At 39.3% G+C, this 60,948-nt stretch overlaps 3 protein-coding genes across 3 annotated transcripts; 2 read left to right on the top strand and 1 right to left on the bottom strand.

The window, feature by feature from the left end:
* The first annotated feature begins 5,812 nt into the window (after window positions 1-5,812).
* LOC128736435 (hexamerin-1.1-like) lies at window positions 5,813-15,531 on the top strand. Its single transcript, XM_053830918.1, has 4 exons — window positions 5,813-5,906; window positions 5,967-6,094; window positions 6,156-7,987; window positions 15,474-15,531. Exons 1-4 carry the CDS (start codon window positions 5,813-5,815, stop codon window positions 15,529-15,531), a joined length of 2,112 nt encoding a protein of 703 aa, XP_053686893.1.
* Window positions 13,950-14,951, bottom strand: LOC128734388 (STING ER exit protein). Its single transcript, XM_053828561.1, has 2 exons — window positions 14,766-14,951; window positions 13,950-14,551 (listed from the first exon to the last, which is right to left on the bottom strand). The coding sequence occupies exons 1-2, from the start codon at window positions 14,884-14,886 to the stop codon at window positions 14,004-14,006; spliced, it is 669 nt and encodes a 222-aa protein (XP_053684536.1). The 5' UTR covers window positions 14,887-14,951; the 3' UTR covers window positions 13,950-14,003.
* Window positions 15,532-43,572: 28,041 nt separating the features above from the next.
* LOC128737409 (protein SCAI) lies at window positions 43,573-53,970 on the top strand. The gene is made up of 10 exons (XM_053832038.1): window positions 43,573-43,853; window positions 43,919-44,149; window positions 44,217-44,339; window positions 52,413-52,541; window positions 52,605-52,744; window positions 52,807-52,995; window positions 53,058-53,256; window positions 53,326-53,387; window positions 53,465-53,665; window positions 53,726-53,970. The coding sequence occupies exons 1-10, from the start codon at window positions 43,573-43,575 to the stop codon at window positions 53,968-53,970; spliced, it is 1,800 nt and encodes a 599-aa protein (XP_053688013.1).
* Window positions 53,971-60,948: the final 6,978 nt, after the last annotated feature.

Here is a 60,948-nt window from a genome sequence, read left to right as displayed (position 1 = left end):
AATTGCGGTCGAGCAGACTAAGTCCCCGTACGAAGTGCACCCTGTACAAGACGTTTATTCGACCGGTTGTTCTCCACGGGCATGAAACATGGACAATGCTCGAGGAGGACCTACGAGTGATCGGAGTTTTCGAACGACGAGTGCTAAGAACGATCTTCGTGAACGTACAGGAGAGCGGAGTATGGAGGCGGAGGATGAATCATGAATTCGCACAGCTCTATGGCGAACCCAGTATTCAGAAGGTGGCTAAAGCTGAACGGATACGATGGGCAGGGAATGTTGCAAGAATGCCGGATAACTACCCAGCAAAGATGGTGTTCGCCTCAAATCCGGTAGGAACAAGACGACCAGGAGCGCAGCGAGCAAGATGATGGCGAAGAGTACTCGGTGTCCGAGGAATTGGAGAGCGGTAGCCCTCAATCGAGTTACATGAAGAAACTTTGTTCAACAGGCTTTGTTTTCGGACGGCAAGCCACCTAATTATTATTAATTAATTATATCGCAACCCTCGCCGCGTCTCGAAGGGACTCGAGACAGTCCCAGAGATGCGTACGAAACACATCACTCCCACTCGATCCAATGTAGCTCTGATTAGTCGCGTCAGTTTGTCCGGTTCCGAAACCGTGTTCGTGCATTATCTGCCATAGCTTGTCTCGATCGACTGTATCGTATGCTGCTTTGAAATTAAGCCAAGTAACACACTTGGTTTTAAATAAGAATTGGCAACGGATTTAAAACAAATCGAATTGCTAACCTTTCGTTTCCACATACTTAATTACGACCGGATTAACACTGAAACAGCGCAAGAAACGAGCTAAAATATAACATATTTGTGAAATATTTCAAAGTGACGCCTATGCGTTGCATGGTGTTTGTACTACCAACTGAAAAGCTTAATCGCGCTGTTGACAGGATTTTTTTTCTGATATTTATTTCCCTGAAGTTATATTTACATTTACAAGCAAACAATGACAGACATTTTTCGCAAGATAAAATGGCTAAAGTTATATTTCGGTAATTCATCAATCACTCAAAGCAACATTGTAGCCTTCAAATAACCCAAACTAAAGTGCAATTTTAAATTTATCGTGAACTTTGCCATGCTACTTCCGAAAAATTGATGCGCTCAAGATTTACTTTTATAAGCAAAAGTTGAGTGGAATCGAAATAAATATCATTTTTTGACAATCTCACAAAACATGCTAATCTCTTTGAAAACCGGTGGGATATTTTATATTAATTATGTTATATGTCCCTTGTATATATAAAAGCATTCTACGACACAAAAATAATGATCTATTAAATACATTATATTTTGGCGCAGTCATCGGCCATGTTTATACAAGATTGCGTTCAAATGAGCACACCGATAACCGAAAAATTCGAAACCAATAAAAAACTTTACTGTATGCATTTTGTTTCGCGTTAACTTACAACTGATTCACAGTTAATTTTTATTTGTGAAAGAACTTAAATTGCGCTCAAAAAATACCCAGAATACTCATAAATTGGAGCAGTTAAGCTCAATAAAATATTGCAATGTTGCGAAAATGTGTCAAAATTATGGATCTGTGCTGTACTCATTGTCATCGCTTCGCCGCTGTTCAATGCTGGCAATTCGCCACTACGAAGTTGCTGATATTGGTTTGATTTTTGTGTGAGAAAAAAAGAGAAGGAAGTATTTTTGCTATTGTTTTCACGTAAGTTTTGACAATTCGGCATGGAGTTTCGTGTGAGTGCGAACAGGCTTTGAAATCTCTTTTACTTTCGTAGTCGCGAATACTCAGTTGTAAATGTTCAATAAAAACTTAGGTTTACAACCGAAATGCAACTTTAACCTGTCATTCTGGCTGAAAACATCGGCGTTTGAAATAAAACATTTTTATAACATCTTGTTTTCCATGAAACTTATTTATAATTTAAATGCAACTGTTTTCTGAATATTTTTCTAAAAAACATGTTGCAAGTGTTACTTGGGAATAAAGATGTGATGCGTGGGCATGTTGTACTCCCGACTTTTCTGCAAGATCTGTCGGATAGTAAAAATTTGGTGCGTAGTTGCGCGAGCCCCCATGAAACCCGCCTGATAATTCCCTACGAAACCTTGTGCTATCGGTGACAACCGGCGTAACAGGATCTGGGAGAGTACCTTGTAGGCGGCGTTTACCAGCGTAATACCGTGATAGTTGCAGCAGTCTAGCCGATCACTCTTTTTGTAGATGGGACAAACCACTCCTTCCATCTATTCCTCCGGTAGCTTTTCCCTCTCCTAAATCCTCGAAATAACCCAGTGTAGAGCCTTTGCTAGCGTTTCTCCGTCATGTTTATAAAGCTCTGCGGGTAAGCGGTCCTTCCCAGCGGTTTTATTGGTCTTCAGCATCCCGATTTCTCGGACTTCTTGGAGATCAGGTGCTAGGACATTACTCCTAGGATAATTTCCGCAGTGGCGACTCGTCCGCATGTTCAACCTGTTCATAGGACAGGCAAACAAAATTCAGCCCGACCAAATTTCGTTTGCACCGACGCATATACAATGCAATACGAATTTAGTTTAGTTACGAAGCTGATGAGCAAACCGTTCAACACGACATTTGAACGTTTCTGTCGAGATCTCAAAGCACAAGCATACCAACGCATTATTCCTGGTATTGATTCTTGATACTGAATTAGTACCAGGAACAATGTGTTGGTACGAAGGAGATAAAAAGAGAATGCGACACAGCTTTTACTCGAAAGCGCGGGCGCTTTATTGTCTCGTTCATCTTCAGCATTGAACAACTTACTACCACATATCCTCATGCCACGCGCTTTGATTCCATATGTTATTTAGTTAGGAAGCTAATGAACCAAACCTTCAACACGACGTTTGAACGTTGCTTTAGAGATTAGCACCAGGAATAATGTGTTGGTACGAAGGGGATTTGAAAATAGAGCGCGGTTGGCGATTTGGCATGCATTATTCGCAAAATTTTCTCATTAACTCGTTCATTTTTAGCATTGAACAACTTACGCATATTGCTTGTGGTGCGTGTGATGTGCGCGCATCGCAGTAAGGTGGTAATTCTTGAATTTGGTTCAATAGGTAAATTGAACGAAAAGTTTTCGGTTCGTCATTAAAATTCAGAGACGAGTTTGCTGGTAAAGTAAACCGTCGTATTCCGTTGCTATTTAAATAAATAGGGATATTCACGTAGCGCTTGCTATGTTGCGAATACGGAGTATTGCATACTAATACTGCCACTACTCGCATAACAGTTCTATCTCCATAGAAACTGGAACTGCAATGCGAATTGCGGGAGTATATACACGAAATACACCGTTTACGAAACATGGCAAGCGCGACGGTGAAAACCCGTAATGTTTGTTTTATGATTAAAATATAGAAATGCGATAATAAAAAAGCTGCGTATTAATTTGTATTTTTCACTGGTTGAACAGGTAAGCTAAACCCCCACGAGTCGCCACTGAATTTCCGTTCCGTTCCTTCTGCGACTTCGCCATTGAGGTGTTCATCGAAGAACTGGTTCCATCTGTCGACCACCTCGCGCTTGTTTGTGATTAGATTCCCTCCCTCGTCCCTACACATGTCAGGTTTCGGTGTGTAGCCCTTCCCTTGGTTCACCTTCTTCATACACCTTCTACATACAACTCCGAATTCGAATGCCCGTGCTTTGGCACAACCTCAAAATTGACATGTTTTGCATATTTACCCGTACTTTTTTCATTTCTTCGACTGTTTTAACTACTTTAGGATGTTTCAGAAGATTTTGCTTCATAATGGCCCAGTATTTCTCGATTGGCCGCAGCACCGGTGTATTTGAGAGGTTATGATCTTTCGGCATCTTTATGCCACTTCAGCACGGCCTTTGCGCAATGGCATGAGGCCGAATCCTACCAAAAGATCGTAGGACAGTAGTGAGACTTCAAACGAGGCAGAAGTCGCTTTTGTTAGAAATACACCGGTTCATTCATGGTATCTGTGGTCACAAAAGGCGCATTCCGCTGTCCACATGAACAAACTACTTGCCAAATCAAGAGTTTCTTGCCAAACTTCGACATCTTTAATTTTCGGAGGTTCTCTGGAACATCAAACTTATCCTTTGCAGTGAAATACTGGTTCCCCGGAGTTTGGTTGTAGTCCGCTTTCACGTAGGTCTCGTCCTCTATAACCAATTTTCGATGCATTTGTGCAAAACTTTTTCGCGAACAAGCTGTTCTTTCGACACTATTTCCCTGATCTTTGTACACCTGATGAAAAGACTCACACAGTGTAAACAAGGTACTTTGAACTTTCTCTATGCAAAATTCGATTAATTTAGCCCACAACGGTTCAAAAGTTATAGCTAATTTACCGTTGACATTGACACCCTTTATAGGGGTCCGTGCTGCGAGGCATCAAACTATTACTACAACAAATGCTTCAGAAAATTCGAAAATATAACGTGCCCACAAACCATATTTTTGGGGTCGATTTCATGGCAGTATGCGATACAGTCGAACGGTAAACGGGAACGGGTACTTCTCTAAAGACTTGAGGGTGTAACCGTGTTTGCTTCCTCTTACCTTAGAACCATCTGACACTTGGAGAACAACTTCCAGCACAGTAGTGCACTTCATCTGAAGTGCATTACCGAGCTGGACCAACGCTATTAGTTAAACAATGACGATCGCTTCTGATAGTGATGCGTCATCTTGACAAAATAGATATGGGCATATTCGAACGAAAGACGTTGGGGACATTTTTTTTTGTACTCAGCCAAACGGGAAGCGAAGAGTGACGTAGGTGCAAGAACCTGGAGGTGCTGGCACTACTTGGAGAGATTCTTATGATACACCTGACGGAAGTCGGTAGGTTACTGTGGCCCGACCACATCGCGAAAATGCCGGACGATAGTGCGACGAAATCTATTATCTTCATGGAACCCACCTGCATGCTCCAGGAATAGAGGAACCAAAGTGCTAGTGCTCCTTCTGCCAGATCGAAGCGGCAGGTACGACTATGAACCTGGTCTAAAGCCAGCTAGCACCAAATCGTCGATGAACGTACGAAAATTATCGTAAGTACGCTTGCATTATATCGCAAAAGTCGTGAAAACTATTTGGAAACGCTCAAGTGGATATTTTAGCGCACCCTTCGTATTCTCCAGACATTACTCCTTTAAATTTGTTGTTCCGGAAATTGCAGCATGACTTAATATCTTATCGGTTCGCTTGATGAAACATTTTTTCTAGACAAAAGTCGAAAATTGCCTAAGCAGTGGCAAAAAGCAGTAACCAGCGATGGACAATGTGTTATTTGATCAGTGGACTCATTTTGATCCTGAAATCAGTGAATTTTTGACCGGATAAGATAAAAGTCATATCTTTGTGCTAGATAAAATAATATTTTAAAAACCAAATTAAAACATCGATTAAAAATTCGGCAACATATAAGTTTTGTTTGTGCATTGCAGATAAATATGTTCTATTTCCGGCCACTCGGTTGGAACGATTCAACGATGATAACAACCGTCGAGGGTCGTAAGCTTGGTAACTTACTGCACTTTACTAGCGCATACGAACCATCCTAATAATGCAACTTCGAAATCTTGGCTATGCATGTTCGGGCACAAAAAGGTTATCGTGCAAATTAATATTAGCTGCAAACATAACTGCTATCAAAATATGGCACGCGTTACCGGCCGGCCGGCGGTACCGTTGCTTGATAGGCAGAGGGCGGATGCAATTTGCCCGCATATAAAAGGTGAAGCTGGCATCTGGTCTTCAGACATTCCCCAGTTTGTCTTCTGGCAGGATAATAACCGTAAGCGAGATGCGGTGGATCGTAGCTGCGTTTGTGGTGACGTTGGCCGCTGTGGTCAGTGGTTCGTATAGTCCTTACAAAGTGAAAAATGAGGTCGTTTATGGTGAGTTTTTTTACCCGTTTACCTGTTGGAAATGCATAGTAAATGGCATTCTACTTTCAGCGGATAAGGACTTTCTGATGAAGGAGAAGTTTTTCTTCGAAATCTTCAGAAACATTCAACTGCCCGTCCAGTTCGAGGAGTATCTGCCCTTCACTAAAGCATGGGTTGAAGATAAATCAAAGTACCTGGTAGGAACCAGACTCGCAATATTTTGCTTACAAATAGTAATTAATTTTCTATCCCTCATAGAACTACGAGCAAGTAGTGGAGTTCTTCAATTTCTACAAGCTCGGTTATCTGGAAAAAGGCGAAATCTTTACCATCTACAACAAGTACTATCTGAAGCAGACCTATCTGCTGTTCACCTTCCTGTACAACTCTGTGGATTGGGACACCTACTACAAGAACGTAATCTGGGCCCGAGAAAACATCAACGAGGGTATGTTTATCTACGCCGTCACGTTGACAGTGCTTCACCGTCCGGAACTTAAGGGAATCATTCTGCCGGCCATCTACGAAATCTACCCGTACTACTTCTTCAACACCGATGTGATCCGATCGGCGACGTTCCGCAAGATGTACGATGCCAAATTCGGATTTTATGGCAGCGGCAAGTACAACGTGGTTTACTCGAACTACACACTGACCTATCCGTATGAGGGAAAATACTACGATGAGTACTACAGCATGAGCTATTACTATGACGATGTCGGTCTGAACTCGTACTACTACTACTTCATGATGGATTATCCATTCTTCATGAGCGAGGACAAATTCGGACTGTTCAAGGATCGCTGGGGAGAAATGTACTTCTACATGCACCAACAGCTGCTGGCCCGTTACAATCTGGAACGGTACTCGAACTACTTGTACCCGGTCAAGGGTCTCACTTGGAAGTTCCCTCTCAAGACTGGATACTTCTCGCTGTTGAGCTATTGGAACGGTGTACCCTTCAAGAGCCGAGATTACAATTACATGATCAAGGACAGCGATTACTACAAGTTGGACATGATCAAGGACTGGGAATCGCGTATTCGCAAGGTCATTGATACCGGCTACTTTATGCTGGAGGACGGAACGAAGATCGACCTACGCAAATGGCAGAATGTTGGCTATCTTGGACATATTTTCGCTGGTGATGTGTATAGTATGAAGTACGGATTCTCTGGATTCTTGGAGGCCTTCTCGCGGTTCGTGCTATCTGGTGTTGATTTCATGTCATACAAACCGTGGCCATCGGCGCTGATGCACTATGAAACATCACTGCGTGATCCGATTTTCTACTCCATGTGGACTCGGCTGCTGGACTTCTACTATCTGTTCAAGAGTTATCTGCCTTATTACACGTTCGAGGAGCTTAACTTCAAGGGCGTTGTCATTAAGGATGCAGTGGTAGACAAGCTGATGACCTATTTCGATTACTACGATGCCGACATTTCCAACGTGATCCCAATGACCAACGTAGCTAAGTACTGGGACTTTAGCGTTTTTGGCCGTACCAAGCGACTAAATCACAAGCCGTTCTCTTACACTCTGGATGTCGCATCCGAGTACGCTGGCAAGGGTATGATCCGCGTATTTTTGGGACCGAAGTTTGACAGCTTTATGGAGTTGGACTACTACAAGGACTTCTTCGTTGAAATTGACCAGTACTATGTTGATATTGTCGTAGGCAAGAATACCTTCACTCGAATGTCCAAGGACTTCTTCTGGAGCATCAAGGACCGCACCACGTACACCGAACTGTACAAGAAAATTATGACGTCGTTCACCGGAAGCGAAAAGTTCATACTGGATATGTCCGAGGCTCACTGTGGATTCCCAGATCGTCTGGTGTTGCCGAAGGGTTGGCCAAGTGGCTTTAAGATGCAGTTCTACTTCATCATTACTCCCTACTATAGCAGCGAAGTGGTGAAAGACGTCTCGTACTTCGACAAATCGTACTTCTGCGGTCAGGGATCGTATTACTCGGATAAGTTCCCGATGGGATTCCCCTTCGATCGCCAGATCGACTTCACCTACTGGTACACGAAGAATATGTTCTTCAAGGATGTGTTCATCTACCACACCGACGACATGAAGTTTAACTAATCATAACAGGATTCAATCAAGCAACAAGTTGTTTCTATAGAAATCGTTTCTTTTGTAAGACTTCTATGTTGTGTATTTTGTTTTGTTTCAATAAATGTAAGAGCAGAGCATATTAAAATGCTACAAAGATAAATCGTATTTAAATTCAAACTTCCGTGGTAATCTCTCTTTTGGTCTGGTCGATTAAAACAATAAACAATTTCTGATCGTTCTCCCTAGTTCAAATAAGTCATTTCGGAAAGTTTCCACGATGATCACATGTTCTATTAATATTCCATGATTTTCAAAAGAAATGGTGCCAGATGCTCTAGCTTTTCATGCGGAGGTTTGCAGGCTCTCAAGATAGACCATACCGAAAAGTCCATCGGATTCAAGCCCTGTGAGTTGGAAGGCCAAAAAGCTCGAAAAAAGGCAGCCAAAGAGACTAATAGCGTAATATCAAAATTTAGTAATCGTAGGATAACTTATATATTCCTATTACCAGACTTCACTTCGGATTTTTTCGAAGACTCCAGAACTCAAGACTGGGCATAGTAGGAGGTTCGCGTATGTACAGCAAATGATGATACTACTAACGCCACCTCTTATCCCTACTACTGCTTATAAGTGTTAGTAATCGCAACCATCTGAAGAATATATGCGTGTGATGTTGATGTACGATGTCATACAATGATGTCAGTGTTGTGATGGTACATATGCAACCTAAAAGTTACCACCGTCATCTTTAGAGGGCGTACTGTCCCTGGCCGTCGAGGTTTGACAGAGTGTCAGAGGGGTGGTTTTTTGCACAGTAGAATTTAAAGTGGATGGTACTAGAAATTGGACTTGAAATCAGAATTTAAATTTAACTTAAAATGGGAATTAAATTAGACCTGTAATTGGACATAGACACGAAAATAAAAACCAAGTTTTACTTGATATTAGGATTGACATGTTTAGTCTTACTCTCTCGCACGCTTTCTATTTTGTTTTTTCTCCTTTTCCGTCGTTTTTCTCTGTTCTGCTCCGTGTTTCCTGCTTCATTCCATTCGCATTTTTTCTAATTTTCAATTCTGCTTCTGTTCTTGGTTTTAAGCCGTTTTTTGTTATTTTCTTTCCCGTTTTCGTCTTTTCTCTTTTAATTTTCCGTTTCCTTATCTCCTTCTTGCTTTCCGTCTTCTTTTGTTCCGTTTTACCTTTGTTATACTATAACAAAGGTTTAGGAATTGGTCGAAAAACACGAAATTGATCCGAGGCCCGGAGGGCCGAGCCACATATACCAATCGACAGGGTTCGACGAACTGAGCAATGTCTGTGTGTGTGTGTGTGTGTGTATGTGTGTATGTATGTGCGGAGCGCAACTTTTCTATCGCCTGTTTCTCGGAGATGGCTGAACCGATTTGTTCGCTATTACTTTTGTTTGAAAGGTATTATTGCCTAGTATATCACTATTGAATTGTTTCGAGGTCCGACATTTCGTTTAAAAGTTATAAGTAAAAAAGTAAAAATTACGTGACACGATTTTCTCCGTACCCAAATGACCGATTTCAACGATCTTGGTATCGAATGAAAGCTCTTGTTAACACTAAATTTTTCGGATAAATTTTATTGAAAACAAACAATTAGTTTAAAAGTTATGCTTAAAAAACCTGTTTTGACAAGGTAATAATTATCGCCTGTTTCTTAGAAATGACTAAAGCGATTTAGACGCTATTAGTCTCATTTGACAGGTAACATAACCTAATAGATCACTATTGATTTGTTTTTTGATTGGACGTTTAATTTGAGAGTTATGATCAATTGAATACAACACATTAAAATTTACAATAATTTATAACGATTTCATCTAAGATGATTTATCTAGTTTGAATTATTTTGGCATCAAATTAGAGATTTTAATGCTACAAATATATCTGCAAAATTTCAGAAGAATCGGTTTTGCCGATCAAAAGATATTAACCCTCCAACACTCGCGCCGACTTTTGTAATTCGGTTACTCGTGCGCACAATGGTCCAAAGCCAAAAAGACACGCGCATTAGAATTTTGACTGGGAAAACTTGGTTTTAGGTTCATGGAACCTTCGGAAGAATTTCTTGAAATTGAAATTCTATCGTCTGGTGCAATTTAAATTTTGATTAATCCCCCTATAAGTGAAATAAAAAAAATATTTTTCTTCAGTTTCAATATAACACATTGATGTGTTCTGCAAAGTTTTAGAGCATATTATTACAAGAAATTTTGTTGAATACAGTAACCTTCTATCTATTAAGCGAAGAGAGAAAAATCTTATTCATTGTATATGAATTTGTAAGATCAGTTTTTTCTATTTAGCTCTTTTTGTAATTGTTGCATTCCTTTTTCATGTATTACAAAATTGTATAAATAGTAAAAATACACGACTTTGATTAATATAGTATACCTCCATGTTTGTTTGTTTAGGTACTGTAGAACTTTGATTAAAAAAAGCCTTAATTTTGACCCCGAATGACTCGACTACCAACAGATACATTTTAAACATTTTATATTTGCTAATTATGTTGCTGCATACAGACACCATTTTTACATATGAAGAAACGAGAGAAACTTCCAGGGCCAATCGCGGTACAACTCACATGCTGATTGCTTCGTTTCTGTGATGTCAGTTTATGCTGAACTATTTGCCCAACAATTTAAAGTATTAATGCATAATTATGACATTTTGCTCATAACAAGGTAATTGAAGAACATACGTTAGTTAAGCAGAGATTTGTAACTTTATAACAATATGGCATTCAAAAACCTACACGTGTTGTACAAAATGCAACAGCGTGAGTAATCGAAGGTTAATAGAAATTGATGAAATTTATTCAAGAAAACTTTATTGATATCAATCAAAAATAATGGCGTTACAGAAATTTATGCGTAGTTCAAAAACCTATGAACTAGACTTTTACTACGCAATGTATATGTTAAAGAATAATATTTCCTCTTATAACTTGCTTTTACTTGCACTTACTCAAATTAGAAACAACCAGCTTACCCTTACTCAGTAATTTCATGAAACAAGGATCTATCAAAATTTATAGGTGCTGCTATTTTGTTCAAATTTTGTAAACTTATTAAATTTCCAAAAATTTAATGAAAACCAACGCACCACGCAACGTTAACCAATAGATGAATTATGTTTCGAAGACGTGTCGATTTCTATCTCAAATAGCAAGTAAGACCGTATAACAAAGGTTCCTTTCACCACTAGGTGGATTAAATCGGGTTTTTTCTCAAGTTTTAGCCCAGTTTATTCTGTTTCTGGTACTCTTTTTTCTTTTCTCTCTTGTTTCACCTTTTTCATTGGTCCGTTTTTTTCTTCTTCTGTCCTCTTTCCCGTTTTCTATCTTTCTCCTTTTATATCCTGTTTTGTTATTTTTCCAAGTTTTTCTCGTTTGTTTCTTTTCTCTCTCACACTATTTTGCTTTTCTCTTTTGATTTAATCTATTTCTTGTTCCGTTTTTCCTTTCTTGTGTCATTTTCTTTCTTTTTCTCTCGTTTTTCCGCCTTTTTATCATGTTTTTCATCCTTTTTCTATCCCGTATTCCCTCCATTTGTCTCTTTTTCGCTCCCTTTTTCCTTTTTTCTGCTGGTTGCTTCCTGTCTGTTTCATCTTTCTTCGTTTCCACGTTATTTTCTCTTTTTATTTTATGTATGTCAGTTTTTCTTTTTCTCTTATGTTTTTCCTATTTTCCTACCTCGTCTGTCTAGTTATGTTAAGTTTTTCCTCGTACTCTTTTCGGTTTTTTCTTCTTCTGTCTCATTTTTCCCTTTTTTGCTTCTCTTTTTGGAGACCAGGAGGAAACGGACTACCTCTAGATCTATCGGTGAATATGCCAAGAAAAATTGAGCCTAAAGTAGGAATTGAAATTTGATTGAAACTGATTTGACTCAAACATACTTACTACCTTCCGTTCCGTGCAATTAGAATTCACTAAAAAGCGATTGTTAAAACATTTTATTCAAATTTAAATAGATCTCAGTTCACTTTGATTGATCACGTATGATCATCAACAAACTAAAATATTTAGGGTAGCACGGGGCAAGATGCCCAGCTTAAGCTCACTATCAATATATCCGAAGAAATCTACAGCAAATGGCTCAAAACCCTCGCTACGTTATCTTTTACAGTCTTTTCTATACCCTGTATGCATATTGGGTGCTAAAAGTTATAACGCAAATCAAATATTCACGAGCAAAAATTCATCGATTTTTGGGAATTTTTCCAACCTGCGGGGCAAGATAACCACCCTTGCGGGGCAAGATGACCATCCTTTCTAAAAGCTATAAAACCTTCATTGTATTTCACGTATAATCTAAATAATAAATATTATGGATTCAAGCTGGTCATAAACTATTTTAAACATTATTTGAATAATTTGGAGTGTTTAGTTAACCATAAAAAAGTTATTCATTGAATGTACGTATTCCTCTGTGGTCATTATTGGACAGAAATATATTAAACAATGTATTTTTATCGAAAACAAATAAATATGCATGTTTATTCCGTTACAAATATTTTATGCAGCGATTGTTGCTGATTTAAGGTTATGGTTATGCAATTCAAGGTAGCAATCTTGGTCTATAAAGCGGTGCGCATTTTGCCCCGCAAGTAGATATATTTTTTAAAAGCAATTTGTGGTAAATACATTATCTGCATAATTGCGGCAATATCAACATCTGATTCATTACCAAAATCAATGCCACGATAACTCTTTCGTTAGATGATAATTTTTTTAAATCATGATTAAAACCTTATTTTATACCTGCGCAATCTTATAAAAAATGCAGTATTTTTAATCATCGATCTATTTTTTGTGTTATCGAAGAGTTCAATGATTTTATTTCTGTAATTGTTTGAATCATTGTTAGATGTAGTGTTTATTTACGCGTACGGTTACTTATTATGTACCTTTATAGCGTATATAACGATTTTTGGAAGGGTGGTCATCTTGCCCCTTCCTACCCTATTAGGAAATAACTAGTGTTGTATGGTGTGTCATAAAAACCATATTTTTAATAATTTGTGTTGTATAGGACGAGAAAAGGCAATTACGACGAAGCAACAACATACCCTACTTATGATCAATTTTTATCAATCGAAATACGATCGCTTTCTATTTGACTCGATTCGTAGAATTTATAGGCGGAATAGCAGTGGGATTTGTCGCAGGAACTAAATAAAACCGACGAAAGATACAAGAACTTCGATATTTATTTGTGACCACATGTATTCGCAAAGGGTATATAAAAAAAGGAATGAAGAATGCTACAACAGTGTTACCAGTTTAGATTGCAATACGTTGTACAACACAAAATAAAGGTATCGTCAACAGAATTTCAGGTCGATTGACGCTAAAATCATTAATATTTTTTGAAACGATGGTTCTACAATTGATGAAGGGACGGTAAGGGAAAGTAATGAAGAAGGATTTTTTTGGGAATGGAGTGGAAAGAGTAGAAAGGAAGGGGGAGGGGGGGGGGGGGTAATAGGTAGCTGCGCTTAACAAGTCGTCTTTGTGACTCCTACCTTTTGTCCAATGCTGGAAGGTGCATTGGTCGAACCAAGCATTGGACAAAAGGTAGGAGTCACAAAGACAACTTGTTAAGCGTAGCTACCTATTACCCCCCCCCCCCCTTCCTTTCTACTCTTTCCCAAAAAATCCTTCTTCATTACTTTCCCTTCAATTGTAGAACCATCGTTTCAAAAAATATTAATATATGCCTGACCGCATTTCAAGGTCAAAAGACTAACAAACACGAGTTTGGTCAAGCATAAATCATTGTTAATGCGTTGAGAAAGAAGAATTATAGGCGTTCAAAACCTATCTTTCATTTTTTGAATTTGCATGCTTACCTTCAACCTTCAAGTAAGATGACTTGGTCTACGTTAGAATCTATATTCCTTTTATGAATCGATATAAATTTTTAGTCATTTTTAACATTTTCAATTTATTTGTATATGTTCTCGTAAAAATATTTTATATGTTACACCATTTACATCAACCATCCAGCAACGTTCCTCGATTTTTCTTCGGCGGTGGTGCTTCACACTTCTCCTTGATAGCGGTTTCGTTCGATTTTCCCCCTTTCCGTTCGAGCTGTTTCTCAATAATTCGCGCATTGTTAGCATAACTGTCGGCCACCTCACGTGCTTCAATCTCGTCCTCCTCTTCGTCGATAGTCGACACGGTGACCGAACTGAACTTACCCATGTTCTTGGTATGCTTCGTAACCATGACCTTTTTCGGTTCAAGGGCCGACGAAGAAAGGGCAGCCGGTTTGAAGATTTCCGTGATTCTGGTGTCGCTTTTTGATTTGACCAATGCACGGCGGATGATGAACGTTACCTGTGTGTCATTGTTGTGTCGATAATAGAGCGGCAGGGAACATTTTTTGCACTTGAATCGGTGCTGCTTTTCGATGCCGGCCTCTCGACGAATGAATACTGTCTCACCGGGTTCGGCAGTGATTTTATTCGCATGTTTCGCTGAATCAATAACCCGAGCTCCGTCCAGCTGTCGTAGCGGCAGTTTTTCAACGATGCAATCTGATGAGAAAGTAATTTTTTAGTAAATATACTGCTAACACAAGCACCCTCATTCTGAATACAGGCGGATCTCTATAGCGTTCTACTTTTTTCGAACGAGTTGTTTAGCTCATTTGATTTCCCGGAATGGATAATACCTACCATCCACTTTTGCTCGACAAAACCGATCAGCCGGAATACAGAATAAGGTTGAAAATAACAAGCAAAAACTTACCAAGAATGAGACTCATTTGTCCACACAAGCAGTAATATATGTTAAGCGGTCCGGTATCGGTGTATTCCTCTTGATCTTTAGAATCTGAGCAGACAATGCTACGTGATACCACTTTTGGCATTTTGTTATTATTTGTTTAATACACGTAGCTCAATCAATATTATAAAATTAAACGTTTATTTTTATGTTCCAGCGCACAGAAGGAATGTATAACGTAAACAAGTTTTGTTTTTGTAGTCTTTGACATCAGTGATGCCAAAAGTATCGATTCCATAGCTTTTTGAGAGCACTGCACTCTTAAATATTTTTACACAAATATCGGTTACATTAGCCTGAACAAGAACATTACAAATTCAATTTCGAACAGAAAATTTTACAAAAAATGTTTTGAAGAAAAAGAAATTTCCGAAGAGACGATAAAAATATTTTAATATTTACTTTGGAATACCGATGAAATTTCGTAAGAGAATCTTTGACCGTTAATACAGAAATAGAGATTTCTAATCTCTAATCTCTATTTTTTAGAGAAAATTCGAAGTAAAATTTTTATTTGCAGTTGATAATATCTCAGTATCTCACTAGTAGCTAAGTGAACGTTCACTTGATTGATACCCAAACCAGAGGGCTTGAACCTGACTTATACCGTTTTTGTTTATAACCCTGGGTTAGTTCCAACTGGACCACTGAATAAACAAACATTTTCGGGAGAATAAACAAACGTTTTCGGGCTGTCGCCGTATTGCTTGTAGCGGGGTTGAAACTGTGAAAATACCCAGAGCGAACCCGTCATCTAAAAAGTGCAACCCAGAGCGAAACTAGATTCAGTATGAGTAAAAAAACAAACGTCTTGACATTCAACTCTTGACCGTTCGATTGGAACTAGAGCGAATCTAGGTTGGACCTAAGCAAAAACAAAAACGATATTATAGAAATAGCTCTCTCAGTAATGACAATGTACAGCATCACTTTCTGTTCAAAGTTACATTTACACTTGTATTTTATGTTCGGAGATTCAGTAGAACAATCCATGGAATAGAATCGATCATTTCCAGGAATGTGCGTCTTCGAAAGAGGGAAGAAACTTTTGTCGTCCAAAACAAAGTATTTTCAGGAATAGACCGGAGACCGCAAACCCGACTCTTCAAGCACAGACTAACAGACGTAACACTGAAGCCTCATTCCATCGCCAATAAAAACGATCATTTCAAATGTTCACTTAAGTCAAGACTCAAACAACAGTCGCTGCGCGAGAACGTCGCTCGCTTGCACTGGCGCTGTTGTCAGGTAATATACAAGTAAATTTATAGCATTGCTAAATTTATAGCAAGCTGCTTTGCGTAGCGCAAAGACTGCACTAGGTGATGCTAGTGTTTTTTCCAATTTTTAGGGGTGTCATTGAAACGATGTTTGGTTAGAAAATTTGTTCGAAGTGTTACGTCTGTTAGTCTGTGCTTCAAGGAAAAGAAGCGCCACCACGAGGAGGAGTGCGAAGAACTCAAGCAGCTGCCCAAGTAACCAAGAGTTCGAATAATGGTGTCTAACAAGGGTTAAACAGCTTTATGTATATCAATCTATAACTTGCTAAGCAGCGTCACTTTTAAGTAATTAACCGAACTTTCAAGCTGTCTTGGGTTCACTGCATAGAACGCTAAGCAGCTTTGAAATAAATTGTCAAAAACTAAGAAAAAACAAATTTAGCAGCACTTCTATGTTCCATTTTTATACTTCTACCTAACTTCTATATTCGTTGCATTTGCCTGCTGTTGGGTTTGAACCCGGGTGCTCCGCGTTGTAAACCTATACCGATCCACTGCGTCACCTTTGTCGTATACAAGCGATGTGAATTTTGCCAATGAGTTGTTAAGTAAAAGTTCGATTTAGAACTTGCAGCAGCTTTGTGCAGCGCGAGTTAATTATAGAACATAAAGTTTGGAACCAGGCAATTAACTGTAGTAGTGAGATACCGACAGCATATGCTACACAACACAATAATGAAGAGCATTACATTCTAATTTATATTTGTAATTAGAAATGTGCGAGGATTAAATTTATTCAAGTGAAATAAAAATTAATCTCCAATAGTTTCAGGTTCTGCTGGTTTGATCACCAGAAATATAAACAAAAAAGCAACACGCAGAACTTGTTAGCAACTAAAGTTACTTCAGAACTTCATGTAGCATCCTAATAGCTTTGAAGTATCTATGAAGTACTCGCAGCATTTCTTCAAGCATTTAGTTCCACATATACTTGATATACACTACTAATCAGCGTGAAAGTTCCACGGAACTGAATCTGAACTAATTATGAACTTTCGAGTTCGCGTGTCAAGTAATATTCGAACTTTTGGTTGCTTGGGTGTACTGCTTTCACGACAAACGGAAGTTCTATCAGAGAATCAGGAGAAAGGTGCGAAATAACACCTTCTGCTGCTTCTAAAGTAACTAACACTACTTTAAATTATTCTGTTTTCATGGCGATACTATTTTTAATATTTTCCGGCATCCTCGGGTATTCCAAGCCCGCCAAATCGACCACACTCGATTTTCAATATTCAATTTTTGAACGAATTCTGATGTTCAAGATGAGATTATGTTCGTGATGAGATTCAAAGCCGAGTGTATAGTGTATGTTCATGACGGATGTTCATCGATTCAAATAAGCATTTTTCGCGAATTCTTTAACCACTGCAGCTGTGTTATCAGCGGAAGTCGGGCCCACTACGGACTACACAAAACAATCTGAGCCCCCGCACATAGTGTACACTGTACAAAACGCTTATTAGACCAGTTGTCCTCTACGGGCACGAAACGTGGACAGTGCTAGAAGAGGACCTACGAGCACACGGAGTTTTCGAAAGGCGAGTGCTAAGAAACATCTTTGGCGGAGGGCGAGAGAACGGTGTATGGAGGCGAAGAATGAACCACGAGCTCGCGCGTCTCTACGGCGAACCAGTATTCAGAAAGTGGTTATAAAGCTAGACGGATACGTTGGGCAGGAAACGTTGCTAAAATGCCGGACAACTATCCCGCAAAAATGGTTTTCGCATCGAATCCGGTAGGAATAAGACGAAGAGGGGCACAGCGAGCGAGGTGGCAAGACCAGGTGGAGCGAGATCTGGCGAGCATTGGGGTCAGGCACGTATAATTAATATTTTTTGGAACGGTAGTTCTTTTATAATTGAATAAGGGACGGTAGGAGAAAGTAATAAGTTTTTATAGTGAAGGAGAAAGAGCGGAAATGATGTTATGTTATCTTCTTATATATAAAAATGGATTTCTGTCTGTCTGTCTGTCGGGATGTTCCTTGTAGAATCGAAAACTGCGGAACCAATCGGCGTGAAAATTTGCATGTAGAGGCTTTTGGGGCCAGGGAAGGTTCTTATGATGGTTAGAGACCCCCGCCCCCAACTAAGAGAGGGGGCTCCCATACAAATGAAACACAAATTTCTGCATAACTCAAGAACTAATCAAGCAAATGGAACAAAATTTGGCACGTGGGTGTTTTTAGTGACAAGAATTTTTTCTATGGTAAATTGAGACCCCTCTCCTCTCTAGAAGGGGAATTATGACTCCTCTCCCCTCTAAGAGGCTTCCAAATGAAATACAAATTTCCTCATAACTCGAGAACTAATCAAGTAAATGGATCCAAATTTGGCATGTGAAGGTTTTGGGAGACAAAATTTTTTTCTATGGTGAATTAGGCCCCCTTACTAGGGGTAGCCCCCCGTAGAGAACACCTCTATCTAGGTTTATTTATTTTCCTAGATCTACTGACCTCTATTACTTGCCTTCAGTTGGGTCACCCCTGCGAAATGGTACTTTTTACGAAAAGATTTTCCGTGAAATGGTACATCCCGCGTAAGGTTTTTCGCGAAATGGTATTCTGCGAAACTCTATATTCCGCGTTATGGTCAACCGAGAATTGGTGTTCCGCAAAATGGTATTCGGTGAAATGGTTTGTTATGATGGCGAAAGTTTAAATGCTATCCGCTTTATTTTATCAGGCTAAGCAATGGGGGAGTTGTTTTCTATTTTACTGTGAGGAAAATTTGTATATTAAAACACCCATGAACTCCTCAGAAACTTGCAAAACTCGATATTGTAATAAAGGTCATCCGAGATTCAGGATTTATGTACAACACAGTTTAATTTGTGGCAATACGAAGTTTGTCGGGTCAGCTAGTGTTCTGATAAAACGTAATTTTGATAAAACTATTGCAGATTGGATTTGTCAAATGTTACAAAAAAGAGAAATAACTAGTAGCCATGGAATGTCAGCAGTCATGGTGAAGACTGTAAAGGTTTGCCCACAGGGAGGAGTTCTTTCACTTTTGTTATGGTCACTTATTGTTGACGAACTACTATCACATCTTGAAGCGTCAGGATTTGAAATTATTGGTTTCGCTGATGACATTGCAATTATTGTTCGTGGGAAATATGAACAAGTTATTAAAGATTGATTGCAGCATGCTCTGGATTCTACAATATTGTGGTGCAGAGATGAGGGTCTTTCTATAAACCCTCACAAACCTACTGTTATTTATTTCACGCGAAAAAGGAAAACTAAAATACCTGACTTGTAGATAGAAGGAACAAAGCTAAATATTTCTCCTAAAGTGAAATATCTAGGAGTGATTCTTGATAGCAAATTAAACTGGAATTTACACTTGGATCAAGTGTTAAATAAGGTTATGAATGCCTTATGGATAAGCAGAAAAACTTTCGGAAATAAATGGGGACTGAAACCTAAAATGATTCATTGGATCTACACAGCAAATGGTAAAACCCAGGTTAACACATGCGGCCTTAGTTTGGTGGCCAAAAACAAAGATTAAATATGCTCAGCAGAAACTAGATTAGCTACAATCTCCATAACCGGAGCAACTAGCAGTACGCCATCAGACACTATTTTAAGTTTGCTTCCACTGCACTTAGGGTACGGGAGGGTATTCCCATCACGCTACTAATTTCGGCATACATTACCTGTTTTGGCTACACTTTCCCAAATAAAAACTTTGCCGCTATATAACAATACTGAAACGAATGTAGCACTCATAGGCTTTAATGTGTTATTACTATTTTCATAAAAATGTAAGCAGTTTGCTTAATTTTATTCAATGAACATCAAAACCACTGTTTTTCCACTGGCACGTAACCAGGCTAAAAAAACTAGCAGCAATCGCTTACGCGTATCCGCTCTCGATGATGGTTTGGAAAACACACAATTATGATCACGTTTACTTATTTTAGAAACTAAACAGCTGTGAATATGCTATCACAGACCAATTCTACTTCTTTTTATCACGGAAGAACACAAAAATTCCCCTCTGATATGAAAATATAAATCAATTTTCATTCACTAGCCATTAGCAACATTTTGTTTTTATTTCCAGCGTATGGTGCGTTACTTACACTACTACCAATATATGTGCTGACATACCTGGTATTTGAGTGACAACTGGCGCTAGTGTATATGACCGATACAGTGATACACTAGCGCCAGCAGCAAGCTGTTGTCACTGCAAAACTAATTATCTTCAATGAGCCCGGAATGTAGGCAATAGCGAGGAGTTATTTATCGGTCTCTCTTTTCTTGTATCTTTTGATCTGTTTTTGAAAAGCATTTAATTGCTGTGCTAGCTATTTCGGCCTGTCGGATTTAAAAAACACAGACACCACTATAGAAAATGGGCTCAATTTAGTCGCAGCGACTTCATCATTTCTCGCGATTATAACTCAAATTCAGTAGCGTTTTATTAAGACCAAAATACACGCTGATATTCCGTAAATATTATTCTATCAACTGGTATAAAAATCTTATCTCGAATAAATATAGTTTCAACGTAGTTCCTGAATATTGTTCAGGCTACCGCTTAATGGGCTGGAAATACCCACCCGTACCCTATTTGTTCAACTAGAAGCTGAGAAAAATGCACTAGGGTTAAAGAGAACAAAAAAGGTCTTTAATGGAGACCTTAGCGGCCATCTCAGTATCTTAAAGGAGTTTAAAATTAATCCCATATTAACGCATGAGGACTGGATGGATAGGCAATCGACCTTTTCGCGTGCCTAACGGCGGCCAGTTAAAGCCCTATAAAGTAACCACCTTTTCGCGCGCTTAACGGCGGCTAGGTGATACAGTTTTTGACAATGTTTATTTGCTTTTGGGAACTCCGCTCACGTATGCTTGAAAGTTCTACAACAATAATTAATGGTAATATCTGGTAATACCAACTTGACGTGAATAAAGTTGCCAAAGACATGCTAACGTTCTCCGAAAGTTGTATACCCACTACTGTGTTACCTGACTCACTGCGAATATGCGTTGTATTCGCGGGATCGTGTTGGTTCGAAAGGTTTCGAAAAATATCGCCCTTGTATCGAAAATATCGTTGATTTTGATCACTAAAAATAACGTACTTAAACGTTATATTGCAAGTGCTAGTAGTACGCAATAATTGTATTGTGAAATTGAATTGTTATTTATGCAACTTTTTACAAGTTAAATGCAATAACAAAAGCACAACTTATAAAAAATCGTTTGTTATCGATATTAGCTGCATATGCGTTATAAACGAATAAAACGCATGGTGACGTTTTATTTCAATAACACGCATATTCGCAGTGAGTCAGGTAAAACAGTAGCCGCTATTCCGCACGCGTTAATAAATTTATAGGGCTTTTGGCAACTCTGCTCACGTCAAGTTGACATTTTCCCCCTTGATTGTTGTTGTAAAACTGTCAAGCGTACGTTAGCAAAGTTGCCAAAGGCATTTAAATATTTTTCAAAAGTTGTGCCCACTAGCCGCTATTACTCACGCGAAAAGGTCGATATAACTTTGAACGACTATTCCATGTGACAGAAATAAGTCGCACAGAGTGGGAATCAGATAGGCCCAATATTCAACCAAGATCGATAATCTTCTACGCTGACAATTCTAAACTAAACAACAAAGTGGGAGCTGGTGTAACGGGCCCCGAAGTTGACATATCAATATCCATGGGCCAATGGCCGACTGTTTTTCGAGCAGAAATACAGGCAATTATTGAATGTGCTACAGTTTGTCTGTGACGAAATTATAGACATGCAAATATATGTATATTTTCTGACGGCCAGGCTGCTTTAAAAGCACTGAAGTTTCGTGTTCATCTAAACTGATTTGGGAATGCATTCAATTACTACAGCAGGTGGCTAGAAAAAGAAAAGTATATCTTTTTCGGTTCCTGGGCACTGTGGAATTGAAGGCAATGAAAAAGCGGATCAGTTGGCTAAAACTGGATCGATTAAATGTTTCATTGGGCCGCTTCTGTAACCTAGAAAGTGAAAAAGCCGAACATATACTATGCCATTGCGTGGCACTACTTCATAAAAGAAAAACTTGCTTTGACATGGCTTTAATACAACCCTCAGATGTATGGATGAATTCTCCCAATAAGGCAATAAACTTTATTCGTTGTATAATACCTTATTGGGACAATGCCGTCGATCAGCAAGTGGAAATCACTCATACTAATAGTGATACGACACCCTGATGTGGCGTACAATTAATAGGGGCCTGCCACAATAGATCAAATAACTGGAAACTGGAAAATGTACCCAACAAGGAAAAAAAGAGCGGAAAGGTGAGAGTGGGGGGGGAGGGGGGGGGGTTATTAGTAGCTACGTTTGACAAAGCAGTCGTCGTGACTCCTATCTTTCGTCCAATGCTGGAGGGTGCATGGGTCGAACCAAGCTATAATCAGAGATTACAACCGGATTCGCACCCACAACACCCGCCAGGGCCTGTGGTTCACTGGTACTGATGTGTCTTTGAACTATAGAGGTGCTGGACAAAAGGAGACTGCACAACCCCCTTTGTTAAGCGAGCGACGGATTTTCAAGCGTAACTTGATTGAAACAAAAATTTTGTTCATGAAAATATATTCGCTGTGTTCAGATTGTCAAGAAGAATGCAGTGAATACATTTCTGTAAACAGAACCCCGCTTTTGGTCCTAATAACTACTTCCAAAATTGGGCTTTACGACAAAAACTTAATGAATGCTAGTTTTCCGTTAAGCCTTACAAAAAAAGCTTTCCAGGCGCTGTTAACTTTTATTCAAGAAATGATTCATAAAATGCAATTAATATAATAAATATTGAAAATGAAGGTATTGAATATGCTGTGTTCCATACGAAGACCATAAAAAAATTCCGTCTAGCAAAGTGTTTAGGTAGGGTAAGGCGAAATGCTAAGTGCTACAAAAAAATTAATACGATAAAACCCTGGACTGTTGTTGTAGGGAAAAACAATAGTAAATAAAGATAATTTCAATATTTTATGTTTCGTAGTTCTCTTTTTTCTGAAATTTTTCTGTTTAAATAGGTAGATGATCTCTTGCACTCTATTTTTCGCCCGAGTGGCACAAATACGTACTTAAAAATAATTTTGTATACTCATGTATTAAAATATAAAAGTTATTGTAAGTAATTAAGAGTTATATTGTATCACGGATCATTTTAACTATTTTGCATAAAAATAGTGTCCTTACCAAAAAAGCTTACTACAGCAAACTGGCCATGTGGTTAGCCTCGAACAGATGCAAGATGTGGCTACTTGATGGCTGAAGTATGTACAACGAAAGAAAGGTTGCTAATTTGTTTGAGTTCCGTTCAGCAGCGCATTATTGCATGTACCTACTCTCCAATTATTTGATCGTACACATCGATTTGTTGACCAACTACTCACACGATGCAATTGGTGCGTACGCTTTTCAACCGTTACACATAATACACCGTACGCACATTGTATATTAAATCTCGCTGAAAGTTTGAGTGGAAGGACGACATTTCTCACCCCATCAGCGTGATCCGCAGTTGTAATTCGCACTACCTGCCACACAACAACGCTGAACGGACACACATACGTGCATGTAACACGTACTGCGAGCTGGTCCCTATGGCAGCCCTATTTATATTTCATCCTTTTCCTTTCGATTGCGCTATGATTGTCGCCAGATTTGCTGCAAGTGAATTTTGATGATTGTTTTTAGAATAAAATGTAATTACAAGTTAGTTGTTTGCGCATTTTTGTTTTCAAATTCTTTTTGATTTTTTTAATGAACATGATTTTCTAAAACGTTATATATGTTGTTGTTAGCCAATTTCCCCGAAAATGATTGTTTAATTTCTAAATCATACGTGATATAAAAGTTGAATTACGCTGGCAACAATGGCAACCACCCCATGGCGAAGAGTCAACCCCTCTCCGATCCGATGCTCTGCTGGAAAATTATGAATGAACTTCGAAGTAGGTATCCTGGCGTGCGCTGCCTTTTCTCGTCAACGGGAAACGATACGCGCGCTGTTCTTTCGACCGGCAACCAACGTGGCCCCTACGCCTGTGTGCAGCACCCAACACAGGCTCAAAAGGGGGTGGATTCGTCCGTGTGGTCGTGCATTGCATGCCGAAGGAAAATCGCTGCTACCCTCCCGATGTCACAGTGTGCGTTCCATGACGGGTTGAAGTGAAAATCCTTGCGACGCCTGTCGGCCGACCCGGGAAACTTTTCGCCATAATGTTTTCGAGTTTTTTCACTCAAATCTAGTAATATAGATTTTGCCTTAAAAATTATTAAAAAAGTTCTATTTAAACTAGTTTAAACGAATTAAAACTACTTTTAAAGCTAGGCGTACGTTCGAGTGGATGCGTTCGTGTAGAAATTAATTCGCTGTAAGTGCACGTTGGATGGAAAATTCAACTTTTGCTCGGCCGATCCGTGGTGGAGGAAAATTTTCCTCATGATGGAACACATTCTGTGGGGTTGGTTTTTGCTTGTGGGTCAACTTGAAATTACTCCAAAAGGCAGTGAACTTTGGGTGCAAAAACTACTGCTTGCAGCGAAATGTGGCTTGCTCAACCATATGCGGGCAGGCTGTGCCGAAGAAATAATTGATTTTAATGAAAAATCTGCCAGCGAAAAAAAGAAAAGAAATGCAAAGAATAGAAGAAGTGGGGGCAGGCAGAAGTGATGAAAATTATTCGTTTGTTCTGCGGATCAAAACGGATGCCAGTTAGGTGGTGCAGATTAGCTCGAAAGGAGCAATTTGTCGTAGGCTTCTGTGGTGCTTTCTGAGTTTTTTTTTTGTGTGTGGATGCGGAACTTCTGTAAGATCAAGTGGTTTTGATTGAGTCTTAATGGCAAATGGAGTACAAAATTGCATCGAAGTGGTGTTTCTTTGTGCACAGCAGGATGGAGGCTATTCGTGTGTCTTGTGTCCTTTCCGTGTGTCTCATATTTCGGCTGTAGATTGCAGAACGCGTGTCAATGTGGAAGTATCAGCCCCATGGTGCTATAGTACACCATACCGTCGGTCGTGGCACTAGCAGCGACACATGGAAAACATTGGATATACATAAAATTATAGTATGTTGGTGAATTGCTGGATGGCGTTTTTGTAGTGCTTACAGAATTGGTGAGGCAAAGTTCTTGACATTCCCACACTTCTTTTTTCCAATCATATGGCGCTTACAGTGTGATACAAGTGAACGGTGTTCTTTTTTGTGCACACGGTTCTATGGCACTTGAAAAATTTCCATTGGCTAAGGGGTTAATTGTTACAGGATTCAGTTTTACCTGTTATTAATGTGTTTTGACAATTATTTCTTTCTAAGTGTTTGATAATAAATTAGCACACAGTGGATTCAATAATCATGAATTGAATTAACAACTTTTTGTATGGTAAAGAATGGTTAATTTTCAGTGCATTTAGCTGTTTGTTAATTGAAATTTGTTAGTCTATTTGTGACATAAGTTTTTACTATATTTCTTTTTCAGCAAGTTTTTAAACGAAGTAAATAAAAATTCTTCTTATGGAGCCAAATATGTTCATGTATTCTCATCCAAAATTCGATGTATATCGTCTGTGTTGTGAAATAGTGGAAGATTCAAGCTTGGTTTCAGAACTTCAGTTTGCATTTGATTATTGTTGAGTTGAACCAATGGAGAATCTGCTGAGGAGTAGCGAAACGTTTTAATGTTGAATATTGGTATTGTTTCACGTTTACGAACAAATTTTAATTAATACATTTTTTACATTTATAAAAAAATGTATTGCAGGGCAGTGCCCTTAACCCCTTAATTTTTATTATATTTTCATTTACGCTACTAATTCCCTTGTATTTAACGTCAGTCGAAGAGTTTACGTTGATAATCGAGTATGAACCAAAAACAAACGGGTTTGCCCGTGGGCACTTGTTTAAGTAAACCAAATTAATAAATATAAATAATCCCGCAACAATCACGAGGCCTATATTTGGTGGCATCCGGCCACCAAGAGACATATTCAAGTGTGATTATTTTCTTTTATAGTCGAAGAAATTTTATCATAAATGCACACAGTATTAGCTTATTTCAGTAGATGATAGACCATTTTATTAAATTTACAATTAAAAAGTGTTTGGATGTTGATGGAAAATTTCGTCTATCGAAGCATTTCTTTTTCAAAACCAGAGAAATTACGAAAACCATTTGTCATAGATTCTAAAATTATTGTAAACAAGCCCAAAAATTAAAAAGAAATGTATATTTATTGCAAAACAATGCAACAATGTTCCTAAGTACTTTAAAATTTATACAAATAATTCTAAACTAATTCTAAAATGAATTTAAAGTGACTGTAAAATAATTCTGAAACGGTTCTCAAAAGATTCTAAAATTACTCTAGAATAATTCTTAAATGATTCTAAACTAATTTCAAAACTATGTAATAAAAAAAAGTTTGAAAATCGTGTTTTACATGTTTTTCCCGGTTACTCCACGCCGCATTTTTTTTACGAGTAGGGAAATCTGCTGAGCACCTTAGAAGATACGGTACTATCAGACACCTGAGAATGCAACTTAGGGAGTAGGGTTACGTATCCCGACCCCCCTAATGGGACGTGAGGATCCAGACCCACTAAAACCCTACTCGAGTCTGCAGCTTTATTCTCCCCGGCACCACCTTATCGGTATTACTTCAGGGAGGGGCTATTGTGCTAAACGCATCCTCTTAGATAACTACTGGACTGTGGTAGTTAGGCTGTTTATTCGCCGTTGATCGGCTCTCCAGCGGTTTTGTAGCTCAAGTACAATTTGGGTAGCAGCCGCATTGACCGCTCCCCAGACGTCCGAGTACATCCTTTAGACTAAGTTATCCAGAGTAGTGTCCTGCTCGCTCACTGCCATCATGTTGCTTCTCGCCCCCGCGAAACGAGGGCATATGAAGAAAGCATGTTCTGCAGTTTCCTCAACATCCACGCATTTGGGACACGCGGGGGACTTCGCATGCCTAAACTTGTGCAGATACTGTCTAAATCAACCATGCCCTGACAGAATCTGTATCAGATGGAAGTTGACTTCGCCGTGGCGCCTGTTGACCCACACGGATAATTCCTGGATAAGTCGATGTGTCCACTGGCCTTTTGTGGAATTAGACCATGCCCGCTGCCATGTGGTCATCAAGGCCGATCTTGTGGTACTCCGTATGCCTTCGTTGGTTGAAGCACTCTACGTCCTTGCTGATGATTATGTCAATAGGCATCATACCCGCTAAGACGCAGATTGCGTTGTGTGAAACTGTGCGATACGCACTCGCCACTCTCAGGCACATGAGACGCTAGGTGCTTTTCAGCTTGGGTAGATAGCTTTTGGAACGTCGATGACCACACCGGACCGCTATACCTGAATATGGACTGGACCACGTTGGCTAATAGCCTTCGCTTGCTACCATATACCGCAGAGGTATTAGACATCATACGAGAGAATTCCGAAATAGTTGTGGAAGCCTTCTTGCAGGCATAGTCGACGTGCAAAATGGGATACTTCCCGATGGTAAACAGGAAAGGGGTTGGCACCACGAGATTCTCCGAAAAATTTTACATAAGATCACTTATATTTTATCAGCCTGCGGGCCGTATCTTAATTGCGTCTGTTTTTTCGCTCGTTTTTGCCCACAGTGCGCTGCTATACCGTGGGTGTATGGAATGGCAATTGAAGGACATTGCCGAATGTTACGTTAGTAGATCCCTAGTTCACGGTTTCTGAATGTCGACCTTGTCATCGGCAGCGAAACGCATTGGGAACTCCACACGAGACGGCAGATTTTTCTAGGTTAAGGTTTCTCGTAGGTTATTGAAGTATCATTTGGTTGAGCCAGGTCCCGCATCTACTATACTATACTATACATCTACGCATACTATCTCCTAACGGCAGATGACTAGAAAATGGTACAATTCCATCGATTCTAGTTCGGTCTATCGAAGCAGCTCGTTACGAATAACTATACGCAGGACCAACAAGGCGTAATCCCACAGACAGGTACATCGTTCGAGAGTTGATAATCCCAAAGTCATCCTCGGAGAATTCGCCGAAGTTTCCTGAACCTAGAACGTCCACTCGAACGAGATCCTGCAACCAAGGACTCGTATCATCGGTCTATGGAAGAGTATCTGCGGCTTGGACACATAAAACAGGTTACAGAGCCTGCAGATGACCGTATCCAGCAATATGCTACATGCCCCATCACGTCGTATACAAAGATTTTAGCACAACTGCGAAGGGCAGGGTGGTCTAGAATGCGTCACGTAAAACTTTATTGGGTTATTTCACGCTACGGTTCAATCTACTTAAGGTGCCGCACGAGAGCCGTCGCCATTGTACCAGATGTCGAGAAGATTTATCGGCGAGTACTGTATTTTCTCGACGTTTTGCCATTCTTCTGCATAGTGGCAAGTGCTTCATACTTGGAAACGAAAATTGAAAAAGATCATGAGCATTTATCTACATCTACGTTGACAACCTTCTGTCTAGTGCTTCGGACGTAGAATCTGGTATCACTTCACGACAAGAAATCATCGCCATATTCAATTCTGCTAGATTCTCGCTGAAGACAAGGGAGCTACGGAATTACTGAAGAATATTCCATCAAAAAATCTGCCCATCAGCTGCTACATAACATGCAGAATGACCAGACAATCTCCACACTCGACATTTTTTGGTATGCAACGGTCAATAAACAGCGGTTCAAGGTGGAATTGTCTCTTCCTGCTGCCCTGGCTCGTGTTGACTCTCAATCGCAGGCTCAAGTTCGTCATCGACTAAGAATATTCCCCAACGGTGTCTGACGAAGGGCGCAAAGCTCCGGCTATGGCAATGACCGTTGCCCAAATCAAATTCAATGAGAAGTTATTCTAACTCTGCCATCGATACAGTAGACTTTGATTAGCAGCTGCATACTGCGGTCGTTATGTGCAGCGATTGCTGGGACGTGCACATCTTCCTCGTTCTGGGTTGAACATCTCTACACATCGTTTGTTCTACCACTCACCACAATCTAGCTACCAGTATGCTGAACATCTGCTGTGTTGCTTAGCACAGTGCGACAGCTTCGTTGATGAGTTATCGGATCTTTAAAATGGCGAATGTGGTGCCAAGTCTTCATCCTTGAGATGGGTCTCGCCGTTCGTAGATAAATATGGTATTCTCTACGTCGGTGGTCGTTTAAGAAACACCGCGCTACCCGATGCTACCAAACATTCGATCGCTCTGTGTTTGGCGGAAAGCCTGCTGTCCGTTGTGCTCGCTAGCAGTTATCAGGTAAGACCGATTGTCTATACCTTCGAGCGCGGCAGAAATGTTGTAAAGTTCGTCTGTTTCGATAACACGTCCATCGCGTCAATTAATACGGCTCTCTGTCAAAAAAGAATCGACAACACAATGAGCTGGATTCAAGCAATGGTCTCGAGCAGAGAAATTACCGCATCATTAGGAGATACGTCGGTCACGATTTCGATGATCAAGGAGTTTTCTCCCGCTACTCTGGTCACTGGTAGCCGACGCACTCCTTCGCAACCTATCATAGCTTGGCTATGAGATCATTGCTTACGCCGACGACGTTGTACTTTTCGCCAGTGGAAAGTTTGACGCAGTATTGTCAAATCGCTTGCAAGGAGCTCTAAACACTACTATTGCACGGCCTAGGATAACCTATGCTGCAGACGTATGGTGGGCAAAGGCGAATGAGATGACAGCCCAAGCCAAACTAAAATTTAAATTGAATTTGTTGATTTTTCACCGAAAAAATCATCAAATTTAAGTTATAAAAGTGAACGGTGACTAACTCAAACAAAACAAACTAAACAAAGCTCAGCGCGTGGCCTGTCTTTCAGTTACCAGTGCCATGCGTACGACACCTACTGCAGCCATGGAGGCAATGCTATGCTTACTGCCTTTGCATTTTCATGTGAAGAAAGAAGCAGAGCTCGGCGCACTACGGTTGCAAAGCTGATAATCGGTTATCTTCGCATACTTCGGGAGTTTAATCTGACATCCTTGGTAACTTTAGTCTCTGACTGCATGGAAGACAGGCTCAATATGGACGTTCCATATAAGGTGATTGAAACACTTCGCTCAATGTGGAATAATGGAGGACCCGATCTTCCATCTTAAACCATCTGCTTTTTTACAGAAGGTTAAAAAATGAAGGCCTGCACAGTCTGCCCGGAGTCTACGGACTCGGAATCAGAACAACTTTCTCACTAGGAAATTCGTCCACTGTTTTCCAAGCAGAAGTATATGCAATACCTATACATCTGTGCAACAATATGCTTGAGACAACAGTATATGCGAAACTCAGGTGCGAAACTTGGTAAGCAGCACTACAGGCACTCAATAGTCCTCCAAATGCGTGTCCAAAACAAAGTTTTATTACTTTGGGTGCCCGGTCACTGTGGAATCGAGGGCAATGCATTTGCTGACAACCTAGCAAGACAAGGATCAGATCAGCAATTTATTGGTTCTGAACCGTTTCTGGGCACTTCTACATCCGCCGTGAAAGGCGAATTGATGACATGGAAGAAGCTAGAATCAAACGTTGGAATCAAACACAGGTTTGTAGACAAGCTAAGCAGTTGTGCCACCAATCTGGGCCCCTTACTCCGATCACCAGCAGACCCTAGTAATATGAACGTACTGGACACGTTCTAGACCGAATTAATCTGCGAGCAGTGCCTGAAATCAACATGAAATAGATTACTTAAAATCGTCTTAACCACTGAGAATTGACGCAGAATCTGGTCATAACGTGATTAAATTAATTTAAAATTCATCATTTTTCTAAAAGCTGGAAAGTTTTTCTTCAATATGTAAATATTCTAAATCGGCCCAAATCGGCTGGTTCAATAATTACATCGGTTGGTTCAAAAGTTATGAATTATTAAAACCTGTTGTGATCTAACCTAGAAAATCAAAGCACTCGCTGCTGATGTTGAATTACAAAAATAACTTGGTTCTGTTCTGAGCATGTAAATATTATGCATTATTATGCAATGTCGTTAGCGTCGAACCACTGTTATGGTCGGGCCACCACGATTTGTTCAGTTTTAGTAACTCGTGATATCTATTTACAAGTATTGTAATACGTCTTACTGTGACAGCTGACTTCTCACAATGTTGTGAGTTTCAATTGTGTATTCAAAAAACGCGTACTTCAGTGATTGAATCTTACAACAAAAGTTTCCCAGGTGCAGTGAACTTTTCTTCAAGAAATGGTTCATGAAATGCAATTATCGCGATAAATATCGAAAATGTATTAAGTCGGCACCAACTTTTCAAAAGGGCCAATCTGCAAAATGTGAACAAACCGAGTGAGGGTAATTTTTTGCTGAACTAGCATATGCAAAGAAACCCTCACTCGGTTTGTTTACATTTTGCAGATTGGCCCTTTTGAAAAGTTGGTGCCAAAGTGTGTTGTGTTTCATACGAATACTACAGAAAAATCCTCTTCAGTAAGGTGTTTGGGTAGGGTAAAGCGAAATACTGCAAAAGCTTGCTGCTTATTGTAAAGGTCGGGCCGAGGGGCGAGACACTGTTGAAAATATATTACTTTTTCCTATGGAAGTATTTTTTCAACCTTAATATATTTACCTTTCCCACCCATAATATAACCTAAAGCCCTATAAAGTTATACATTTATAGGGCTTTAATAGGGCGTAATATATTAATATGTGATAATATTATGAAGTGTCTTGCCCCTCGGGTCAAGCCACTTGTGTAGTCATGGTTGGGCCACCATAATTTTTAGCCCAGAAGCAATATTCGCTAGAGGCTAGAGATGTGATGAAATAAAGCAAAACTAATACGAAAATAACCTAGATTGTTGTTGTTTTTCCTTCTGAAATGGTGTTTGTAGTAAAATTGATTTTACAAGATCGCCAAAATTTCGCAAAATTATAATTAAAAATAGGTTATTTGTATTTCTATGGGCCGTGTTTCACGGACTTCTTTCTTATTATGTCGCTATATAGAATTTCAATACGTATTTCTGGGATTTTCAGCTGTGGCCCAACCCTTACAACATGGCCCGACTATGACAACATTTTTTATCTTCACACAAATGCCTATAACTTTCATATTCATCAAGCAATCAGTTCAAGATTTTCAAGAAATATACCTAATTCTTTGACCTTTGCAACGATATGTTTACATTTTCGAAATTCCTTTTGAAATGGAAGTTATGAGCGAAGGCCGAAAGGTGGCCCAACCAAGACGACATTCCCCTACCCAATTAGTCATTTTCAAAAATATCTTATGCGATTAAGAATCGTTTGGGTAGGCAAATTTTCCTTTACATAATGATGATGTATGACAGCCATACGCTGGTATTCTATTTATCTTTTAAGATATTCATGATGGCATTGCAGCTTATAACCGTTTCATACTTCTTTTGCGCTGTTTGGTCAAGTGAAGATTTGAGACTCGTACAGGTAAAATTATTTATAAATTAGATGTATGGCTAAACTGTATGGCGATGTAATGTCAGTGAGGTAATAATTGATGATGGACTTTCGACCACAAGCACAAAAGAAATATCTAAATCCAAACATCAATGTGGAGGCGCAGAAGCTTACAAATTAAATTTGTAATTAAATAGTAAGAAAAATACATATTTATGTATGGTATCATCAACATTTGCTATTAAACTGTAGCCAGAAAACGATACAGAAGTCTAATCTTTCTGATTTTATTGAATAAACCAGCAAAATAAATACAGAAGCCAAAAATCTCAAATAAGTGATACACACTTTCACACCGCTTCCTCCACAAACTGGGTGACAATCAGCAACCGACAAATGGTGTCATATTTTTGGCCAATTGTATCTCATCGCTGCTGTGGGAATTTCAATTCAAACCTTTAACATCGCATTACTGCTGGTAGATAGCCGACGAGATTCATTTTCATTTCATGCTTGACCAATCGATGAGTAATCGGAAAATTGCTACATGTTTTACACGGTAGCTAGAAAGTGTTCGGTAGCGGGACCACCAAAAACCAGCGAAATAATGGATTCGATATAGCAGTTGACTATACAAAATTTTCATCCTGCAGACGACGACGATGCTAACGAACGTATCGGATTCCAAATCATCATCGGGCGGTTTGCAGAAGCATAATCCTGCCCTGTCTCGTCGAGCTCAATTTTAATGACCCGGGTCTTGAATGCGTGATATTGCTTTCGATTGCAGTTGAGTATTATGTTGATCGGGCATTCTATTCGGTCGATATTGCTTTCTATGTCAGACTGTGGTTAGGTCAATTCTGTAGGAATTATATTGCAGACGGCTGACCAATTAGGTTTCGGGCTCAACTAGGGTTCTGACAAATGGAGAGTTACAGCTAAAGTCATAGAAGGTCGTTATAGCTTTCTTTATCATATACCTACAGGATTTTTTAGCGTTTTTCTGAACTACTAGGATTTCTTTCATTATTTTTTAAAATGAGTTAAACTAGAAATGTTGGAAAGCTGGACATTGGACATAGTATACTATGCACAATTATTTGGCATATGAAAGAAAACAGTTTTTAGGATTCGCGCTTAGAAAAATATTTAAAAATTAAATGAATTCGGAATTATTCAACAAAAGTGCATTTTTACGAAACACTAAGGCAGAAGATGTCGGCCACCTGTACTTTTCTTCTAGTAAACATATGAAAGGCTTACAAATAAGGACGTTACTTTTGGAAACCTTCCTTCCAACGGTAGCACTTGATGGTTACCCAGTAGCGCAATTCTGAACTATTTGGTCATTTATTCGCTTTTAAGACGTAGGTATTTCATGTTGTATTGTTTTAATAGTTTGATGAAGGCAGCAGCTTAGTTCAAGTATCCTTCAAGGTCAACGAGGCTCTTTTAAATGTTCAAGAGGGTATTCTAGAAATGCGGATCCTTACGTTTTCCCAAGCAGACGTTAAGGTGCGATTTACAAATTAAATTCACCGTGGCAACCTGGACCAGATGGTATTCCGCCTATTATTTTTAAGAAATGTTGTGATGTTCTCTGTGCACCTGTCACAGCTGTTTGCAATCAGTCCATATCCCAATCGATGTTTCCAGATGCTTGGAGGAGTCTATCTTATTTCCAGTATTCAAAAAGGGAGATCGTGGCAACGTGATTAATTACCGCGGAATTACCGCCTTGAGCAGTGGTTCCAAACTGCTGAGATTCTTGTGAGCAAGCAACTAATGTACGAAGCTAAGTGACACATTTACTGTGATCAGCATGGATTCTACCCTGGGCGATCTACTATTACTAATCTTGCGGAATTCACATCGTACTGTATACGTAACATTGAAATTGGTGCTCAAATTGACAATGATCTGAAAACCGCCTTCGATCGTGTGGATCTTAACCTGCTTTTAAATAGCCAAGATAGATCATATAGGTGCGCCACCAAATTTTGTAAACTGGTTAAAATCATACCTGGTTAACCTGGTCGTCGTCTCTCAGTAAAACTAGGCGATGTCTGCTCTAGCGCATTTTGTAAGTATTCAGGCGTTCCACAAGGAAGCAACCTCGGACCGCTATTGTTTTCCTTATTTTTTAACGACGTTTGTGCTGTATTTTTACGAGGATCCAGATTGCTATATGCTGATAATCTTAAAATATTTGGGCTGGTTAAATCTTTTGAGGACTGCTGCGAACTACAAAAGTTAATCGATATTTTTGCAGACTGGTGTCGAAAGAATGAGCTTTCTATTAGCGTGGCAAGTGTTTGGTTATCTCTTTTTGTCGCAAAAAAGAACCTATTACATAGAACTACCGCATCAGTAATGAAGTACTGGAAAGAGTATACGCAATTAAAGACTTGGGAGTGCTTTTTGATTCGAGTCTGTTTTTTTGGGGAAAAAATTTTCATATGCAATAACAAAAGCTAATCAAAATTAATATTTAGGGTCTCCGAAAAATTTAAATATCCATATTGTTTACGTGCTGTGTACCTCTCTATTGTGCATTCAATCCTGGAGTATGACGCTATCGTTTGGAACCTTTACAATGGAATTTGGTCCTCTAAGTTGGAAGCAGTACAAACCAAATTCTTACGGTACGCTTTGAGATTTCTACCTTGGCGAAATCTTTTAGTGCTCCCGCCACGCGCCGTATTAAGACCGCTGCAACCTACTCAACATGGAAACGCTCGATAGTAGGAGAAACATTAAAAAAGTTCTGTTCATGAGGAAAGTAGGCAAATTGCATTTTCCAAACATCCTCGCTCAAATCAATTTCAAAGCCACTCCACGTTTTCCGTGGCTCGACAGTGACCATTGGACAAGACAGGGCCCAATTCTGTAAGTCACGTCGAGTGTCACTTTGCTCGACTAGTCGACTTTTGGTATTATGTAAGTCCCACGCGACCCGATTTTGTCGAGTAACTCGACTGAGTCCACCGCTAAAAAGCTAGTCACTAAACGGTTAGCAAGTGACGCCTGAGTTAGCTTTGTTTTGGTCGTGCATTGAGCCGCTATGCTGCCCGTTCTTCTTGCACTCGACACTCGATAGTGACTGAGTCGAGCCGAGTTGCTCGACGTGACTTACAGAATAGGGCCCATAGGCGGGCAGCAGCGGAATGGATCGTTACACAATATGCCAAATGACACGGGTCTGCTCGCACGCTGATTGTTTACGGAGGTTTCGATCAAATGGGCGCTCAACTCTTTTGAATCAATGAAATCTCCAGGTCCGAATGGTATTCTACCCATTTTCTTACGAAAAACGGACGGTGTTATAATGTTCGAGCTCATCAATCCCTTTCGAGCCGGTTTTACTTTGGGATATATCCTGGATAATTGGCGGAAAGTAAGATTGACGTTCATACCTAAGGCTGACAAAAAAGAAAACCATGCCTAAGGCTTTCAGACCGTTAAGTCTGATTTCAACGCTTCTTAAGCTGGTGGAGAAAATCACGGATAACTATATTCGCAATGAGTTTTTTAGAAAACTCTCCGTTACATGTAAATCAACATGCATACCAACACGGTAAATCTACGGAAACCGCACTGATCAGTTTAGTGACGTAAATTGAGAAATCGCTCTGGAATATCAAGAGACGGCACTTTGTGCTTTTCTTGATATTAAAGGCGCTTTCGATAACACTTCCTTCGCATCAATTAATACGGCTCTCTGTCAAAAGGGAATCGACCACACTTAATGAGCTGGATTCAAGCAATGCTCTCGAGCAGAGAAATTCCAGCATTATTGGGACAGACGTCGGTCACGATTTCGGTGATCAAAAGATGTCCACAGGGAAGAGTTCTCTCTTCCTTGCTCTGGTCACTGGTGGCCGACACACTCCTTTACAAGCCTTCACAGCATGGTTATGAAACCATTGCTTACCCCGACGACATTGTACTTATCGTCAGGCTAAAGTTTGACGCAGTACTGTCAAGTCGCTTCCAAGGAACTCTTAATGCCACCATGTTATGGTGCTCACAAGAGGGATTGAAGGTAAACTCCACTTCAGTAATGAAGTTAAACACTTCGGAATAATTCTCGACAGAAAACTGAACTGGGCTGCACACCTAGATTATGCTGTTAAGAAAGCGACTTCGGCTATGTAGACAAACTAAACGAAGTTCAGCGCCAGACTTGTCTTTCAGTTACCAGTGCCATGCGTACAACACCTAATGCAGCCATGGAGGCAATGCTATGCTTGCTGCCTTTGCATCTTCATGTGAAAAAGGAAACAGAGCTCGGCGCATTGCGGTGGCAAAGTAGTAAAACTATTCTCGAAGGTAATCCAATCGGTTATCTTTGCATACATCTAGAGTTCAATCTGACACCCTTAATAACTTCAGTCTCTGACTGCATGGAAGCCAGGCCCAATATGGATGTTTCATATGAGGTGATTGAAATAGATCGCTCAATGTGGAATAATGAAGGGCCCGATCTTCCATCTGGAACCATCTGGGCGCCTGCACAGGCTCCAGAATCTACGGACCCGGCATCAAGGACACTATTTCAATAGGAAAGTGGCCCGCCATTTTTCAAGCAGAAGTATATGCAATATCCATCTGTGCAAAAATATGGTTGACACGAAAGTACTGGCATGCGAAAATCGGTAATCAATTTGTCCGTCCGTCATTGTGCGAGTGCAGAGTGACGCAAATTCAATCGTAATAGTCGGAATTGTTATTCGCACTTGAGCAGAAAAGCATCTAAAACTTTTGAACAGTATAAGCATAAGGAGGTGAGGTCTTTACAATCTTATCACGTTTATTGATAACAGGGAACATAAATGAGGATTTCCACAGTAGCAAAGCACAGCAAATATACTCTCTTGCAGTGATTTGTTGAATTTCGTAAGTGTTACAAGCAACACTTCTCAACATAACCTTCGGAAGGCCACTGGAATGTCAGTATCAAGAATTTGTATCCATTGCACTTAGGGTTCTAGGTAGTGCTGTAGTCCTGGGCTGCTTATCGCCAATTTCTCGAGCGTCTAGACACTCGCAAATCAGCTTGAACCTGGCCGAACCATCTTGCACGTTGGGCCTCCTTACACCTGGTGCCCGTGGTACTTTTAAAGAACACAGATCTATCTGCACAGTCGCCTGGCATTCATGGAGCATCCTCCTAGCCTCCGTTTTCAGTCTGGTGGAGATTGCTTCCGCCGTCGCCAGGGCTTGAAAAGGGATAGCAAGTTGAATGTGACTGCGCGAATGCGTACGCTTTCCGCATTCAACCTGCGCTTTTTGAACGATCATTGGACTGTTTTTTGAACCTAGTCAATCTACTGCTTGCGCTGCTGAATTCATGCTGCCTTTCACTAGAAGCAAACAGTCGTACTTCCGCTTTGCGCGTTCGTATCGAAGAATCTAAACTGCAATCTAAACTGACTGAAAGCATAAGATGACGTATTTTTTCGTTTCTCATTTTGTCTCTAAATCGGCTACTCACAGTAATAGGTTGTCACTCGGAGTAGGTCCGACGCAAGCAAAATGTTCGTTTGTATTGGACGGAGTCCGACCGACTTCTTCCATGCACATGTAGTGGTAGTTTTTTTTGTAGTATTGAATCATACAATAGCGCTGTGGCTTTTCGTTGGCGTGGTGACTGCCAGTCATTTGACTGTTTTGCAGTCATTCGCTGCTCCAAACGGTAAAGGCAACTTGATCGAAAAAAAATGTTAAAAAGGTTTAAAATGCATTCGTTCTACCGTTTAATACGGAGGCATGACTGAGCAAGCTGCTAGTGGCGTTAAGCATAGCGTTCGTATTCCACCACTAAACAGACGGTGTGAATTTGAATGCGCGGTGGTGTGAATGCGGTAGAAAAAAAGGATCGGTTGAAGCCCTGGCCGTCGCAAAAGTTTCTACATAGAAACGATGTCAGTAGGTTGTCTACGAAGCCTATGAGTTGGTTACTTTTGCTGACGATCATTCCTCTCGCTACGCTGTCCACTCGCGCGATTCGAAAGTGTTCCAGAAACACACATGTAACGCATCACTCGTTTGGTGGTAGCTTTGATCCTGCGCGTCAGTTTGTCCGTAAAACCGTTCTATTATACCATAACTTTTCGCGTTTGATTGTATCGTATGCTACTTTGAAATCTAACAAAATATGATGCGTAACCACTTTGTACTCTCCTAGGCCTTTCTCGTTCGCAGTCGTGGTCTAATTGACGGTCGAGCATATTCTGCACCATCCATTTTCGAAGGCCGGATCAGCTAGCTTCACAGAAGAAAGTAGAGACTCATAAAGTAGACGTGCTTACATCTCAACACCTTGCAAATTGTCTAATTGCCAAATATTTAACCGGCTCGGTCGGCTTTGTTGCGAGAGATGTACCATCGATAATTTGAGCACTTATGCTTATCTACTAGAAGAGCGTATGTTGATGATATTTCAGAAAAACCGGTTGTCGATGAGAATATAGTCGATTTTGTTCAAGGTTCGTTGGTCACGTGATTTCCTGGAGGTCTTATGAATATCTTTACTGGGAGAGAAGGTGCTTTTAATTTCTAGTGCTCGAAAGCCTGCAAAGTTGGTGCATCGCTGGCCTCTATCGTTCGTGGCAGAGTGCAAGCTATGGGGCTCGATCACCGGTCGTCTATACATCGCTTCCTGCCGATCTCCGATGACGGTTTTGATGTCCTGTGGCGAGCAGCTGTCGTACGTTGCCTACAGCTGCGCAAAGAACGCTTCCTTTTCGTCGTTAGGTCTACCTTCATATGGACAGTGCACGGTTATGATGGTGTACTTGAAGAAACGGCGGTTGATCTTCAACATACGCATCCTCTCGTTGATCACCTTCCAGTCCATTTCGCGATCCTGCATTCCCATCACTACGAAGCCCGTCATCACGCAGGAAATGCAGTGATCTGTAGCTCCAAGGCGACATCCATTTAGTACGTCACGCAAATTTTGACCAAAATCAACCCCCCCCCCCCCCTTCCCCCCTTTTCACATTTTGTTACACATTCATGACCCCCCCTGAGAAAGTACGTCACGTCATGACAACTCCCGCCCCCACCCCTCCTTCTCAACTATACATTCCAATCTTTTTATTTTAAGCTTTCAATATAATTCACTTCAATCAATTCATTGAATAACAAAAATGAACTTCAACAAATAAAAAACGGACAATTTTCGAGCTAATAAGTCATTCATTCACGGATTTTGAAGAAGATTTTCAATTGCTGTGATCGGATATGCTTCAGAAGTCGCTGATATGTCGTCGATTAATGTTTCGCGCATATCCACATCCTTTACATCTATTCACTCAAATTCGTGGGAAACATTGCCATTGGTCTCTGGTAGCATCTCGTAGCCCCTCAGGAGTTCGTGCGACTGCTATTTGCGGTTGCAGAAATCTTTTAGGCAGGACGGTACTCAAGGAGCTCTTCAGTAATGTACAACATATTCTGTAAAACCTTCATGGAGAGTTCATACCAGAAGAATAAGCAAGCAAAGCCATGGGTAATCGTCCTTAAGAACTGGACCCTTCTTTTTCGACACTTTTCGCAGCCGATTATTAGATTACAGGAAAATTACAGACTAGTGCAAAGATCCCATTGTCTCTATAAGCAGCACCGCTCAAGACTCGAACATACGGCGACTGGCTTGTTAGGCCAGCATAGTGCCCCGTAGCTAACAGGGCGGGCTGCTCCAACTAATTTTTTTTTTCAAGTGACGTCACATAACTTCATACCCCTCCTCCTCCCTACGTCACAAATCGTCACGATTAGGTCAACACCCCCTCCCCCTATAACCGTGACGTACTTTATGGATGGTTTCTCATTTTAGTTAAACACTCTGAAACCAACGCTGTCGTGAGCCGCTCCTGGTCTGAAGTGTAGGCACTCATTGGGTTGAGTAAACGCCAAGCTGTCAAGAACCTCTCAGGGTTGATAATACTATTCACAAGAGCGCCTCCTTCCCTGTCGGTATACGTGCTTAATTTCCCCAGAGGTTGGTTACCCGATCTCCACTACGATAGCTCGTATCCCTGCTGGTATCAGGAAAAGGCATAGATAGGAGTTGCTGAATAATATGCTGTAAGCCATTGCACAATGAGCAAAAATGAGTTCGTAATCCCTATAATCAGAAGCCGCTGGTTTGGATACTTACAAGAAACCTAACTCTATGTAAAAACCTGATTTAATCCACCTAGTGGTGAAAGGAACCTTTGTTATACGGTCTTACTTGCTATTTGAGATATAAATCGACACGTCTTCGGAAAATAATTCATCTATTGGTTAACGTTGCATTGTGCGTTGGTTTACATAAAATTTTTGAAAATTGAATAAGTTTACAAAATTTGAACAAAATAGAAGTACTTATAAATTTTGACAGTTCCTTTTCTCGTGAAATTGCTGAGTAAGTTGTTACTAATGTGGATAAGTGCAAGTAAATGTAAGTTGTAAGAAGAAATATTATTCTTTCACATATACATTGCGTAGTAGAAGTCTAGCTTATAGGTTTTTGAACTATGCATAATTTCCTGTAATGCCATTTTATTCACATCAATAAAGTTTTCGTGAATAAATTTCATCAATTTTTAGTGACCTTCGGTTACTCACGCTGTTGTATTTTGTACAACATGTGGAGGTTTTTGAATGCCATATTGTTATATAGTTACAAATCATTGTTTAACTAACGTATGTTCTTCAATAAACTTGTTATGAGCAAAACGTCAGAATTATTCGATGCATTAATACTTTAAATTGTTAGGGAAACATCAGCATAAACCGACAAAAAATCACAGGAACGAAGCAAACAGCATGTGAGGTATACCGCATTTGGCCTCAACTGGCATTTTCTCTCGTTTCTTCATATAGAAAAATGGTGTCTGTATGCAGCAAAACTATCAGCAAATGTAAAATGTTTAAAATGTGTCCGTCTGTCGGTAGTCAAATAATTCGGAATCAAAATTAGGGTGTTTTTTAGATTCAAAGTTCTACAGATCCTAAACAAGCAGACATAGAGGTATACTATATTCAGTGAAGTTGTGTATTTTTACTATTTGTACAACGTTGTAATACATGAAAACGTCATACAACAATTACAAAAAGAGCTGAAATAGAAAAACTGATTTTACAAATGCATTTTACAATAAATAAGATTTCTCTATCTTCGCTGAAGAGACAGAAGGTTACTGTCTTCAGCAAAATTTCTTGTAATAATATGCTCTAAAACATTGCAGAACACATCAATGTGTTAATAAATAAATAACAAATAACATCAATGTGTTATATTGAAACTGAAGAAAAATAATTTTTTTATTTTACTTTTAGGGGAATTAGTTAAAATTTAAATTCTACCAGACGATAGAACATTCAATTTCAAAAAACTCTTCCAAAGGTTTGATAAACTTAAAACCAAGTTTTCCTAGTCAAAACTCTAGTGCGCACGTTTTCTTTGATTTTGGGCTATTGTGCGCGCGAGTAACTGTGTTACAAAAGTTAGCGCGAGTGTTCGAGGGTTAATATCTTTTGACCGGAAAAACCAATTCTTATGAAATTTTGCATATATATTCGTAGTGCCAAACCTCTCGTTTGACATTAAAATAATTGAAATTAGGCAAATTAACTTGGTTAAAATCATTATAAATTCTAGTTAATTTTGGTGTGGTGAATACGGTTGCTCATAACTTTCAAACTAAACATCTAATCAAAAAACAATTCAATAGTGATCTATCCGGCTATATTACCCTTCAAATAAAACTAATAACGCATAAATCGGTTTGGCCATCTCTGAGAAACAGGCGATCATTTGGACCTTGTCAAAACTGGTTTTTTAAGCGTAACTTTTAAACTGCATATTTGTTTTTGATGAAACCTGGTAGAAAGTTTAGCGATAGCAATAGCTTTCATTTGGTACTAAGATCATTCAAATTGGTTGTGTAGTTCCGGAAAAAACCGTGTCACGTTGTTTTCACATTTTTGCCTATAACTTTTAAATGAAACATCGTACCATGAAACAACTGAATTGGTGATATACTAGGCATAAATACCGTTCAAACAAAAGTAATAGCGGATGAATCGGTTCAGCCATCTTCGAGAAACAGGCGATAGAAAATGAGCTGCACACACATACATACACACACACACACACACACACACATACAGACATTGCTCAATTCGTCGAACCCTATCGATTGGTATAAGACACTTGAGCCTCCGGGCCTTGGTTCTATTTCGCGTTTTTCGACCAATTTCTAAACCTTTGTTATATAGTATAACAAAGGTAAAAATGCAAAGAATCGATTGGTGATAGTCCCATCTTGCGCAGACCTTGAGACCTTTGGCCTATTATCCCAAAAAATCATGGCAAAAGTCAATTACCCAAGGAACATTTTTGTTATATAGCAGCTTATCAAACGCTTATTTCATTGCTTTTAGCTATACAATAGTTGAATAAGCTACTCTTAAACAAAACTGTATGTTGGGTAAACAGTATAAAAACTTATTTGCCGCCAGTGAAATAAACTCAAATAACTTCCAAATGTTGTAAAACATCAGAGGAATCAAATCCCATCCAATCCATACTGAGCGAAATGTAAGAATAGTCCATTTTGCCCAGTGCATCCCTACATACATAGTAAAACCATGATTATCTTGTAAGATTTCAAACCAACGGCTTCTAATTATTGAGATTACGAGCTCATTTTTGCCCATTGTCCATTGTGGGGTCTATGTCATATCGATGGATATGCGAGGCACTGACGTTACGCATTATCCAGCCGTTCACCAGATAGAGTTCATCAGACTCAGCGGCGTGATGAATAATAGGAACTAAGTCCGTCCACAGGCGTGTGTTTTTGTTATATAGAAATTTCCGGGGAGGAAAATAGATGAATAGAAGTGGTTGAGGCAAAAAGGAAAGATTGGACACTTAGCTAGTGTTCGAAAAAATCGTGAATGTATATTTTAGAATTAAACTAGGCAATTGCACTAACATATCTTGTTCCGTTTCCCATTTCCAGATAGCTTACAAATGAACATCTGACGGCATGGTTAAAATGGCCTCAACCGAAGAGCAAGATAGGAAAATAGTACTGGAGTTCTGCCACCTGTTGGAGAAGTCGAAGCAGCTGTTCAACGGCCTGCGCGATCTTCCACAGTACGGACACCGGCAGTGGCAGGCGTACTTTGGGCGCACCTTCGACGTGTACACGAAGCTGTGGAAGTTCCAGCAGCAACATAGATTAGTTCTAGATTCTAAGTACGGTTTAAAGCGATGGCAAATCGGTGAAATAGCTAGTAAAATCGGACAACTCTACTATCATTACTAGTGAGATTGCTAATAGTAGACGGTATGATAAACAAATTGATAATCTTTTACATTTTCCATTGCAGTCTTAGGACGAGTGAAACAAATTATCTAAATGAGGCATATTCGTTTTATGCCGCGATCAGGGGACGTGCGTACTACTCCCGAGCAATCAAGGAAGACCGACCGGATCTGATGGTTAAGAAATTACGTTACTATGCTAGATTTATTGTTGTTTGTTTACTGTTGAAAAAGATGAAGTTAGTGAGAGAACTAGTAATGGAGTTAGAGCGGCAGATACAAGAGTACACGACGACGTAAGTGAAACTGCTTTGGTTCCGGGAAAAAAAACTCGGATGGAACGTAATGATTTTACTCCCGTAGGTACGAGCCGGAGGATCAACTGGAGTGGTCGCTGGTGCTGGACGAAATCAAGGGATTCATCAAGGCGGAAGCGGCCGTTGCGGTGCTGCACGCCGACTCGAACCCGATCATTCTGTCGCACAGGTTAGTTGTTTGGCAGTGAGCAGTATGTAGTATAGATTAGGCCCGTGCTTCCGATTATTATTGTTCTCTATTTCCTTTTCCGTTTCTGTGATTTCTGTTTTCGTTATGATCAGTTTGGTGGATTTTATATTCTACATTTGACGAATCAAAAAAAAAAGAAAAATCGGAGCAAGTATTTCTTCATACTGACAGGATTTAATTTTCAGATCTAGGATTGTGACTGGTTAAACATTTTTTGACAATTATTCAATTTTTGCTATTCTCATTAACCCTTGTAAAGAAAGCCAGGATTCAAATACTCAACACATGAAAAAAATATTTTATGAATGACTGATTCGACACTCGTAGAGTCGTAGTACGTACTTCATAATTACGATCTTTAGAATATGATCTTGAAGGGCGGACCCGATTCTGTCCCGCAACGTTGGAATACAGTAAATCGACCGACCTCTTTCTAGATATTTTGGAGCGTTGGGTTTTTAGGACTAGTTATATAGTAATAACTGGAAGGCCTTTAGAACTCCAATCGAGACGACGTTGTGACATCAACAAACCAAAATAGTTAAAGATGAAACTTCTCCTAGTAGAATATAGAAGAAACGTTTCATCTTTCTCTACCAAGACGCATTTCCAAGCAAACTAAAGCTCAGTTTTACTATTGAGGACTCAATTTTAAATAAAAATACTTAAAAGAAATACTTGCTCCGCTCAATTTGGTACGTTTTTTAAAGCTGGGTAATCTATGAAAAAATGTTTTATGGTATTCTCTCGAGTTTTTCTTTTCCTTTAAAGCATTTAATATCAAATTTGGCAATTTATTAAAAAGTAAAACATTTTAAAGTAAACTGATGATGTCTAGTTTTTCAACAAAGCAACAAACTTTTTTTCATAGATTACCCAACTTGCAACTACACCTTCGTTTGATGTTGAAATTACAGAACGCAATCGATTTGGCTCAAAAAATTATTGTTATTATTACTATAATAAATGGTTCGTTATTTCACAACATCACGAATAAAGAGATGGTCAAAATTTTCGCAAACTTGCAAGACTAGCTAGACAAATTCGGCTTTGAAGGTATTGTGAATTGGCGACGTTGATTGGCTTTGGAAACAAAATTTTTTATCAAGCGTAAACTCTCGAAGAGAATATTAGCTGTAAGCTTATCGGTAGAATCATTGGTTGTGTTGTACATAATTCGTGAATGTTAATTTAGTTTTTTCTTATATTAGTATTTTAGTTACCGTAATATGTAAAAAAATATTTTTTTCATCATTATTGTTTTTGTCATTCGCCTTCCGAATTTCCGGAAAGGTTAGATTATTTTGTTTTTCGTTATGTTTTGCTATCGCTGTATCTCTATACTCACATATCTTCCAATCTATACTACAGAACACTTCACTTGAAAAGTAAAATGAAACGACTATATATGTTTGCATTACCTTTGTTGCATTACTCTAGGTTTCTTTCTATCGGAGTGTGTTAGTTTTTCCTTTTGCTTTCGATCTATATTCTGATTGGCCATTTTAGCTCTTTTTAATTGTAGCTGCTTTGTTCTATTTTTCTCAACCAAGAAGAATGTACCCTCCAGAGCAAATTAGTTATAAGGATATTTTAGTTTTAAGTCCGTACGAGCAAAGTTAGGCTGTGTTCATTGTGGATTGCTCCATCAGCGAAAGACGCTTGCTCGTACGCTTCTAGATGCTTAAGTGATTTTAGTTTAAGATTAAGACGTGGAAAATTGGCCCGTTCATTCATTTGCTCATTAGCCTCATTGAATCATCAAATCTTCTCACGTGGTCAAACACCAAACATCCCACGCGCTCAAGTTTGATTTGATAGTTTTGTTTTTGTTTTCTCTGAACAATCCTCCTAACATATATAGTGTGTTTGTGGTGCCATGTGGTAAAACCGCGAAAGACGAAACCATTTTACCTTGTATTGTTTCTGGTCCTTGCTTATGTGTCGTGGTGATTGCTCGTGTAAAACTGCTGCCACCGGTTTCGAAAACGGTGCCGTCTTATTGTGAGTGTTGTGAAAAATCCGCGCTGGGCAGCTAGGCTCCAGCAAAATCTTTTGTTAATGCATCTTGTGTACATAAACTAGCAGCGGCTCAATAGCGAAAACAAAAATAGTATGCATGGACGAATTTTGATTCTGAATGAAATAAGAACTACAACTTTTTCATAGCTTCGTAATACATTTGAGAGACTTTTCAATGTATGAGTATATAACTAAAAACATAAAAGAAAAGTAAAGACTAAGAAAATCAAAAAATAAATAAATAAAAATATTGAAAATGATGAATTAATATGATAGAACATTAGGCAGATTTGTGAAAGAACGCACCGCACTGCGAGTTGTGCTAAAATGTTCTGCTCTGCTCATAACAAAGCATGCTCCCGGTTTCGATGCATTTTGCCGAAACGCTACTAAATAACGGGTGGCAACTAAAATTTTGGAATTTTTTTCTCAAGCTGTCAAAAAAGACAAAAATACATGAAGAAAATCTGATTTACCGAAATTAAAGAAACATTATCCATTGTTGAAAACAAATTAGTGTACATTTGAAATCGGTCCGTAATCGGCTGTTCGGCGAAGCTTTCGTTTGACGTCGAAACAGGAGCGTTGTACGTCCGTCATGTCAACTTTGCGAATGCATCTCTTGATTCTACCAATCAACTGTTTGCAATTCGTGGCTCTCCAGTTATTTTTGTACACCAAGGAACTCAAAATCCCGAAGAAATCTTCGATTGGCCGCACTGAGAGAGATTTTTCGGGTCGCGGTTTTTGGGTAAAAATAGCATCGAATGGGTATTCTGGAACGATTGAGTTTTTCTTTGGCGTAATGCGACGATGCTCTATCCGGCCAAAACACGTATTGTCCATGTGCATGATGTTTTTGTAGAAACGGGATCAAAATTTTCTGGTGCATCTTAATTGATAGCCAATCCAGAGGGCTTGTTGTTAAAGGAACGAGAAAGAGTACGATGTCCTTCTGCGTCCACAATTTTGGCTGGTCTTCCACTACCTTACTTGCGAATAGTTGTTGGGCGTATTAGGATATGGTAAACAGTCGAAGCCACAACATATTTGCTTTTTAAATGTTGTACCGTATACTTTTTGCCGAGATTTCTGTTGCAGTTCGTAGAAGTGTACAACGCTCTCCCGAAATGCTTCTTGTTTCGACGTCATTTTTAGCGAAACTGGGCAAGCATAAACAAAACAAAAAAGATTAACAAAAAGAGGACAGAGAGAGCTAACACATACATACACTCATTTTTCTCTGAGCTCGTTGTTGCCGCAAAAATTCCAAAATTTTAGTTGCCACCCTTTATGACTTAAATTTGGTACGGTGCTATATGTATTCGGGGCTTCACAATCAGCTGTTAGTGCTATCACTATTGCGGGGCTGGTGCTACGATCCTATTGAATCTTACAGCTTCTCCTAGTCAAGATTTAAACCAACTTGTTAGACAAGGGTCGTACCTCGAGGCCAACTAGAAGGCTAATAGAACAAATAAAGAAGGCAAATTAGAAACAAAAAATGCAAAATCATAAACTAACAATGGAAAATCAATAATTTTAATTTTTATTTTTAGAAATCAATAATGAAAAATGAACAGAAAATATAAAAAATAAAATAAAGAAAAAGGAAAAATAAAAATTGAAATTCCAACTTCCAAATTCTAGATTTTAAATTGCAGATTCCTATTCAAAATTTCAAATTCCAATTCAAAATTTCAATTCTAAATTCTAAAATCTAAATTCAAATTTCTAAATTTCTAAATTTAAAGTTTAAATTTTAAAGTAAAGTTCAAATTTTAAAATTCAAAAAATAAATAAAACTAAAAACGCATGAAAGATTGAAGATAAAACAAGAAATATAAAAGAATGTAAGGGATAGGAAAGATAAGATATGAAATAGATAAGCGAAGCAAATGATAAGAGATGTAAAACACAAAAGATAAAAAATGAAAAACAAAAGACGAAACACGGAGAACGAAAGACGATAAACGGAAGTCGAAAGATGAAAGACGAAAGGCGACTGATGATCGGTGAAAGGCGAGATACGAAAGACTACAGACAAAAGATGAAAGACGAAAGACGGAGAACGAAAGACTGAAGATAGAAGTAGAAAGACAAAAGATGAAGAACGAAAGATGGAAGACGAAAGACGAAGAACAAAAGACTAAAGACGAAAGATAAAAGACGAAGAATGAAAGAAGAGGGATGGAAATCGAAATACGAATATAGAATATGAAAGACGGAAGATAAGTGACAAAGAACGAATGACTAAAGACAAGATAGTTTAAAGTTTTTAATTTTGGACGAAATACGATAGATGAAACACGAAACACGGAAGTCGAAAGACGATAGACGGAGAACGAAAGATGAAAGACAAAAGACGGAACAAGAAAAACGGAAGACGAAGAACGAAAAATTAAAGACGAAAGATGGAGAACGAAAGACGAATGACGGTAGTCAAAAGCCGTAAGATGAAATACGAAAGACGAAGGATGGAAAAAAGACTGAGAACGAAAGATGGAAGGCAGAAGTCTAAATACAAAAAACAGGGCTCGAAAGACGAAAGACGAATAATGAAAAACGAAAGATAAAAGACGGATGGCGAAAGACGAAAGATTGCAGATGCAAAACGAAAACAAAAGACGAGGAAGAAAGACTACAGACGAAAGATGAAAAACGAAAGACGAAAAACGGAAGTCGAAAGATGAAAGACTGAAGTCGAAAGCTGAAAGACGGAGGACGAAAGACGAAGAGTGGAAGTCGAAAGACGAATGACGGCATTCAAAAGCCGTAAGACGAAAGACTAGATACGAAAGACGGAGGATTAAGAATAAAAGACTGACAACGAAAGATGGAAGGTCTAAATACAAAAAAAAACGGAGCTCGAAAGACGAAAGACGAATAATGAAAGACGAAAGATAAAAGACGGATGTCGAAAGACGAAAGACTACTGATGGAAAACAAAAACAAAAGATGAAGAAAAAAAAATAAAGGAAAAACGAAAGTCGAAAGATGAAAGACGAAAGACTAAGGTCGAAAGAGGGAAGAAGAAAGACGGAGAATGAATGATGAAAGACGGAAGTCAAAAGACGAAAGACGGAAGCCGAAAGACGGCTAATTAAAGGCGAATGGCGGAAATCGAAAGACGGAAGCCGAAAGACGAAGAACGAAAGACTAAAGCTGAAAGACGAAAGACGGAGAACGAAAGACGAAGGATAGAAGTCGAAACACGAAAGAAGGAGAATGAAAGACGATAGACGGAAGCCAAAAAATGAAAGATGAATACGAACGACGAAAGACCGTGAACGAAAGATGGAAGACGAAAGACAGAAGTATAAATACGAATGACGGTGCACGAAAGAAATAAGACGAAAGATGAAAGACGGATGACGAAAGTTTACAGACGGAAGACGAAAACAAAAGAAGAGGAAAGAAAAGCTAGGGATGAAAAACGAAAGATGAAAGGCGAAAAAAAGAAGGCGGAAAATGAAAGATGTACAACGAAGGCTACAAACAAAAGACTAAAAACGAAAGACGGAAGTCGAAACATAAAAAACGGAAAATGGATGACGAAAGACGGATTTTTAAAGACGAAAGAAGGAGAACGAAGTTGAATGATGAAAGACGAAGAACGAAACATAGACGACAGATGAAAGACGACGAACGAAAGACAAAAAACGGAGGTTGAAAGACGGACATCGAATGACGGATAATGAAATATGAAAGTCGAAAGACTTACTTAAGACTTAAGACTTAAGGCAAAACACGAAAGATGAAAGACTAATGACGCAATACGGAGAACAAAAGATAGAAAACAAAAAACAGAAGATGGAGAACGAAAGACGAAAGGCGGAGAACGAAAGACGAAAGGCGGAGAAAGAAAGATGAAAAACGAATGTCGAAATACGAAAGACACAGAATGGAAGACGGAAGTCGAAATATGAAAAACGGAGAATGAAAGACTAAAGACGAAAGACTAAAGACGAAAGATGAAAGACAAAAAACGAGAAAGGATAGACGAAAGTCGAAATATGAAAGACGGTGAAACGAAATACGGAACACGGAAGTGGAAAGACGAAAGACTAAAGCCGAAAGACGCAGAACGAAAGACGAAGAACGAGAGCCCAAAGACGAAAGTCGAAAGAGGAAAGACGGAAGACTAAAGACTGAAGGTAAAAGATAACAGAGGAAGATAAAAATTTAGGCTGTTTGTGATTTTGAGAGGAACATTTAAAAAATTCGATTCTTCTTCGAAGTCTTTGCACTTTGCGTTACTTGTTGATATATAGGGGAGAGGGGATCATGAAATGCTTCGTAAAAAGTTTATCAAATAAAAAGCACAAATTTATTTTTTGCAGATTGAACATCATTTAAGCCGCTATAAACCGCACGCCGACTCTCACCTTGATATATTTGATTAACTCCGATCAGCATGTGTTAAAGTATACAATTTGAAATCAGAATTCTAATTAGACATTCGAAGCTGACTTAAAATAAAAACTAAACTAAGTCGATTATTATAATTAATTATGCGATTTTTATTTAATGTTGTGAAATAAGGGGGCAAGTTTGGTAAACGTTATGACTAGCGTTATCTTTTGGGCTTGGAAAGTAATTTTACTTTCAAAGTAGAAACAAAGGATGTGCAAAGTTGCACCAGTTCACTGACATGAAATAATTTTTTATCGTTTGGTTCCTGTGCACAATTAATGCATCATCTAAGCTAACAAATAGCAACTCTGAGCTTTATTTATATTTTGAACTTGGAGAAAAAACGATGAATTCGTGTTGTTACTTCCAATATGGTGCGACTTGCAGGTTGCAGCACTTTTAAAATAGATAATTATCATAATAGACAGTATGTACAAAGTAAGTTTGCATCTGTACGATGTTATTTTGTATACTGCCATCTCCAGAAAAAATAAAATTGTGAAAAATTCCACGTGCCCTGAAACGGCAATTTGGAGAGCGCCGACATGCTGCATTTTCACCGAATATCTACACGGCGGGCTACACTTTGTATTATAGGAAAGGGTAAAGCAGTTCAGAATGCAACAGTTTTCATACAAAACTATCAACTACCAATGAGATGAATATCAAGGTGAAGAAGAAACTAATTTCTATAATATAAAGACTCTTAATATGTTCCTCATTACACTTTTATTTTCTCGAATAAATATCGAACTGCCAGAAATAACCAAGTTGCACAGCAGAATTGGATGAAATAATGTGTTCGTATTTTGATGTCGATGGACCTACCAAAAACTTTTAATTTTAATTTTAATTTCTAATGCCACTGCCATACATAAATTATAATCGATTATAATATAAATTATAATATAATATTATAATATAAATTATAATCGATGAAAGCATATAAATTCAGTTTTCGTTGTCGACGTTGAACAAAGAATTGGACATTTAACTTGAAGAAAGCAAATCTAACAATTTTATTCATAATCAGAATTCGTCAGAATCAGAAGCATACTAGCGAATATCAGTTGAAAGATGCATGTCCCATAAAGAACAAGCGACCAATAAGGTCGCTTTTCCCCAGCTTTTATATAAACCTTCCTAATTTCTAGTTCATTACCCACCAAAACCAAAACCTAGTCGATGTAATACCTTTGCTCAAAAGTCACTTTAAACACATTGGCGGCCATGTCATGTATTACTTTTTCAAAAAACTTTTCCTTTCACTTTTCGCCGATACCTTCAAGTAACAAGCCGTACATTCAAAGTTTTTCCATCTCCTTTCTCTCACTCAATGAAGAGACGAGTGCTGTCCGGCTCCCTTCTGCTGATCACTCTCTTCTCATTGGATCTCACTTGTTCACTGTTGCACAGTTCATTGCACATTGTTCTCTACATACCAACATTTAGCCATACACACATATCTACACACACACACTGACAGCCACACGCAGACATTTACACCGTCATACACCATGGAGTTCACCGATACTCGAAAGCACGGGCCATTCGTCTTTCGCTGTGGAACAGAGTGACTCCACGTGTGTTGACCCGAAGCGGTTCTGGTTCTAGGTTAAGTCCCCTGACGACGCCGCCGTGCGAGCGGACGCCGCACATGACGCTCAGCCTGCAGGAGATACTGATTGTGGGGTCCGCCTGCGAGCAGGCCAAGTTTTCCGAGCTCACGATGGATATGTTTAGGTGGGTTGTCACCGTGAATGCGTGCGTCATAACTTGCTTTAACCTGATTTGTTTTCTGGACAGAATGTTACAAACCTTGGAACGGGAGCCAACGGAAACGATACATCCCCTAACAGGACATCCGATGAGTACGCATGGCGGTCCTCACGATGCCAGTCCTGCCGCCAGTAGAATGCCACCGTATGGTGTACCAGGGTCCAAAGGTCGGTGCTGCTGAGGAAATGACACCTAATCCCGGTACTAATAGTTTGTGGTGTTTTCATAGGATACGTGGAGAACGGAGATCGTCGCGGAATGCGTGATAACCCTCACAAGTATCTGCTCTACAAACCGTCGCTCAGTCAACTGATGGTGTTTCTATCGAGTGGATTTAAAGAACTGCCCCCAGGAGGTGCCCTACTGCTATACATGTCTGCCGATGGGTGTTTCTCGACTACGAAACATCCGCAAGATTGTAAGTACACCTGTCAAGGAAGAATAGCAGCACCCGATCTACTCTTCTTCTATGATTCGCAGATGGTTACGAGCTGGGAGGATTAGCAACAAGTGTTAAACGTGATGCGGTCGAAGGAGGACTTGCGGTACGGGGAAAATCCAGCGCAGGTTACAAAGAACCACACTGTCTCTATCCGGGAGATTTGTATCCATACACTCGTAGACCGTTGTTCATAATAATCGACTCGGATAATTCGTTTGTGTTCCAGCACATACCAAGGTATGAATTGGTTCGGTTGGTTTTTTGTCCAGTCGATCTGCAGAGTTATGGTCGATTGTTTTCTTTCAGATACTTTGGTCAACCACTTGTGATATTGATGTCACCGCAAGACGTTCCGGCGAATTTTCAAGGTATGAGTAAGTAGCGTTTCCGAGGGGCTTCTACGGTGAAACCGGGCGGTAATTGGATTTTTTTTGGTTATTTTCAGATATGCAACATCATGGTTCCCTGTTTACTTTATTCCTGCATTCACCGATGACGGCTTTATGCTACATTTGTAATGTTGGCGATGTTCCCATCCATCATTGGGAACGGTGTCAGAACTATGTTGATCGGTTTGTGACGGAGGCTTCTCGGCTTGTTACCCGTTGTCGGATGGATGAAATTGAACAGGGAATCGGTTACATAGGTGCGTTGAATGCCGAATACGTTCGTACGGCATGGTCAATAAGTACTATAATTTTTGCAGATTCGTCTTACGTGCAATTCTTTGGGGACGATTTCCTACGCACGCTGATTCTTCGATTTGTGTTCTGTGACGTCACGTTGCGGTTGCATCGCGGTTTCCGCGGTAGACATCAGCGACCACGTTGTGAACCACCACTGCCGGCTGCGGAACTGTTGGAACATCCATCGTTAGGCCACATCATACTGCAACTGGCGTCAGCGTTAGACGTCAGAGGTCATTTCGTCGAGGGTCCGGAAGGCGATTGATGGAGGAGGTCATCCGACCAGAATGTCGCTGACCGTATCCGCAATAGACGTATTGGTAAGCTACCGTTGTTGCTACTTACTCTGCCAGCCGGTACAACTCGAGACCGACGATCGCACCAGCCGACGACCGGTAAGCGCAGCATCTTCGTTGCACATCTAGTAATGGAATGGGCGAAGACTGTAGTCATACTGGCACTCGTCGTTAGTTTAGTGGCAGATGGTAGCGGTGATCGCGTGATATGTTGTCTCGAGATGCAATACTACGCTAGAGCGCTTTCTATGATTTATGCATAGTTGGATATCACAAGCAAAAAAAGGGTGATTACGGACGAGTCGGAGACTACCGAGCACTGGAACAGAATATATCGGATGCTTTGTTACTATTTCTATTTATTTTATGTCTGTTTACAGCTTTTTACGCTACTTGTTGTTACTTATGAACTATAATAGAACAGAAGGCAGGCGGAAATCGTATTACGGATTGCGTATTTTATAAACGCTCTGGGATATAGTCCGCACAAAATATCAATATAGGCTCACTCGCTATCGCTACTAGTACGTAGTTTCACACAGTAGGCAAAGAAGAGAAAACAGGAAAAACAAAAAAGAACAAAAAAAAAAAAAACAAACAAACAAACAGATCGTTTTTCGGCTGGTCGTTAAATTTTTTTCCGATTGCTTTTTCTACTCAAGTTTCGATTATGGATCTGGGAGGTTTTGATAATTTAAACAATTATTAGCAGCGGAACTCATGAATGGTAATAACGTTGCCTTCGATGTCTTGTCTAAGTCCCATACATCTCGAGGTATGCAATTTCTAGAGTCAATTTTTTCCCATTTATTTTTTCTTATTTAAAAACATAAAATGTAATTAGCAATAAATATCTTTAAGTATTTCGGCGGCCATCATTAGTCTGAAAATGAGTACCGCGAATACAACCTTAGCCAGAATATACACTAACCTTGAAGTATTAACTGGGACATTGCTCATCGCTAGCACCTACTTGTTTCAATATTTCTGCCAAAGCACGAATACCGTTACGGTAAATATCTTTTTTCTTGAGGCTATTTTCACAACTGAAGCCATTTTTATACATACAGTAAAGATTTGTATAACGCGGTGGGTGGTGTTGTACGCCCATCGCGATATCTCAGCTGTCCATTAACCAATAATGTTGATTTTTGGTAGTTGACTAGGTTATACCACATGCTAACGATGTACCAAAAACCAACTTTATTGGTTAATGGACAGCTGAGATATCGCGATGGGCGTACAACACCACCCACCGCGTTATACAAATCTTTACTGTACTTCCTATTTGAGTGTTTCCTACAGGTTTTAACAGGTTTGGTAACGTGTGGCAGAGCATTGTCATGCTGTGGAATCACTTTCTCGAGCCTCTGATCTTACGTAGAGTGGTCGTGTTTCGCACAGTGCTTGGCTTAATCGCACCAGCAGATTGTTCTTTTTAGCAATGGCTTTGTTCGCTTTCAAAACTCTTAATAAATAGCCTTCTCAGGGTGAATATTTGGACACACCAACGATGTAGAGCATGGCCGGACAGTCTCCATGGCTTTCTTCTCGTTGAGTTGTTGTAACAGATTTATTTTTTTTGTTAACAAGATCATCGTCTTTGAGGCGACGGATTTCACTTCGAGTATGGGATTATTTTTCATAGATTTTTTCAGAAAATACGTTTCCACAAAATTTCTCACGATGACTGCAAAGAAAAATTGAAAAATCCATGTTATATTTCTAAAAAGAGGTATAAAATATTGTGACTCTAATTTCCCAATTTATAATCTTTTTTTTATTATGGCCGGAAAGCTCGATTTTTCTGAATACTTCAAAAATTCACAAGCAGTGCCTGTAGCTCGTGATTCATATGCCTCCGTCACTCTCCGCTTTATTAAGTTATTAAGCAAGAAAAAAGAAAATTTGGTTAAAGTTTAAAAGGGCAGATTTCTCATATAAATTAAACTAAAATCTACAACAGCACTTCTAAAACCAACGTAAACCGTAATCACTATTAATTTGTTGTATGATATATCCATTGCGGGCCATTTTAGGGATATTGAGTTATATTGGGACCATCCGGAAATATTCCATACATTATTCTTGAAATTAAATTAAAAAGAAAACTTTTCTCAATTTTATTTTATCTTCATTTATTCTACGTGAGCCTTTTGTAAAGTTTTAATGGATAGCAATCGTAAAGGATAACATAATTAACTTTTTATTCTTTCTGTAAACATTAATGCTCGATTCTCAGACTTCATAAATCTCCACTTTGGAGACTCCGATGACTATGTGTCTCCTTAATTATAATCTATTTCATTTGTGTTGTAGGCAGAGCTGATGGTTTTTTTTGCTAATTTAAATTAAAATTTGTCCAACAGGGCTGACTACAACATAAATAATATTTTTCTTGTCCAAAGCGAAAGCATTGAATCTTCACCCACAGACAAACAGACGAGACACTCGCGTTAATTCCATCGTCCAATCAAAAACCACTCAATTTTCAAAAAAGCATGTTTCGCAATATTGCCACACCGTGGCGCGCGAGTTTTGCTTCAAGTTTTCAGTATAAAACCATACAAATGTAAAATCCCTACAGCATAAAACCCTGCAAATACAGGCTACTCTGCAACATACATAACAGAGCTAGTGTGCAAGCAAAATGTGTAGGACGATGGTTTTTAAAGGATTTTCTTCTATGTGTCATGTCAGTTCGTCAGTGCTATACCTATAAAAATGGATTTCTGTCTGTCTGTCCGTATGTTCCTTATAGAATCGAATGGGCGTGAAAATTTGCATGTAGGGGTTTTTTGGGCCGGGGAAGGATCTTTTCATGGTTAGAGACCTCTCCCCTCACTAAGACGGGGGGCTTCCATAGAAATGAGATACAACTTTCTGCATAACTCGAGAACTAACCAAGCAAATGGAACAAAATTTGGCATGCTGTTTTTTTAAGAGACAAGTATTTTTTCTATGGTTAATTGATACCCCTCCCCTCTTTAGGAGGGGAATTATGACCCCTCCCTCCTTCAAGAGAAGGAGCTCCCATACAAATGGAATACAAATTTCCTCATAACTCGAGAACTAATCAAACAAATGGAACCAAATTTGGCATGTGAAGGTTTTTGGAGGCAAGAATTTTTTCAATGGTGAATTAGGACCCCTCCCCACTTTAGGAGGGGGGGGGGGCACCTATACAAATGAAATACACATTTCCTCATAACTCGAGAACTAATAAATCAAATGGAACAAAATTTGGCATGAGGGGGTTTTTGGAGGCAAGAATTTTTTCCATGATGAATCAGGACTCCTCCCCTTTTTAGGAGCGGAGGGCTCTCATACAAATGAAATACAAATTTTCTCATAACTCTAGAACTAATCAAGCAAATGGAACCAAATTTGGCATGTGGGGGGTTTTGGAGGCAGGATTTTTTTTAAGATGCTTTCGATCTCTCACCACTGTGGTAGGGGGACAAAGACTCTCATACAAATACTCTCATACAAATCTCATACAAATAGAACAGAATTTTTTGCGTAACTTCAAAACTAATCGAACTCGAGAAATTTTAGACTCTTTCATAAAACATTAGTCAATAACAAGACCACCAAAAACTGTCAATAGTAACACTAGATGATTCAGGGCGAGACGACTCATGCGGGCAACCCCCCGCAGATATCACTTTCATCTAAGTTTATTTATTTTCCTAGGTCTATTGATCTCTATTACTTTCCTTCAATTGGGTCCGAAGGAGCGACAGCGAGTAAGGAGAAGATAACCCCTGCGAAATGGTACCTTCCACGAAAACATTTTGTGTGAAATGGTACATCCTGAATAAGGTTTTTCGCGAAATGTTATATATTCATGGCGAATATTTTAATGCTATCCGCTTTATTTTATCAGGCTAAGCAATGGGGGGAGTTGTTTTCTACTTTACTGTGAGGAAAATTTGTGTATATTAAAACACCCATGAACTCCTCAGAAACTTGCAAAACTCGAGATTGTGACAAAGGTCAGCTGAGATTCACGATTTATGTACGACACAGTTCAATTTGTGGCAATACGAAGTTTGTCGCGTCAGCTAGTTATGTATAAATTTCACTGGATTTGAGAAGTCGGTTAATCGTGGAGGAAATTCTTACTCAACTAACTGCACAGTACAGCCGTTCACTCCCGATTTTTAAAAGTTCGGCGAGAACGCTGCTCTTTTCAGCTCCTTCGTCGTTCTTCAGGTCTATCGCTACTTTCTTCATATCGTCCAAAGTTCTACAATCACAGTCTGCTAATCATTTTCAATCTCTATCATGTTCCTTGCTACAATCTCGTTTTCCCTGTTCAATGACGCATCGACTTGTTGTTTCGAATGCTTGGTTACCTTCGACCTCTCAGTAATCAGATTCTTCTACTCGCCCCATAGCGGTGCAATTTCGTAAAAACGCGATTATTAGTATTTGGGCAAAAAACACGTAAGTTTAGAAGGTTAGTATCTTTGAAGAAGTTTAATAAAAAAATTCAGCGCATCTTTTTGCATTATTAGTATGACCGTGAATCCACCTAGTAGGGTGATACAAACCTATGTTTTTTAAATTGGGCCCAAAAAAAAATTTTTTTTTTCAGAAAGCTTGTAGAACATACTAAAATGAGCAATTTTGCTGAATATAGTAACTGTCTATTTCTCACTGGTTGCAAAATATAACGGTTCATTAAGAAGACTATTTTAAAATTAATTCTATTCAATAACTTTGCATACGATAGTTTTAGTGCTTTCAAATGTTCTACAAAGTTATTCAGTGTATTAAAATACACATTTTCTTTAAAGACAGGAGTTGGTACGGTCTGGTTCCTGATTTCACTGATTGTTTTATAGAAGCTTCTCGCATTGTACCTAGTGAAGCAACTGTCCGGTTCCGCAAGAACCTTTCTTAAGGAGAAGAAATCGTTTTTCGGTAGCTTTAGCCTCACAATAGCGCTCCCTGCTCTAACGTGTCACAGTCGAATCACACGTTTCGTGGTTTCGTGCCGTCGAAATTGCACTTTCTGAAGGATCTTCATCTTGTCTAGGGCTCATGCCAGAATACCAGCACGTACCAGCTCAGAAAGAGTCCTAACATTGTGTAAGGTCCAAGTATTGTCCAAGTCTAAATATCAATTAGAGTAAGGAGGGGTAAAAGTGCGTTGCGGGTAAAAGTGCGGTTCAATGATTTATCGGTGCAGATTCCGAGTAAATTGACTACATTGGCATGGATGGGTGACTACTTTGACAGCTTGAATCTAACGTAAACTTTGGTTGCTTACGAAGCATTGTTGCTGAGTCATGTGCAAATGTTATTTTAGAGCGGTTTTGATGTAATTTTTCGTTATACTGCAAATGCGATATCAACAGGAAGATATTACTTGTTGAAAATTTATATTTCGATTTTTCGTAATTTAATCTAGCCCCGTCAAGCACCTAGCGGGGTAAAAGTTCAATTCACGGACGGGGCAAAAGTGCGATTCATGGACGAGGCAAAAATGTATAGCTAATTATATACAGCTTTAGGCACTATATTACAGATACTAGAAATGGAAGATCTGCAGAAAACTATGTGCTCTACGGATGTTGGCCGAAGGACAACATGTTTTTCCGCTGATGAAACAAAAAACAAACGTTTGGAAAAGTTTCGATCTAACGGAGGCTGCAATACACCAGCGCAAAATAGGAAAGGTGCAAATTGACAATATTGCTTACCGAAACATAACGCAGATTGAAGATAATATGGTTTTGTTAGTTACTGTTGTGCTAATTTCATGGATTCGAGCTTCGAACTTTTGCCCCGCGGTATTTGTACTTGCGTCCCGCTAGTGGGGTAAAAGTGCGAATCGGCACTGGATCAGAAGAAAGAAGCATTTATTTTGCAAAACACTATTACCGCAGATGATTTATAGTTGAATGTGAAGACATTGAGTTACTGCATCTCTATAAAATATATTATGTTGTTTTCCTTCTTTATATCTCACGACAATTGATGACAACTTCAAACATCGCACTCAAGCGAATCATGAATTGGAAAAATTATAGGTAATTTTATTATCTACAAACCCTTCTTACACTATTTCTACGAATTCAGAGGCTGAGAGACACTGGAGGTAAATTTAAATTATTTGGTTGTCAGAACAATGTACCGAATTTGCTTATTTCATGGCAAAACCTTTAAACACGATTTTTTCACCGATAGAATATTTTGGGACTATGTTATTCTGAAGGGGGGCTCCGTAGCCGCAAGGTTACCGAGTCTGCTTTGACAAGCGAGTGGTCGTGGGTTCGAATCTTAGTAGAATCAAGCCATTCGATGTCAAGTGACTTTAGAGTGTGGTTAATTCTCAGGCCCCTCCATTTACCCTTCCTTCGTGCTGAATTCTATATTTAACCCTCTGAAGCCTCTTGACAGTGCAAATGTCCCTACTATAGTTAAGTGTACTGGGTCAGAGGTACGAATGAGTCCTCGCCAGGGACGGCTATAATATGGGATAGTGCTGGCAGCGAGGAATAAGTGGGTAAAGTAGATCAAGCATTGAAGGAAGGGTAAACCCCAATACACGCAAGCACGCATACAATTTAAAATAAGCATATCGCTCATTCAATAGCGATTATAGCAAAAAGAAATGCAGTGCAGGTCATACAGCAAACACCCGGGCGATATTACAATAGATCAACTATACTGGTCGCAGTAATGAGTCCACACATGGAAAAAAAATGTTATTCTGAAAGGGTATATTATATACTAAAACCCTGTGAAGAAACATTTTAGGTTCATTCCAGTAAAATAATATTGTTATTCCTGGTATGCGTGCGCTCCCTGCTCTAACGTGTCACAGGCGTATCACACGTTTCGGGGGTTCGGGCCATCTAAATTGCACTTTCTGAATGATCTTCATCTTGTCATGCCACTTCAGGAAGAGTCCTAACATTGTAAGGTCCAAG

This window comes from Sabethes cyaneus, chromosome 2 (assembly GCF_943734655.1).
Source record: "Sabethes cyaneus chromosome 2, idSabCyanKW18_F2, whole genome shotgun sequence".
In the NCBI taxonomy this organism is placed as follows: Eukaryota; Metazoa; Arthropoda; class Insecta; order Diptera; family Culicidae; genus Sabethes; species Sabethes cyaneus.
The sequence above is the reverse complement of the archived record's forward strand: the minus strand, read 5'-3'. Positions and strand labels throughout refer to the sequence as shown.

Bases quoted from the DNA above. Each gene is read 5' to 3' on its own strand.
- LOC128736435 (XM_053830918.1), top strand. From the start codon at position 5,813: ATGCGGTGGATCGTAGCTGCGTTTGTGGTGACGTTGGCCGCTGTGGTC. The intron at 5,907-5,966 runs GTGAGTTTTTTT...TTCTACTTTCAG, and splicing joins GAAAAATGAGGTCGTTTATG to CGGATAAGGACTTTCTGATG. The intron at 7,988-15,473 runs GTTTAACTAATC...CATTTTCGGGAG, and splicing joins TACCACACCGACGACATGAA to AATAAACAAACGTTTTCGGG.
- LOC128734388 (XM_053828561.1), bottom strand. From the start codon at position 14,886: ATGCCAAAAGTGGTATCACGTAGCATTGTCTGCTCAGATTCTAAAGAT. The intron at 14,552-14,765 runs GTAAGTTTTTGC...CTTTCTCATCAG, and splicing joins ACAAATGAGTCTCATTCTTG to ATTGCATCGTTGAAAAACTG.
- LOC128737409 (XM_053832038.1), top strand. From the start codon at position 43,573: ATGGTTAAAATGGCCTCAACCGAAGAGCAAGATAGGAAAATAGTACTG. The intron at 52,542-52,604 runs GTGGGTTGTCAC...TTTTCTGGACAG, and splicing joins CTCACGATGGATATGTTTAG to AATGTTACAAACCTTGGAAC. The intron at 53,666-53,725 runs GTGCGTTGAATG...TAATTTTTGCAG, and splicing joins ACAGGGAATCGGTTACATAG to ATTCGTCTTACGTGCAATTC.